The sequence below is a fragment of the Rhinatrema bivittatum genome, chromosome 1 (genome assembly GCF_901001135.1).
Source record: "Rhinatrema bivittatum chromosome 1, aRhiBiv1.1, whole genome shotgun sequence".
Taxonomy (NCBI): domain Eukaryota; kingdom Metazoa; phylum Chordata; class Amphibia; order Gymnophiona; family Rhinatrematidae; genus Rhinatrema; species Rhinatrema bivittatum.
This window is the reverse complement of record NC_042615.1, coordinates 353,288,977-353,361,065: the sequence shown is the minus strand read 5'-3', so window position 1 is coordinate 353,361,065 and position 72,089 is coordinate 353,288,977. Positions and strand designations below refer to the sequence as shown.

Here is a 72,089-nt window from a genome sequence, read left to right as displayed (position 1 = left end):
GAGAGAGATGAGGAAAAAGCAGAAATGCTAAATACTTCTGTTCATTATTCATTGAAAAGGACCTTGGAGAAAGACTGCTTCTGATTGATAAGGGTGCATATGAAATTGGGATAGATACCATGTCATTTATGAAAGAGTGTATTTGCATGAAGCTAACAAAACTGAACGTGGACAAAGCCATGGGCTGAGCAAGGTACATCTTAGGATCCTAAGAGAGCTCAGAGGTTCTGGTGGGTCCTCTGAAGGACTTTTTCAATAGATCTTTGGAAACAGGAGTTGTGCCGCAGGACTGGAGAATGGTGGTTGTAGTTCCTCTTTATAAAAGGAATAACAGGGAGGAGGTTGAAAACTACAGGCCAGTTAGTCTTACCAAGGGTGGGTGGAAGAGAAATACTGAGAAGCAATACCAGAAAATTTGGAACGAGAAGTCCTGGAGGCTACAAGATAATTAGTGTTCATATTGACAGAATCTAGATAAGGTCAGCAGTAGTACCAGAGGCAGTTTTAGCTTCAAGAAACATTCTCAACTGTAATGGGTCAAAAAATATATTGCTCATTGCTATACTTCACAAGACATTTGCAAGGAAAATGAAGAAAAAATTCACCCCTAATGTCAAGCACCTCCTGCCTCATTTGCAGGAATTGCTTGTGTTTAGCCTGAGTCTCAAAAGACACATCTGGAAAACACCAAATGTTTTGCCCCATAAACAGAGAATCTTTGTATTTAAAGAAAAGCTGCATAACTGAATTTTTATCTGACTCAAAAACAAAAGAAATTAACAAGATTGCCCGAGAGGGAACCTTGCCCTCAAATTCTCTAAAAAGGAAGTTAGTTATAAGGTATCCATATTCAGTTGTTCCTCCTCAGGAGCCGTAACATGTTTTTTCTTTGGAAGATAAAAATCTTATTTAATGGTGGTAATGATTCCAGAGTAAACTTTAAAACCTTCAGTAGATATTTTTTTTAAACAGTTCCCTTGGACTAACCAAAGAGGCCTATGGAAAATTCAAAAAGCTCAAATTTAAAGCTCTTAATGTATTTTCCACTACTTCCAGCTTGCGTTGAAGTTTTAAGTTATCCTTTTGCAAACTTTCACTGTTTGATTGAATAAAAGTTACCCTTCTTTCACAATCCAAAACCTTCTCAGAAAAAGGTGTAACTGATTTTTCAATATCTCTATATTAGCTTTATTATCCTTCATTAGAGATTCAATGCCGTCAAGTTTCTTGAAAATAGTAATGTCTAATTGCTGACCAAATAGATTCTAGGGAGATCTCACCTCTCACCCCTTCCACTTCCATAAGCCAAGAAGGGGAGGCAGTCAAAGGCACTCCAGATGTTCCATCCACTCCAGAAGGGCCCAAAGCCAAAGAAATGTACAGCAAGATTGCCGCCTGCTCCTCTCATCTGGTTCCAATTAGAGAGGTAACAGCTGTTGGGCTAAATGTGCTCTGATGTTGACCAGTAACTGCAGTCCCTAGCGGCACTCCAACTTCTGGGTTTGCCACGTCGACTGAGGAACCAGTGCTGTAGGATGCCAAAAGCTCCGGTTGTGGGGAATCAAGCGATGTTCTGAGCTGAGAAACATCTTGGTCTCGGACTGGGGTGAGGTTTCTCTCTCTAGCTCAGTAACAAGAGGCCCTAGCTGCAGAGTGGAGGCCATAAACTCTGGGATGCAAAAAGGTGCACTAGATTGCTGATAGCAAATTACTGGGAATTGGGTTGGAGGAGGATGGATTCCCCTCTTCCGTTTCTTCCCCATAATGAAATTGGTAGCAGAACACAGAGTTTACGCATCCTGCCTCTAGGACGCCATCTTGATTTCCCTGATGGATTTTTTTTGATTGGGTGATTAGAGAGTTGCTTCAAGGGCATACACTGAATGTGATTTGGTTGGATTTCAGCAAAGTTTACAATATTGTCTCTCATAGGAAGCTCCTGAATAAAATGAACAGCCTAGGAGTGGGTCCCAAGCTAGTGGACTAGATTAGAAATTGGTTGACAGATAGGTGACAGAAGGCACTGGTAAATGGAAGTCACTCAGAGGAGAGAAAGGTGATTAGTGGAGTGACTCAGGGTTTGGTTTTGGGGCTGGTTCTGTTCAATATCTTTGTGAGTGATTTTGTAGAGGTGTTAAAAGAAAACCTTTGTCTTTCTGCAGATGACATTAAGATCTGTAACAGAGTAGGCACCCCTGAAGGAATAGGGAACATAAGAACATAAGAACATAAGAAAATGCCATACTGGGTCAGACCAAGGGTCCATCAAGCCCAGCATCCTGTTTCCAACAGTGGCCAATCCAGACCATAAGAACCTGGCAAGTACCCAAAAACTAAGTCTATTCCATGTAACCATTGCTAATGGCAGTGGCTATTCTCTAAGTGAACTTAATAGCAGGTAATGGACTTCTCCTCCAAGAACTTATCCAATCCTTTTTTAAACACAGCTATACTAACTGCACGAACCACATTCTCTGGCAACAAATTCCAGAGTTTAATTGTGCGTTGAGTAAAAAAGAACTTTCTCCGATTAGTTTTAAATGTGCCCCATGCTAACTTCATGGAGTGCCCCCTAGTCTTTCTACTATCCGAAAGAGTAAATAACCGATTCACATCTACCCGTTCTAGACTTCTCATGATTTTAAACACCTCTATCATATCCCCCCTCAGTCGTCTCTTCTCCAAGCTGAAAAGTCCTAACCTCTTTAGTCTTTCCTCATAGGGGAGTTGTTCCATTCCCCTTATCATTTTGGTAGCCCTTCTCTGTACCTTCTCCATCGCAATTATATCTTTTTTGAGATGCGGCGACCAGAATTGTACACAGTATTCAAGGTGCGGTCTCACCATGGAGCGATACAGAGGCATTATGACATTTTCCGTTTTATTCATCATTCCTTTTCTAATAATTCCCAAAATTCTGTTTGCTTTTTTGACTGCCGCAGCACACTGCACCGACGATTTCAATGTGTTATCCACTATGACACCTAGATCTCTTTCTTGGGTTGTAGCACCTAATATGGAACCCAACATTGTGTAATTATAGCATGGGTTATTTTTCCCTATATGCATCTCCTTGCACTTATCCACATTAAATTTCATCTGCCATTTGGATGCCCAATTTTCCAGTCTCACAAGGTCTTCCTGCAATTTATCACAATCTGCTTGTGATTTAACTACTCTGAACAATTTTGTGTCATCTGCAAATTTGATTATCTCACTCGTCGTATTTCTTTCCAGATCATTTATAAATATATTGAACAGTAAGGGTCCCAATACAGATCCCTGAGGCACTCCACTGTCCACTCCCTTCCACTGAGAAAATTGCCCATTCAATCCTACTCTCTGTTTCCTGTCTTTTAGCCAGTTTGCAATCCACGAAAGGACATCGCCACCTATCCCATGACTTTTTACTTTTCTTAGAAGCCTCTCATGAGGAACTTTGTCAAAGGCCTTCTGAAAATCCAAGAATGAGAAGTTATTAAAGGAAACTTGAAGAGTGGCTGAAGGTTGGGCAGTTAAGATTCAATGCTAAAAAAGGAGAAATTACTACTTACCTTATTTCCTTTTCTTTAATACAGACAGATGAATCCAGAACCAGTGGGTTACACATCTCTACCAGCAGATGGAGTCAGAGCAAAGCTGACATCATTGTATATGTACTCCTGTAGTGACATCAGCCTGTCAGTATTCTCTGCAAAAGCCAACTGTGAACAAACTAACAAAACTTGATTATTAACAGATGACCTTTCCAGTTCTCAACCAACAGGAAAACACTGAGCTCAGTCAAAAAATGTATTAACACTAGTCTAGGGACTGGAGTAACACTTACCAATAACCCCTGGAACATGCAGGCTCCTTGCAGGAGGACAATAGCACAACCATCTGGTAGCCAAGGGTGGGAAGGTGGATTTACCTGTCTGTACTAAAGAAAATAAATTTATCAGGTAAATAGTAATTTCTCCTTTCTTAATGTTCAGATAGGTGAATCCAGAACCAGTGCGATGCACCAAAGCTATTCCAAACAGGGCAGGAGGCTGCCCACGGTCTAGTCAAAACTGCACATGCAAAGCCTGTGTCCTCCCAGGCTTGAACATCCAGGAGATAATGCCTGGTAAAGGTATGTAAGGAAGACCATGTCGCAGCTCGGCAAATATTGATGGGAGACAACAAACTAACCTCCGCCCATGACACTTTCTGATCCCTAGTGGAATGAGCCCTAATCTGACTATGCAACAGCTGCTTAACATCCACATATGCAGCCGTGACTACCTCCTTAATCCAACGGGCTATTGTAGCCCGTGATGCCAGTTCGCCCTGTTTACTTCCACCATGGAGAACAAATAGGCAATCTGTCTTCCTGAGAGGTTTAGAAACCTCCAAGTACCTCAAGATATGCCTCTTTACATCCAAGGGCCATAACAGGCAATATTCTTCCGCATCTCTTTCCCTGTCCAAAGATGGCAAGGAAATGAGCTGATTCAAGTGAAAATCTGAGACCAGTTTTGGCAAAAAAGAAGGAACAGTGAGCAGCTGTATCGCCCCAGGAGTCACTTGTAGAAGCAGCTCCCAGCAAGACAAGGCCTGCAGTTTGGATACTCTATGCGCCGAACAAATTGCCACAAGAATCACCGTTGTCAAGGTCAGTAACCTCAAGGAAAGGTTACGTATCAGTCAAAAAGCAGGTCCCACTAAAAAATCCAAAACTAGATTAAGACTCCACTTGGGCACTGGTAACCACAAGGGAGGAAGAAGATGCTTCATTCCTTTCAAGAAACGAGCCACATCTGGATAAGCTGACAAGGGTCCACCATTCACCTGACCTCAGAAACAGGCAAGAGCTACCACCTGTACTTTTAAGGAATTAAGGGCCAACCCTTTACTTAATCCATCCTGCAAAAATTCCAAAATGAGCGGGATCTTAACCAAACAAGGAAGAACTCCTCAATCTTCACACCAAGCTTCAAACACTCACCAAACCCACACATAGACTAAGGAACTGGAGATCTTTTTCACTCGCAGCAAAGTAGCAATCATAGCAGTAGAATATCCATGCTTCAGCAACCGAGCCCTCTCAAGGGCCATACCATAAGACAAAGTTGAGTTGGATTTCATGAAGAACAGGCCTCTGCTGAAGCAGATCCCTGTGCGCCGGAACCAGAGGAAAGAGTCCACCAAGAGCCTTTGCAGATCTGCATACCATGGTCTCCTGGCCCAATCTGTGCCACCAGAAGCACCATCCCCCTGTGACTCTCGATCTTCTGAATCATTCTGTCCAACATGGGCCACGGGGGAAAAGAATACAGCAGCTTACCTTCCGGCCACTCCTGCATGAGGGCTTCGATGCCCAAGGACTTTGGATCTCTCCTGTGACTGAAGATTCGAGTAACCTTCGCATTGTGAGAAGTCGCCAGCAGGACCAGAAATGGAAGGCCCCAGCAATCCACTGTTAGCTGAAATGCCTTGTTTGACAATTACCATTCTCCTGGGTCCAGACTCTGTCTGCTGAGAAAGTCTCTTACATTGTCTTTTCCTGCAATGTACGAGACTGAGATCGCTTGAAGATGCACTTCCGCCCATTCCATAAGTTGGGCTATTTCCTGCAACATTTGCTGGCTCTTGGTTCCTCCCTGCCAATTGATGTAAGCCACTGTCATTGCATTGTCTGACATTATCTGGATCACTCGACCCTGCAATCAGTCACTGAACTGCAAGCATTCCAACCAGACTGCAGGGGCTTCCAGCCGATTGATGCTCCACAGACTCTTCTGAACTCCAATGCCCTTGCGAGGTCATCTCCCAAGATTGAGCTCTCCAATCCAGGAGGCTTGCATCTGTAGTGAGTACTAGCCAGTCTGGTGATCTTAGAGAAACCCGCTTTCATAGTTGATCCCCTTGCATCCACCACTGCAGGTGAGTGCAAACCTCCATTGGTAGGTAAAGCTGAATCGAATAGTCCTGAGACTGCAGGCTCCAATGAGAGAGCAGAGAGCACTGAAGAAGATGCATATGCACCCTTGCCCACGGCACCACTTCCAGGGTCGCCGCCATCAATCCGAGCACCTGTAGATAGGACCACACTTTCGGGTTTATTGTTTTTGTCAAAAGGCGCACCCGTGCCATCAGCTTCTGAATATAGACCTCCGGTAGGAAGACCCTGCCCTGCTTCGAAATGGACACCGAGATACTATGTGACCTGAGATGGCTGAAGATTGCTCTTGGCCAAGTTTATCATCCAACCTAGCTCCTGCAACAAGGAGATCACCTTGCACAACACCTGGAGGCTCTCTTCAAGACTCTTGGACCAAATCAGCCAGTTGTCCAAGTATGGGTGTACTAGAATCCCATCTTTTCTCAATTCTGCCGCCACAACCACCATACCCTTGGAAAAAGTTCTGGGCACAGTGGCCAAACCAAAAGGTAGCGCTTGAAACTATTAATGGCATCCCAAAACTATGAGACACAGAAATACTTGATGTTTTAGCCAAATGGGAATATGCAGGTAGACCTCAGACAAATCCAGAGACAAGGTTTCCATGTGAAAATGAGTCACACACAAATGATGGTTGACCCCCTTGAGATCCAGGATGGGTTGAGAAGAGCCCTCCTTCTTGGGCACAACAAAATAAATGGAATATTGGTCCATATTTTCTTGAGACGTGGGCACTCGAACCACAGCCTGCAGACTGAGGAGTTTTAACAACATATACTCCACTGCAACAGAGAGCTGCAACAGACACCATGAATATATCCCGAGGAACACTGCGAAACTCCAGCGCAGAGCCATCTTGTATCACCTCCAGAACCCACTGGTCTAACATGCTTTTGACCCACCTCTGATAAAAGAGAGAGAGAGGTGACCCCCTATCTCCTGTTCTCGGGGGTGGGTCAGCACACCTTCATTGGGAAGCTCAAGGGGCTCCACTACCCAAGACCTATGCCCTGTCTGAGCTGCCTGGGACAAAAGGACTGAGATTTACTCAAAGGTCAAGCCCTCTGAAGGGTTGAAATAGTTTGGATCCCCTAGTATGACCTCTCATGCTGAAGGAATGTGGCATCCATTTCTTATCCTCTAGCAACCGAGGAACCTGGGACTCACCCCACTTATTGGCCATTTTCTCCAGCTTGCTCCCAAATAAGAGCAAGCCTTTAAAGGGCAGCTTCATAAGGTTAGACTTGGAGGTTGTATCAGCTGACCAATTTCTTAGCCATAACTGACGCCTGGCCTCTATTACAGAAGTCACCCCTCTGGCTGAAGTGTGGACCAAATCTCAACCTGCATCTGACAAAAAATTGGCTACTGGTTCCATCTCTGCCCTGGAATTCACACCAGATTCATCAACCTCCTGAGAGAGAAGCAAACAAGAGTGAGCCATCAGGGATCAACAAGAAGCTTCTGCAAATTCATTGCCATTGCTTCAAAGGGCTGTTTAAGGATGGCCTCAATTCTCCTATCTTGTACATCCTTCAAGGCTGCTCCCCCTTCTACAGGAATAGTTGTCCGTTTGGTAACAGCACACACAACCACATCCACTTTCAGAAAGCGCAATTGCTCTTGTCCAGTTGGGTCCAAGGGGTACAGTCCTTCCAAGACTCATCCCCCTTTGAAATTAGCTTCTGGGGCACCCCACTCAAGATCAATTAATTCTTGAATGGCCTCCATAATAGGGAAGAAACATGAGGCTTTACACAAAGAAATCAAAACGGGATCTTTCTTTGGCTCAGACATGGATTCAGCCTAGGTACTCCTAGCATCTTCAGTGTCTGGGAAATCAGAGATGGTAACTCATCTCTATGAAAGAACCACAATGCAGTTCTTTATGGCTCCATTCCTGGAGGAATTTCCCATCCTCCAGGGAATAAGGATCAGCTTCATCATACGTGCCATCTGGGTCCCCATTTGGAAGACCGGCAGCCAATCTAGGCATACTCTGATGCTTACCCGCAGCATCAGGCATGCAGGATTTCACCGCCTGTGACTCTGACCTATTAAGATTGGCCAGGGCCGAGGACTGCGCCTGAAGAAAAGATTGCAGTCCTTGAAAAAAATTCTACCCAAGAAAAGGAAGAGAGATCCATGCCAAAACCAGGGGACACCTGTTCTGTGCCCACTGAACTACCTTCCCCCACTGATGAACCAGTTAGGAGATCCCCAGTGTCAGGCGACCCTTCCGGCAGCTCTTTTCCCAGTCCCGCATCAGGCTGGGAAGAACCGGGCCTAGTAAAATCAGACGAAGGCAATTAGGCAATTCCCCCTGAGCCTCCAAGCAATGCTGACACAAGTTAGAGGGAACATCAGGCTGACATGCCCAAACATGACAGGTAGCACAGAGGATAAGGCACTTGGGTTTCTTTGCTATAGGCACCATCAGTCTGGCAGTACCCTGTAATAAGCATCCGAGGAATGCGCGATCAGTTGTATTTGTGCTGCAAAAAGCTAGGCACTCAAAATTTAGAGGTCCAAAATGTAGGCACTCAACACTGTGCCTCAATGGGCATCCAAAAACTGGGCTCCCATGAGGCTGCTCAGATTGCATGCACAGATAAATGTGCGAATGAACACACAGATAGATGCCTCTAACCAATTGGATGTCCAATCAAGTGTCCAACTAAGCATCCAACCAGGTGCCCAACTAGGTGCACAAACGAGCACACCTGGATGCACAGCCAGATGCACTCGCATGAACCAACAGAACTGAAGAGGGCAGCATAAAGCGCAGGAAAACAACACGTTAATGCCTCCGTGGCCTACCATGCAATGAACAAGAAAAGTCTGTGAACAGAGCCTAGCCAAAAGGCTGCTCAACCCACCAGGCTGCCCACATCCCCCAAGCTCCCCTGGAGGCGGGAATGAACGTTGGATCGACACACTGAGCACAGAAATCAGAGAAAAGAGGAATCCTTACAAAAACCCCCCTCCTCCTCTGATTTTTGTTTACTCTTTACCTGAGTTCAGCCTGTCCTGGCTGAGTGCAGTATCAGTCTTTGGCTGTGAGAGGAGAGGGCATATACCTTCACTGCTGCACTTGGTTTCCTGCATCCACTGCCTTTCAGCTGTTTTTTGGGGGTTGTTTTTTTTTACAGCTAAGTCCACACTGGCTGAAAATCAGCTACCGAGCCAAGGCACTCATCTGAGGGAGGGATCCAAGGATATCACTTCAGGAATTCTAGACTGATTGAAGGACCATAAGCGGGGCAAATTCAATTTCCTTCTTCTTATCTCCTTCTAAAACTTAAAGCAATCTCCAGTAGGAAGATGCACGTCCACCATCTGCTGAAGACGGAGAATACTGGCAGGCTGATGTCATTACAGGGGTATATATACCGTGATGTCAGCTTTGCTCCATCTCCATCTGCTGGTAGAGATGCATAACCCACTGGTTCTGGATTCACCTGTCTGAATGCTAAGAAAATACAGAAGTATACATTAGGGATGCAGAAATCCAAAGGAGTCATATGCCATAGATGATGAGATACTTATGAGCATGGACTGAGAGAGAGAGACCATGGGATGTTAAAACAGTATGACAAGGCAGTGGCTAAAGCCAGAAGAATGCTGGGCTGCAGAGAGAGAGGCATAATAAGCAGGAAAAAGAAAGTGATAATGCCCCACACTGGTGAAGCCTCACCTGGAGTACTGTATTCAGTTCTGAAGGCTGTATCTCAAAAAGGACAGAGATAGGACAAAAGCGGTCAAGAGAGGCAACCAAAATGGTACAGGGTTTTCATCAGAAGACTTCGAGGAGACTTGAGGACCTAAAATATGTAAACCCTGGAGGAGAGGCGAGACGGGGGGGGGGGGGGGGGGGGGATTATGTTACAGACTTTTACGTATCTGAAAGGTATTAAAAATGCACAAGAGACAAACCTTTTCCAATGGAAATGAAGCTGTAGAACTAGAAGTCAACATGAAACTCTAGGGTGATAGATTTAGGAACCACTTCAGCAAATATTTTTTTCATGGAAAGGGTGGTGGATGCATCCAATGCCATTCCAAAGAAGGTGGTGAAGGCAAGAACAGTGACAGAATTCAAAACTGCATGGGATAAACACAGAGAATCCCTAGAGGCAGAGAAGACAAATGAAGCACTGGGGTAAGATGTGGTAATTTGTTTTTTGGCTGTTCCAACCCTTGGAGGGCAGACTGGATGGCTCATTTGGTCTTTAGTTGCCATCATGTACTATGTTTAGCATGCAAGGGGTAAGAAATGTGGAGGGATGGGAAAAGAGGAATTATACGGATGAGGGATGATGTGGAGACAGAGGAATAGGAAAAGGAGGTAGAGAGGATAGGAGACAAAGATTAGGAATGGAATAAGAAGGCGAGAGAAAAATGGACTGGCAGGTTAGGTGAGAGAGCTGATAGATGTGAGAAAAGCTAGGGAAGAATGACAAAAGAAGCTGAGAAAAGAAAAGAGGAAAGAGGGCAGAAAGCTCCAGGGATCAGATGGAGAGAAAGGAGGTGGGTATTGGGTAGAAAGAGAAAGAGAGGGAGAAAGGACCTTTCAAGGTGAAAGAGAGAGGAAGGGAAGAGATGGAGATGAGAAAGAAGATTTTGGAACTGGAGGGAGGAGGAAGGAATCCAAGGAGAGAATACAAGGGGGGGGGGGGAGATAAAGACTGGAGGGGAGAGCATAGGAGAAGGAGGAGGAGGAATGAGGAGAGCAGAAGCAGGCAGGAATAATATGAAGAGGAAACAGGAAGAAAGAAGCAGACGAAAAGGGCAGAAAGCAAGTTTTATTAAAATGTGTTTGTTTTTTATGTTTGTATGTAGTTTGTTATGGTTTATGTATATTATTTTCTGCTTATACATTTTAATCATATTTATATTAAATTCTGTAAACTGCTGTAACATAGTTTTTTGACATTTTTCTTCAAGTTCCTAAATAAATAAACAAACAAATCCACTGCTAAAGGAAGAGACAAAACTGAAAAAGCAAGGCGGTGGTCAGCAAAGAGCGAAAGAAGGAAAACAATAAAAGGAACCGAGATAAGACCAGAGAACAAGAAAACAGAGAAAAATGCTGAGCCAGAAAATCAAGCCAGAGACACCAAAGGTTGGAAATGTTTATTGCCTGATAGAGACTATAAATATCTCAACAATGTAAAATATGCTGGAACCCAGTTCAAAGTCTCTGACCGAGACATTTCTCTTACATAGAATTTACGTGTGGGGAAGGCGGGATTTTGTCAACTGATTTGACCTTTCCCAGTGCATAATTATCTTCTAGCCAGGCTTAGACATTTGTATTAGGCCCTATACATTTTGTGGTAACAAAGTATGTGCATTTAAATATACTTTAAGAACAGATTACAACAATTTTCCCTAGAGACAGTCCACCAGACACCCCAGTCCACCAGACACCCCATTCCCAGGAGGAGGGGAGTGGTGGTAGTGGTGATTGTTGAGTTTAATTGTCAAAATCTCTGGAGGATGAGTTCTCTCCCTGGCCCATTTACTGAGGGGCACTTGCATAGATAGAGGATAATTACAGAACTGAGTTAATGATCTGCTGTGTCAAGAACTGGTGTATATAATGCTATAAAATTGCTTTGACGAATTTCTGCAGTAAGGATTTGTTTGGATACCAATCAAGAGAGTCCAGAGTATTTATTTAGCACTCATATCCTTTCTAAATTCATTGAAGAAGGAGTTTCCCAGGGGAGAGAGAGAGAGAGGGAATGGCCTCTGCTATTACTGGCATCAGTAGCATGAGATTTTCTTGGTGTTTGGGTAATTGCCAGGTACTTGTGGCCTGGTTTGGCCTCTGTTGGAAACAGGATGCTGGGCTCGATGGACCCTTGGTCTGACCCAGCATGGCAATTTCTTATGTTCTTAGATAAAGAGTCACCCATCACCTTGGGACTTGGAGGGTATTCCTCCAACTATAGAAAGAATCAGATCCCTTGTGGACTGTGATTTATCCCTCTCCACCCAACCCCATACCCCCTGGCCCCCTTCATGCCCTCTCCAGTTCCCCGATCCACTTACAATTATCCCTGGTGGTCTAGTGGTGCTAGCCACAGCACCCCATAGTCATGTAGGGCTGGTGACTCCATTTTCAAAATGGCACCTGATTGCTTTGGGCACTCTTTTACTTCTGTCATATGTGGAGGGGTTTAGAGAGGGAGGGTTACATAAGACTTCTACTGATTTTGACACCACTGGGAATAGGGGAGGAACTCAGGAACTTAATGGCCCCTTTAAAGCCAGAGCCCAAGAGCACTGGGATGTGTATTAACATCCCGATGCTTCCTGGGTAAGTTAGCTACATCTCTTGAGGCGTAGTTAACTTTCGATCAAATAACATGGCCTGTGAGTTTTAAGGCAAACTGCGTTATTTGATTTGCAACAGACCTACCCATATTGCGCTGGATTTTTGGGGAAAGAGATAACTCACTGAATTTGAAATACCACATGTTATCTATGCATTAAAGCATCTATGGCATGGTAAACTCTGTTAATCATGCGGTAATGCTCTAATGCAGCTTTGTAAATCAGCCCTAAAATTTCATAGACCTCTATGGGCAGAAGAGTAGGCACAAACGGATTTCACCAACCTATATGTATGAAATAAATCTAGTAAGTAGAACACAGAAGTTCTTTGAAGGTGAAACTATAGTAAAATGTAATTTTTTAACTAAAACAATGACTAGAGAGTAAAAATATGTTCCAAATATATAAGTATTCTCTGCGTCATACATGTGCTAAATGAAATCAGTCCAACATATATTTTTATCTATTAGTATGCTTCTTCCTCATTACTGTAATAATGTATTACTCCAAGTGACAGATGCAGAGTAGTTTTTGACCAGCCCCCGGCATGTTATAATGTCATTTTCTTACACAAGAGATGCAACCTTTGCTCATTATGGAAATGTTTAAAGTAACAAGCTGGTGTCATCTATTAATAAGAGTTGTGCAACTTTGTTAATAGATTTGTATATATAAATATTCACGAATTACAAACAAGTCTTCTTTAAAAAACAAAAAACTTGCCTTGTGTTGAATTTAGTAATCTCCAACTGTGATGCTCACTAGTACAGGACTGTTTTCCAAAACAATGTAAAACAAACAGTGGAAAATAATTCAGAAATGCTCCAACTTTCTAGATCCAGGCTAAGTGAAGCACCAAGCCTTGGAAAATAAAGCAGAATGCCCTCAAGGTGCTTTTAGCTTTATGCATCACATAGATTTTCATTTGTTTAAATCGCTAATCTATGATATCCAGAGGTGCTGCCCTGTGATAGAATGGCTTCATCCCCATTTTTTCATAGGATGAGGAAAAAGGGCTGAGGCAAATATTTCTGCATCGCCAACCATTTACCTGGATCTTGCAAAGGGAGGCCTTAGTATACATTTGTAAGAAGAAAGCAACAGGTTCTCCCCAGCCAGCTCAGTGGAATGATCCACTGTAATCCTACAATGCAGTTTGCAAAACTCGTTAACACTTTTTTTTTTTTCACAGAAGCTGATCCTGCAAGCTGGGGTTGTTGGGTGGGTCTGTGGGTAGGATACAGTTATGCTGAGATTGGCTACTAAATATGTGTTACAGTTAGGTGACTTGTATGATTGGATTAGTACTTTGCCCTTCCCTTTTCTAGAATGTTATTTTATTATTGTATTATATGATGAGAAGGGGGAGTCAGATAGAGGTTTATACAATCTTGAGTGGGGAGGAACAGGTAAACAGGGAAAGGTTAATTACCCTTTCAAACAGTAGCAAGACTAGGGGACACGCCATGAAACTAGCAGGTGACGGATTTAAAACAAATTGGAGAAAGTATATATATTTTTTAACTCCATACACAATTACGCTATTGAATTTGTTGTGGCTGGAGGACGTGGTCAAGGCATCTAAGCGTTAGCTGAGTTTAAAAGAGGAATGGACAAGCTCCTGGATGAAAAGTTCAGAGAACATTATTTGCCAGATGGACTCAGAGAAAACCAACGCTCATCCCTTGAAGTGGGCAACCAGAAATGGAGCTGCTCTTTGGATCTTTCCAAGGGCTCCCTAATGATCTGGATTTGGCCACTGTTGCAAAGAGGATGGCTGGGCTTGATGGACCTTTGCCTGACCTAGCATGGCACAGCTTATGCTCATATTTGACTATGATCATTAGGATGCATTTGATTATTTATTATGCTATTTTGTTGTGCTGTAAGCTGTAGGAATGTGAATCGTTTTTGAACGATTAAAATTATCATCAGATAATTTTAAAATCATCCAAAATTGTTAGAGTGCACGATACAATACAAATGCCCCCGATTTATCGTCAGGGGCATTTGTATTGTATCGTTAAATAGGGCACAGGAATTATTTGGGGGAGGGCGGGAAAACCGGCACACCAAAACAACCCCTAAACCCACCCTGACCCTTTAAAACCAATTCCTTACCCTCCCCCACCCTCCCGAACCCCCCCAAAATGTTAAGGTACCTGGTGGTCCAGTGGGGGGGGCGGGGGTCCCTGCGCGATCTCCCGCTCTCAGGCCATCGGCGCCATTTTGGCTGCCACTAATTAAAATGGCGCCGATGGCCAGATAAAAAAAAACCCCCACCCGAACCCTTTAAATTGACCCCCCCCTCCTGATCCCCCCAAAGCTTTTTAAAATTACCTGGTGGTCCAGGGGGGCCTCGGGGGGCCTTGGGGAGAGATCCAGGGGGGCCTCGGGGAGAGGAGAGATCCAAGGGGGCCTCGGGGAGAGATTTCCCGTTCCCAGGCATCAGCTGTTCTAAAAAAAAAAAATGGCGCCCTTACCCTTTGCCCTTACCATGTGACAGGGTATCCGTGCCATTGGCTGGCCCCTGTCACATGGTAGGAGCACTGGATGGCCGGCGCCATCTTTAAAGATGGCGCCGGTCACTTTACTCATCAGCCCCTATTATTATAATAGGGGCGCCGGCCCCTTTACTCATCAGCCCCTATTATTAGGGGCTGATGAGTAAAGTGGCCGGTGCCATCTTTAAAGATGGCGCCGGCCATCCAGTGCTCCTACCATGTCACATGGTAGAAGCCATCATCAGCCCCTATTATTATAATAGGGGCTGATGAGTAAAGTGCTCCTTTACTCCATCCAGTGCTCCTATCAAGTGACAGGGGCCTAATTAATTAACAGAAATAATTAACAGAAATGACCAAAATATTTTGTGATTTAGGATTGCAGTCCTATCCATGCCAGGTGTTTCCATTTAGGCTGTGTTTAACAGGCAGCAATCCTAGATGGGGTAACAAGTTAGAAAAAGCTATACCCCTGGAGGGTGTGCAGAGGAAAGCGATGTCCTTGGCTCTGGACGACTGTGGGCTCTGGGGCTTCAGATGCTGGCACTGTTCTTATCCCTCCGCAGCGTCCTCAGGTGTCTGCTCTTCAGGGGCGTGTGTCTTCCTCACTGCTCTGGGGACCTGACTTCCTTTGCTTTCTTTACCGGCACAGCACTCCCAAGAGTCACAGACTAGAGAACATCACCTGAGGGGGGGGGTGTCACAGACAGACACCACAGATAGATGGATGGATGGACACAACCAGGACAAAATGTGTTTTCCTCCAGAAAGAATGCCTAAAAATGGAAATTAAAAAGTGGAGACAAAAGTCCCTTTTACAGTTTTACTTAGTATGCCCCTAACGTCACATAATCTGTTTTTGTATTGTATGTCATAAATACATCATAACTGCTGCCATGATAGTGTCTGGTATGTACAGACATTTTCTGTTATTTTTTTTTTAATTTATATTTTATTAAATTCTTTAAACAATTTTACATTGCAAAAGAAAACAAGAAAATATGCTTTATGAAGACAATCAACATATAATAATAAATATTCTCACATTCTTTTCATTCAACTAAGCATATTTAGTCCACATCACGGGAGGTATTAACAGGAAATAATAAAAGTAAACTGTATTCAATTACACAGATTAAGGAGAGATTATAAATTTTTGCAGTTCATTTCTCAACCATTTCCTTGTCCACCAAAAATGACTCCAAATGGGAGGGATCTTGGAAGATAAATTTATTTTTCTGATGTATCACAGAACACTTGCATGGGTACTTTAAGTAGAATGTTGCCCCTAGGGCTAACACTCTAAGCTTAAAGGTCAAAAATTGTTTACGTCTAGATTGAGTTGCCCTGGACACATCAGGAAATATCTGAATCCGTTGACCACAAAAATTGTAGTCCTTTTTTTCAAAGTATTTTTTTAATACCAAATTCTTATCTCGCTCTCTACAAAATGTCACTAACAATGTAGATCTCTGTGATATATCATCTTGAGACGCTTCTAAGAATGAGGTTAAATTTGGAGAATGTTGTACCGTATCCATATCCTCTGAACCCATTTGAGTATTTAATCTAGATTTTGAAACATAATATATTTTAGATATACTGGCCTCGTCAATTGACTCAATAGATAGTATCTCTACTAAATATTTTTTCAGTAATTCCATAGCAGATATTAATCTTGTTTCTGGAAAATTTAATAACCTCAAATTTCTCACACGATTTTGATTCTCAAGATTTTCCATCTGTCTATGGATTACTAACCCATCCTTTATATAGGAATTATTAACTTCTTTAAGCACATCTATTTGAGTAGACAAATTTTTATTTTGTTCTTCTAACTGTGATAAACGATTACTGTGCCCCTCTATAGCATTTTTAAATTCAGCGGTAATAATTCTATTTTGTTCAATAGAGTTAGCCATTATTTTCTGTAGATTATCTACTGCCATCCAAACATCCCGTAAGGTAATGTTCTCTGGAACAATGGATCCCCCGGCCGCTTCCATCAAGCCTGGGTCCAATTGATCCGAAACAATATCTGAATTAGGTATTCTCTTTGTGGAATGTATATCAACTTTATCTAAGTCACTCAAAGTCTGAGAAGTAATATTTAGATCTCCAAGATTTGGTTGAGTTAACTGCTGTGGTCGTTGGACTTCAGGAGATCCTGAAGAAAATGAAATATCCGAGATATTCCTTCTTGTAGCTTGACTTACCCCTCTTTCAACGTGTCTGTCCATCGGTCCCCTCAAGGAAACTCCAGGGGAGGAAGTCCAAACTTTTACTTTCCTCTTCCTGCCCATAAGATATAATACAAATTTTAGTGGGCAAGAAAATTTTTTAGAAGGGGCGCGCCCCTTTGGCGCGCGGCTTAGGCTGTGCGCCGACGGCGACGCGCCGTAGCCGCTTGGATTTTAAAGGCAGGAAAATCCGTCCCCCGACGGTGACATCACGGGGGGCGGAGCCAGAACACGGAAGTGATTTCTCCTCCGGGTGCGTCGTTGAGGGAGTAAAACTCTCAGAAAAGTCCCAACCAAACCTCTCTCAAGGAGAGGGCTCTCCAGGTAATGTTCCTCCGGTTCCACACCGTAGCCGCTTGGATTTTAAAGGCAGGAAAATCCGTCCCCCGACGGTGACATCACGGGGGGCGGAGCCAGAACACGGAAGTGATTTCTCCTCCGGGTGCGTCGTTGAGGGAGTAAAACTCTCAGAAAAGTCCCAACCAAACCTCTCTCAAGGAGAGGGCTCTCCAGGTAATGTTCCTCCGGTTCCACACCGTAGCCGCTTGGATTTTAAAGGCAGGAAAATCCGTCCCCCGACGGTGACATCACGGGGGGCGGAGCCAGAACACGGAAGTGATTTCTCCTCCGGGTGCGTCGTTGAGGGAGTAAAACTCTCAGAAAAGTCCCAACCAAACCTCTCTCAAGGAGAGGGCTCTCCAGGTAATGTTCCTCCGGTTCCACACCGTAGCCGCTTGGATTTTAAAGGCAGGAAAATCCGTCCCCCGACGGTGACATCACGGGGGGCGGAGCCAGAACACGGAAGTGATTTCTCCTCCGGGTGCGTCGTTGAGGGAGTAAAACTCTCAGAAAAGTCCCAACCAAACCTCTCTCAAGGAGAGGGCTCTCCAGGTAATGTTCCTCCGGTTCCACACCGTAGCCGCTTGGATTTTAAAGGCAGGAAAATCCGTCCCCCGACGGTGACATCACGGGGGGCGGAGCCAGAACACGGAAGTGATTTCTCCTCCGGGTGCGTCGTTGAGGGAGTAAAACTCTCAGAAAAGTCCCAACCAAACCTCTCTCAAGGAGAGGGCTCTCCAGGTAATGTTCCTCCGGTTCCACACCGTAGCCGCTTGGATTTTAAAGGCAGGAAAATCCGTCCCCCGACGGTGACATCACGGGGGGCGGAGCCAGAACACGGAAGTGATTTCTCCTCCGGGTGCGTCGTTGAGGGAGTAAAACTCTCAGAAAAGTCCCAACCAAACCTCTCTCAAGGAGAGGGCTCTCCAGGTAATGTTCCTCCCACATTTTCTGTTATTAACTGGCTGGGAGATATTCCAGCTCTGAAAGAAATGATGCTAACTACAACTCATATAAGTGAGGTATTTCTGAAAGGGCACTGCACTGCCCAAGGTTATAACAGCCAGTGCTGGTGTAATTCAAGAGGCCTGGTGACCAGGCTCACGGCCCGAAGAGTCAGTGAAGGCTAAGCACCGTAGTTAGTGTGGGCACAGTACACAAGCAGTGAGGGATGAATTTGTATCAGCTTATTCTGTCCTCACTGTACTTAACGGTGTGCAGCTATACAGATAGTTAATCTTAATTCAGCTTGGTATATGGAGACAGGCATGCTTCTTACTTCGAACACATTTATTGAAGCAGCAGTTGAAGAACTTGAATGGAACTATGATAAAGCTGACTCAAAGTCACTGAGATTTTATACTTTTGCTGGTTAAAAAAAAAAGCAATGCCTTCTATAGGATCTGGAGAGACAGACAGATAAAACTGGGGGACAGTGGCATGCGGTGACATTTATAGTAAGGAATTCAGCCTCGCTCCCTCAGCCCCCTCTTTACTTCCATCTCCATTCCCCCCACCCCTCCGTCACCAGCAGTCTCACTCCGTCCATCCTCTCTCCCTGCATACACCCCCCACTCCCCATGTCTCCACTTCTTTTGTCCCCTCTTCCTAACATACAAAAGACAGTGGGAACCCATATGGTACTACAATTTCTGTAACATGCACTGGATGTATGCTTGATCCTCAAAAAGCTAGGAATAAACAAATTACAATATAGTAAACCTCCCATACCAAAACAACACGAACTGCTGGCACTCAGACAGTAACAACCCTTCCTATAAAAAGGCAACACTGCAAATATTACATCAGCCTCTAAAACACCAACACAGGTGAACAGAACAAGCCAGGCTGCCTAAAAATACCTGCAAAATAACAAATATCTATACCTAAATATATTTAGGTACAGATATTTAGATGTCAGTCAGGGACTTTACATCTAAAGATAGGTTTCATATACATGTACAGTACAGTATTTTGCATATTACTTACATAGATCCAAAAAAAGATAACAAAATAACAACTCTCAGGACTCAAACATCAACCATCCTACCCAGGAAAGAGCAGCACTGCAAATATTACATCAATATTTAAAACCAGCAGACATATCAAAAATAATAATTAAACATATCAAAACAAATGATTAAAACAAAACTAATAAGAATTAAAAAAAACATCCACTGCTCTCCATACCTGGGAACTTTTGATTTCCAGTCGCACCGAGATTGTCCTGGATTAGTTGGAATTCTTAACTCATAATCATTCTCTTTCATACACACACTCACACACACACACACACACATATATATATATATATATATATATATATATATATATATATATATATATATATATATATATATATATATACTAAGGAACATTCTCACATTCAGTGGATCTCTTCCTCTTACACACCCACACCCAGGCATTCTCACACTCAGTGGCTCTCACACTCATAGGCACTTTATCACACAACAAAGGCACTCTCCTATACTAAGTGGCTCTCACACACAAAAAAGGCACTCTCTCTCCCTCACACACATTCACATTCAGTGGCTCTCCTTTACATACATGCACACACACATTCAATGGCTCCCTTTCCTTTGAACACAGACACACTTGCACTCAGTGTTTCTCTCTTCTTTACAAACATGCACACACACATGCAGTGGGTTTCTCCCCTTCACATACATACAGGCGCTTTCTCACATTCGGGAAGTCTCTCCCTCTTCAATAAGCACACATACAACACTTTCTCACACTCAGTGGCTATAAAGCACACAGGTACTCTCCCTCACAAAAAAAGGCACTCTCTCCCTCACACACATTCACACTCTGTGGCACTCTCTCCCTCACATACATGCACACTCATACTCAGTGGCCCCTGCCCTCTACCAGCTCAAACAGACACGGTCACACTCAGTGGCTTGCTCAGTCTTACACACACTCACTCTCTCTCACTCACACAGATTGAGGGCCTCCCGGTCACTTGTCCACCTCTTTGTCATGCTGTAGGGTCACAGGTTCTTCCTTTGGCTGCTGCAGTATAGGCTCTGCACTGGCCTGCCAGGTCTCATCTTCAGTCGTCAATGGGATGAGCTCCACTGGCAGCCACAGGATTTGCTTTCTTCTCCAGCAGACAACAGGACGGGCTCCACAGTAGCCTGCCAGATCACGGATTGTTTGTGGCATGGATTGCAGTGGCAGTCGCACTGATGCAACATCATCTACTGCCACGGGGCCAATCTTGCGATAAGAACTGTGAGATCGGCCCTGTGGTTGCAGGAGATGACATTCACTTAAATGCGACTCTTGCTGCCAGGCAGCCTGTGGCTAGCGTGGTTGGGGGCAGGATCAGCTTCATTTATCGCTGCCAGACTCAAAGAAAACAAATGTTACAAATAAAAAACAAACAAACCCAAATACATAAAAGAAATTGATTAGGGCTGGGGATTCACTGAATCCCTTGAAGACTCTGACCGCACGCCATTGCAGGGGGAACAGGCCTTTCTGAGAATTGCTGTCATAAGATGGAGGGCCTCACAATTGAGGCAATCTCCTACAATAAACAGTTGTTAGCTCAATTGGAGCAAAGATGATAACTCCTCTTAGAAAAACAGCGAATGTTCATGCAGGTTTTCTCTGCAAGCAGCAGGTGGCAGCATCACACATAAAGTATACAGACACTGGAGCCAATGCAATGCAGTATGCTCAGTCAAGCGCACTGTATAACCCGCAGTTGGACGTGGGTTGTATAGGTGTTAACTAATCCCCTTATGCAATTAGCGCCTCTACAATGCATGTCCAATGTGGAATGAAACTGATAGCGCTCATCACATGCAAATGAATGTGAATGAGGCTGTAAGCTATTCACTCTCAATGCAAAAAAAAATAAAAAAATGTGCATCTAGGACGCACATTTTGGTGATCAGAAACTAATGCCTACCCGGAGCAGGCGTTAATTGCTGAGCGCCACTAAAAACTAGTACAGAGAAGCAGAAAAAACTGCTTTTCTGTACTGCCTCCTACTTAATATCGTTGGGATATTAAGTAGGAGGAACAACCCTTTAAACAAATAATAAAAAAAAAGTTTAAAAAAGCGCTGGCAGTGGGGTGCAGGAAGCAGACGCTCAGTTGACAAGCGTCTGTTTCCTGAACCCCTGGCACATGCACAGGTTAGGAAAATGGAAGCTGATAAATTCAGTGTCCATTCTCCGAACCTGACTACGGGCATCAGAAGGAGTGTATAAATCAATATTAAAGTGTCAGGCACTTAAGTGAAGGAGTGAATAAATTAATATTAAGAGCCCGACACTTTAATATATTGACTTATACACTCCTTCTGGTGCCCGTAGTCAGGTTCGGAGAATGGACGCTGAGTTTATCAGCGTTAATTTTCCTAACCCCTGCATGTGCGCTGGTTAGGAAAATGGGACGCTGATAAATTCAGTGTCCGTTTTCTTAACTGGCGGACAGCCATTGACAGCGGATCTCTCTCCGGCGCATTCTGTCAAGGAGGTGCTAGGTGCGCACAATCTCCCCTAGTGTCTCCTCGACAGCGTGAGCCCTAATTTAAATATTGCATCACGCCCCAGGAGAGGTGCCTGGGGGCGCGTTAAGAAAACGGACGCTGAACACACAGCGCTCGCTTTCAGGGCAACTTTTTTGCATCGCGCCACTGAGAATTCAGAACAGTAATAGCCAAAAAAAGGAAAGTTGTCCTGCACCTGCACAGCGGATATGCAAATCGAGCTCTATCCCTCTCCTTCCCTGAATCTCCAGCTCTGGCCGTCTCTTGCCGTGCACTCTTCAGTTCTGCTCCACATTCCAGCTCCGCCCGTCTTTCTCTACATTGTCCAGCCCACTCTCCAATTCCATACAATGAAATTAAGCTCTCTCTCTCTCTGGCTGTACTTTCCAGCTCCACCCCTCTCTTTCTGAATAGTCACTCCACGCTCTACTACCAAACAGTACACCCGAGCTCAGCAAGCACTTTCTACTAGAGATGTGAATCGGAACTGAAATCGGATCCGATTCTGGTTCCGATTCACATCTCTATAGATGTGAATCGGAACCAGAATCGGATCCGATTTCAGTTCCGATTCACATCTCTACTTTCTACTACTACACATCTCAATTACCCACTTCCTACAGTTCACAGTATTTCCTCACTTACTATTAGTATCATGTAATTAATTACTGTTATGACAGGACATACCTATACATATAGGCCCCCTTCCTAGATCCTTAAAAGAAGTGCACATGAGCCCATAAATGCACGTACTGGGCACACAAGCAAAAATATATTCAATTTTATATCGTGCATGCAAGTACACGTGACGGTACCATTTAAAATATCCATACCACGCATATGTGTTACAGAGAGAAAGAAAAAGAGTGCCAATAGGACATGCTATATATATATATACCACTGTAAGTGTTGGATTCATGGAGGCTGGCTGCGATGGATGATGCTGCACCGTGGGAAGGCCCACAGTGGACGTCGAAGCTGGGAGGTGGCACAGGAGAGAGGACTCGAAGAATCTTCACCACTGGAAGCCAGAGGTCCCCCAGGAGAAGCCCGTGAGGACCCAGGCCTCTTGGACTTAGGTGCGGTCCTCTGTGACCGAGGATCCGAAGAAGAGTCCCGGAGAGAGACGAGTGAAGAAGCCGGGGCCAGGAGGTCAACAGGAACGTCACCCCTGGAAGCCCGCGGTCCCCCCGGGAGGAGCCCGTGAGGACCCGAGCCGGTGGGACTTAGGCGAGATCTTCTGGAAGGTGCTGAACGGAGTACCTGTAGATGAGAAGTCAGAAGCCGGTGGCAGGGCCGGTGCAAGGGTATTAGGCGCCCTAGGCGAAACGTCAGCTATGCCGCCCCCCCCCCGCCGCCTCCACACACAATTAACTTACATTGTGCATTAATGAAAATAACGAAGTCTGTATTTATAACAGAACACTTATTTGACATTTTTATGCCATGTAAACCATTGAGATGATTTGTCTTATCGACGGTATAGAAACTCTTTTATAAATAAATAAATAAAAATATATAAAATAAACATAAACTAAAGCTATACTTGTTGCTCAAACAAAAAAAGCAGACACATCACATAATATTAAATAATTAAAATGGCAGTCAATCAAGAAAAATGAACCTAAAAAGCCATCTTTACTTACCCCCTCCAGCAGCTCTCTTACTCTTCTTCCATGCAGGCTGTAGTACACACCAGAAGCAGCAGTAGTGGCTAAGCTCTATACCAGGGGTCAGGAACCTTTTTGGCTGAGAGAGCCATAAACGCCACATATTTTAAAATGTAATTCCATGAGAGCCATACAATATGTTTAAAACTAAATACAAGTAAATGTGTGCATTTTATGTAAGATCACACTTTTAAAGTACAATAAGTCTCTGAAAATATTACACCAGGCCTTAAGACACCAATACATCTCCTATTAGGAAAACGGACCAAGTCAGGCTGCTATAGAGTCCTACACAGAAACAACACACCAGCAGAAAACCTCACCTGAATCACGTGCTGTCCCTCACCTAACATAGAATAAAGAGACCAAAACGCATAACAAGAAGCATGCAGAAAAAACTGAATTGGAAACTGCAACAAGCCAGAGTCTCTGTATGCAGTGTAACAAAGGAAAAAAGAAACATCACCCATCCTTATAAAACAAATCAAGAAATATAAAATCATCAGCAGTAAAACTGTACTAACAAAAAGAACATATTTCGAAACAGCTGATGAGTGGAATATCCAATAATTAAAAACTCATATAAAACATTTCCAGATACCAACAAAATATTTAAAAATAGCAGACACAAAGACCCAGTAATGAAAAATAATAAGGATACAAAAATTTTTTTGCTCTGCATACCTGGGAACATTTGATATCCAGGTGTCCTGAGATTGTTCTGAATTAGCAGGAGGTGGGGTGGTTTGCTTGGAACTTTCTCCTCTCTCAGTCACATACCAGCGCTCTCTCTCACACTGGCTCTCAATGACACACCTATACACACATGCTCTCAGTACTCACATATACACATGTTTTTTCTCTCTCATATAGGCTCTTAATTACACATTTACACACATGCTGTCTATCTTTTCACGCTTACACACACACACAGGCTTTCAATCACATAAATACATGCTGTCTTTTTCTCTCACACACAGACTCTCATTCACATGCTTACAAACATGTCCTCTCTTTCTCTCATTTACACACAGGCTCTCAATCACATACTCACATGCTCCGTCACCTAAATCAGCTCTCAATCACACACAGACACACATGATCTCTCTCTCTCATTTAAACACATGCTCTCAATCACATACTCACATGCTCCATCACCTAAACCAGCTGTCAATCAGACACAGACACACATGATCTCTCTCTTACTTATACACACAGGCTCTTAATCATACATACACATGATTTCTCTCACACACAAAGGATCTCAATTATACACACATACTCTTTCACACAAACTTACACATACAGGTTCCCAATGGTAAACTTACATTCATGCTCTCTCTCTCACAGGCAGGCTCTCAATCACAGACATACTCTCTTTCACATACACAGGCTCTCAATCATTCACATACATGCAATCTCTCACTCACACACACAGGATCTCAAACACACATGCTTGCTCGTTCATTCACTCTCTCTCTCCCCCACCCCGGGAACTCGCGGCAGCAGCAGCCTCCTCCCAACGCTAACCTCTTCATTTTCAGCCCTCGCGGAGGCGGAGTCCCATCAGCCGCGGTTGAAACTCCATTTTCCTCCGAGCCGCGCTGCAGTCTTCTTCCCGTCGGACACTAGCGTGGCCTCTTCTTCCCGCGCAGGCACCCGATGCTCTCCACTTCCTCTTCCGGACCGCGGGGGGGGGGGGGGGGGGGGCGGGAAGAAGAGAGCACGCCCGGTGCCGCTGACTCCAGCTGTCCTGCCACGTTCCGCCCGGGCTGACAGCAAAGGACTCACATGCTTGAAAGCGCGGCTCTCTTAATTTTACCGGGGCAGTGCCGCCCCCGGGAAGCTGGCGCCCTAGGCGACCGCCTAGTTCGCCTAGTGCTTCCGCCGGCCCTGGCCGGTGGACGAGCCAAGGTCAGAAGCCAGAAGTCAGAAGCCGAAGTCAAAGCCAAAGGATGGAAGCTGAAGTCAGTAGTCAGTGGACGAAGCCGAAGTCAAAGCTAGGAGTCAGAAGCCGAAGTCAAAGCCAAAGGACGGAAGCTGAAGTCAGTAGTCAGTGGACAAAGCCAAAGTCGAAAGCCAAAACCAGAAGTCAGGAACCAGGAACAGCAGCTAGTAACTCAGCAGAGCGAACCTCGTTGCAAGGCCCGGAGAAGCTCTAGTTGCAGGGTTATATACCCTGATAGCGTCTGACGTCATCCCAGGTAGGACTGTGTTTCCCGCGCTGGCCCCTTTAAGAGACAGCCCCTGCACACTCGCATGCACGCCTAGGGGTCGGGGCCAGCCGCAGAGAATCGACAGCGTCTCCCTCGAGGAGGAAGCGCCGCGGCAGGAGTCAGGCAGGTCCGAGGAAGCATCGCAGCAGCCCGGACAGTCCCTGAGGTAGGTGGAGGGACTGGGGCACGGCCAGGGACCATAACAGTAAGAAGGGACACTTTCATCTCGGTGCGGATGGGGGGTGTGTGGTTTTACATTCATGGAGGAATTAACTGCAAATTTGATATGACAGATGAATTTCTATCTTTTGAATCAATGAAAGGTACCAACAAGAGGAGTTGATTTGTACAGTGCAGTCTCTAGCGTATTGTACAAATCAACTCCTCTTGTTTTATATATATATATATATATATATATATATATATATATATATCTTCTATATAAATAAAAATGTTAAATAGTTTGGACAAAATCGCTAATCTCAGAAACCACTGAAGCGATTGCTTTCAAATTTGGACACAACCTTCAATTCGCATACAGGAAGGTTCTTCTGTACTTACATTACAGATATGTCACACCTGTGATAGGTAAAATAGGTTTAAAATTTTTTTCCAGAAAACAGCGACATCTGCTGGATGTAAGCGCCATCTGTTACAGCTTACACTAACACACGCTACATTAATCATTTCGCCAGTCCAGGTTTCACTTCCATTTTAACACATCTGTGCACTTTTTTCGCCGGAAGATAACTATTTCCTTTACAGATAAAATACACCCACCACCCTCCTCACACCCCCCACACACATGCCAAATTTATTTACTTCCCAGGCCCTCACAACACACACAAAACCTGACAGAAGTCCGGGAGGCTCCAGCGGGGGACCAGGAGCGGTCCGGGACACATCTCCTGCACTACGGCCGTCGGCTGCCAGCAATCAACATGGCGCCGACGGCCCTTTCCCTTACTATGCCACTCGGGGACACCAATGGCGGCAGTAGCCCATGTGACATAGTAAGGGCGAGGGCCCCTCGGTGCCATTTTCAGGACTGGCAGCCGGCGGCCCTTTGCCCTTACTATGTCAGAGGACCTACCACTGCCATTGCTCCACCCCACTGACATAGTAACGGCAAAGGGCCGTCGGAACCTGTTTCAGTGCTTGCAGCCAACGGACCAATGCCAATACATCGCTCCCGGACTGCTCCTGAATGCCCGCTCCACGGACTGACATTTTTATCAGGTCTCGGGGGGTCTAGAGGGTGGGGGGTGGTAATGAATTTATTGCGAACATCTTGGGGAGGGTCACAAGGGGGGGGGGCAGGTTTCATTCATTCAGCAACTCTGGGAGGGGGGCAGGGGGTGGGCTACTGTTTTTCGCGGGGCTGGGGGAGGGGGGGCAGGAGAGTGTGGGGTGGTTAGTTTAAGAGAACTTTTCTCATAGGGTTGTTTTTTGGGGGAAGGGGGAGGTTCACACACAAATACATACACTAAACTTGCACGATCTCGGGAACGCACCAAAATAGCCCTCCCCAGACCACAAAACAAATTTGGAAGTGCAAATTTTGTTAGGCATTCCCCTATTTGGCTACATAACGCGCACAGACGCCCAGGGACAGACCACAGGTAGCACCAACACTTTTAATTTCCCAGGTCTTGGGAGGGGGCAGGAGGGTGGGGGGTTATTATTTGATTTAAAGGGATGGGATTGGTTTTTTTTTTTGGGTGGGGGGGTTCCCACAGAAATAGAAAGACAAAAGCTTTCTGATCTGAAGGGTAGGCAGTAGGCGGGAGGTGACAGTGAGGGGAGGGAGAATGAGGGGGGAGGTGAGTGTGAGGGGAGAGAGTTGGAGTGGGGACAGGGGAGGGACTGAGGTAAATGAGTAAGGGGAAGGGGGAGGGAGGGTAAAGAACCTGACTCTGCCACTGCAACGTGTGGCCGGGTACTGCTAGTATATATATATCTATATATAGATATATTTATTTATTTATTTATTTAATAACTTTTTTATACCGGCATTCGTAGGACACATCATGTCGGTTTACAAAAAACTGAGAAGGAAAGGAAATTACAATGAACAGGGGAGGGGGTAACTGGGTGAGTACACAAGTAAAAGAGAGGATATTTAACAAGGATATATATAGGATGTCCTATTCTCTCTCTCTCTTTCACCCCCCCCCCCCCCCTTCCTATGTTCAGGATCTAAATCCTCCAGACTTGCACCTCATCAGGACCAGTAGTAAAGTTACACAGGTAACATGGTGCATGTTACCATATTCAGCCTTTCAAAATTCGGGGGTTACACACGTAAGCCTTGGCTCCACCCTGGAATGCCCGTTCCCCGCCCTTTTCTGCCTCCTTATTTTTGACGCGCACACAGGTTTGTACGCGTGTATTTCCCAGCTTCTTAAAATTTGCGTTGTTTGCATGTGGCCCACATATGTATGCATGGGGCCATTTTTGCGTGAGCAATGCTTTTAAAATCTACCTGTCAGTATAGAGAGCTGCTGAGACGGGATGCAAGCCAGTGCAGTTCCTTGGATTCACTCCAATAAGACTATGATATCTAGCAGAATTACTGTGATTTTAATGCCTTATCCCTGTGTTTTTCATCTTTTTACATTATTGTGCTTTATTCAAATGTTAACTCTGACATATTATCAAAATGCTGCATGATATAGTTCTAATTTTTTGCGAAATACACTTTGAGCTCTTTCTTTGGAAAAGCTTATAATAAATAAGTAAATGACAATGATATATATGCATATATATAATTTAGCCCTCAATATTACCTGAATCATCTGTATTTTTAACCAGTGTTGCTGCCGAACTCAAACTTATTTAAAAAAATTTTCAAAAAATGTTTTTGGAAAATTTTTTTAAGAGGATGGATGGATGGTGGTTTCATAGATTTTATACGGAATATTGTAATACCACCCTTGCGGACACAGTGACTCAACATCGGGATTATCTGAGACTTTTAAAAGCTAAGTAAACATTGAAATTTAAAGCATTATTATTGCAACATTACCATCGGGGATTTCCAAAGAAGAAAAGTTAGTTTGTGAAAAATATATGGAAGAATTTGGGCCATTTTGATGGTGAAAAATTTAAGAGGTGTGCACACAGAATAATTTTTATAAAAAAAGAATAAAAAAAAGCAAACAAAATATAAGGTATGAGTAATATACTGGTGTTGAAGCCATACTTAAAACATTAAAAGATTTGTTCTAAATAAAAAATAGAGGATGGAAGGTAATTAATGATTAAATTAAAGAAGGTATTATGGAGAATGCCGTATAAAATCTATAAAACCACCATCCATCCTCTTAATACAATTTTTTTTTAAATAAGTTTGAATTGGGCAGCAACCCAGGTTAAAAATACATGTGATTCAGGTAATATTGAGGGGTATATTAAGTATAACCTGAATGAATTATCTCTAATAATATACAGTATTGTTATATCTAATTTAGAGCAAAGGTTATAATAAGAAAGAGTTTATATAAATACACACACACACACACATATATATAGTATACAAGTAAATATAGTAAAAACTCATGTATTAAGATATTCAAAAAATACTATATTATTTTTTAAATCAATTTTTAATAAAATGTATTAACAACATTTTGTAAACAGCAATAAAACATTTCCATAATATGCTACTGAACTATTAAAATCTACACATCCAATACATCTAGACAGCTCAGCTGCATGCAAAGAGTGCATTTTAAAAATAGTCCTTAATATATATTTAACATCAATGTCCTGCTCAATTGCTGTAACTTTCGCCAAGTTCCTCTGCACCCCCATAACATCTGTTATCTTTCTTGTTATCTTGTTTCAATGTAAACGCCCACGGAGGCGTCAGTTTGATTTCATTGTAAACCGGTGTGATTTGTATATTATACAAGAACATCTGGAACTCAATGATTCTTGTGCTGAGCACCAAATCAGTTCCTTTGGAATCCCAAGGAAATATCACAAAAATGGGTTAAGAAAATTCCATTGCAAAATCCATTCATTCCTCGACAAAGATCCCTGTTCCACCTGGTAACGGCTTCATCAGGAGGAAGAGTTTACATCAAGAAGGTGACCCCTCAGCTCTAAAAATAATACAAAATAGCCGGGTATATAAAAGATTTGTCCTTTCATTTGCAATACAATTCATACTACATATTGTTGGTGACAAACATACTCACAGTATTCAGAGAGCAACAGATGTGTCAGAAAAGTGAAATCTTATGCCAATGAGATCAACTATAAGAATTTTAGAAACCTAAAAATGAATTAAAACAATTTTTTTTAAAAGGCTTGTACAGGGAATCAATCCCTTTGCCTCATAATAAATAAAACGTATAATATGTATAAATATTATAAGGCAATTTGAAACAGCGCCACCCGCAGAGGACTTACCTCAGCCTTTTTTCTTCATGCTTAAACATTCAGAAACCACATGGAGGCTAAAACTCACAGGGTGCAGAGAGTACTTTTATCCCCTGCTATACAGCTGGTGAGAGCAAAATTGAGCAAATTCATAGAGAGGCTCCTGATTCAAAATCAACATTAAACAGCTGATTTATTTATAGTAAGGCTTCTCCTTCTATCATCGAATTTAAACCAACAGTAAATGAAGGACTGTTCTCTGTGCTGCAGTTGTAGTGAGATATTATCTCCTCTATGTAGTGGTGTAAGACGTATGCCAAAAAATGTTAATTGTATCAGAGAGTGATTGAATTCCTGCCAGTGCTTTACAGGTGGAAAATCCACACTGTTGGTACGGATAGCGCTCTTGTGCTGTATAATTTGCATTTTAATGGTCAGTTTAGTGTGGCAAATATACAATTTACGACACTGGATTGCATAAATTACCTGAAAGGTATTGCTGTCAAAGTGACCATTCAATGTGTGCCTAATCGGCAAAACAGATGCTAGAAAACTCTCAGTTTAAGTACATTTTTACAGACCACACACTTGGTGCAAGTAAGCTGACCATTGTTCTCCTGAGTATCCTGATCTTTCAATGGGGGAAGTGTAGACACCAGTTTGTCTCTGAGGTTACAGCCAAGTGTGCAGGCAAACAGAGGAGGATTCTTAAAAACGTGATGTAATGACAACACATGCCAATGCTTGGAAATATGTTTGAAAAAGACAAAATATGTACTGGTTGATCAGAGTTAGGTGAGACTGGATCTTCAGCAAGAGATCTCTATTGGTATATAATCCCTCTTTTAAATGCACATTTTATATCTCTCAATGGGTAACCTCTTGCTGTACACTTGGGCAGATTTTAAAATGTGCACGCGCCTCCATGTGCGCGCGGTCCCCAGAGCGTGTACATGGACACGCCGATTTTATAACATGCGCGTGTCGCGATGCGCATTTTATAAAATACAAAACCTGTGGGGCGGATTTTAAAAGCCCTGCACGCGTAAATCCTTCCGGATTTTCCGCGCGCAGGGCCCTCGCGCGCCGGTGGCCTATTTTGCATAGGCCACCGGCGCGCGTAAAGCCCCGGGACGCACGTAAGTCCCGGGGCTTTCGAAAAGGGGCGGGAGGGGGCATGTCCGGGGGCGTGCCGTGGCATTTCGGGGGCGGGCCCAGGGGCGTGGCACCGGCCCAGGGGCGTGGTCGAGGCCTCCGGACCAGCCCCCAGGACCGGAACATGAGCGGGGCTGCCGGCTGGCGTGCGCAAAGTTACGCCTGCTTTCAGCAGGCGTAACTTTGCCGACAAAGGTGGGGGGGGGGTAGATAGGGCCGGTCGGTGGGTTAGGTAGGGGAAGGGAGGGGAAGGTGGGGGGAGGGCGAAGGAAAGTTCCCTCCGAGGCCGCTCCGAAATCGGAGCGGCCTCGGAGGGAACAGGCAGCGCCACTGGGCTCCCCCTTGCGCGCGCCGACCCCGGATTTTATAAGATACGCGTGGCTACGCGCGTATCTTATAAAATCCAGCATACTTTTGTTCGCGCCTGGGGTGAACAAAAGTACGCGATCGCGTATTTTTTAAAGATCTACCCCTGTGTGTACATGCGCTGCTGATTTTTAAATTGACGCGCGCATGTGCAGGCCAAGGGTCGGGACAGGCAGCAAGCAAGCGTACTGAGATGCAAAGCAAGCAGTCAGGTCCAAGTGGCAGGCAAACGGAGTCAGGTTCAAGCAAGAGATCAGGTCGAAGTAAGAGATCAGGTTTAGATGGCAGGCAAACATGGCCAGGTCCAAGAAAGACGCCAGCATCAGGAATTCAGGCCAAAGATGGATGAAGACACTCGAGTCCCTAGACGAGACAGCTGGGCAAGGCAAGACTGGATGAGATAGGCAGGGCAGGATGAGGTTGGACAAGACAGGTTGGGAATGGCAAGACTGGATGAGGTAGGCTGGACTAGGCAAGGCTGGGCTAGGCAAGGCTGGACAGGAATGCAGGAACAAGGAATCAGGAACGCAGGAGCAAACAGGAGCCAGGAACAAGCAAGAATGCAGGAGCAACACGCACTACTCTAGGAAGGAGCACCGTTGCTGAGATGAGGGAGTGCTGCGGGGCCTTTGCTTAAATAACCCGATAGGGCTGAGGTCATCAGAAGACACTGCACTGAGTTTCTCGCTGTGGGGCCTATATTATGGTACACAAGCGCGCATGGACTCCTAAGGGGAGGCGGTAGTCTGGCCAGGATGGCAGTGTCAGTGGCGGTCAGTGGCACGCAGCGATGATGGTGTCCTGCCACAACAGGATGCCTCCGGCAGCGTCGGGCAGCTGCTGGGCTGAGTGCGGTGGCTCGCGGGGCAGTCCCGTGAGCTGCCAAACATAACACTTAAGAACTGTCCCACAGGACTGTTAGAACGGAGATTGCGAGGATGATAAGTGTCAAAATGAAGGAGGGTGTTTCTATCTATTGGCTTGGAGAAAATGCTGGTAACCAGCCTTCCTTCTTGCTTAAATACCATCAGATCCAAAAAAGATATTCTAGCATGGTGATATTTAATAGTGAACTGTAAATTCGGGTTCCTCCCATTGATCCAAGTAGAAAACAGAGTGAGGTTTTTATTCTGTACCCAACTATATGATAAAAAAAATCATCTATGAAATGAATGACCAATAGATAGATGGATAAACGTGTCTCTTTAAATTGGGATACGTATAGGCATGAATAGAGGGAGCCAATGTAGCCCCCACTGATGTGCCCTTTATTTGTTTGTAGTAATGACTGTTGAAAATGAAAATGTTTTCTTTCAATGCAATAGCTGCTATTTGAGTTATGAATGTGCTAAATTCTCCTGAAAAATTGCTATTAACCAATGTGTCTTGAATCACTTGAAGAGCTGCATCCGTGCAATATTGGTGTACAGGGATGTGATGCCCACTGTAACCAAAAAACAGAGTTCTCCCCTAAGTGGAAGGATTTGACTAATTTGAATGAAATATGAAGAGTCTCTTATATAAGATTGAATTTTAGGTATCAGTGGGTGCAGAAATGAGTCCACATGCTTTGAGAATGGTTCCAGTACAGAGCCAATGCCTGAGACTATTGGACATCCCAGAGGTGACACAACAGACCTTCGGAACTAAATAAAATACAGTAGTGTTAGGAAAAGGTTCAAAGAAAAATGTGTATTGTTTGGAAGAGATGAATTTATTAGATAACCCTCCATCCAATATGCCTCTTGGTTTTTGAATTGCTTGAGTTGGGCCTGCACTTAAAGGAGAATAAAAACTGATATCTGAAAGAACATAAGAACATAAGAAATTGCCATGCTGGGTCAGACCAAGGGTCCATCAAGCCCAGCATCCTGTTTCCAACAGAGGCCAAAACCAGGCCACAAGAACCTGGCAATTACCCAAACACTAAGAAGATCCCAAGCTACTGATGCAATTAATAGCAGTGGCTATTCCCCAAGTATAATTGATTAATAGCCATTAATGGACTTCTCCTCCAAGAACTTATCCAAACCTTTTTTGAAACCAGCTACCCTAACTGCACTAACCACATCCTCTGGCAACAAATTCCAGAGCTTTATTGTGCGTTGAGTGAAAAAGAATTTTCTCCGATTAGTCTTAAATGTGCTACTTGCTAACTTCATGGAATGCCCCCTAGTCCTTCTATTATTCGAAAGTGTAAATAACCGAGTCACATCTACTCGTTCAAGACCTCTCATGATCTTAAAGACCTCTATCATATCCTCCCTCAGCCATCTCTTCTCCAAGCTGAACAGCCCTAACCTCTTCAGCCTTTCCTCATAGGGGAGCTGTAAGTGGTATCCATGATGACCATACCGCCACCCTTATCTGGACATATTTTGATGGTAGGATCTGAACCAAGAGCTCGACAGGCTTGCTTCTCTCCCCCCCATAGAAATAAATAAATAAATAGATTTATACACAGTGCTGACTTTTGGGTGGTGCAAGTTGGGTAGCTGATCAGGGCATCATGAAATGAGGAGTCAATGCTATACAAAGTCAACATTTACACTGCTGCCAAGCCACACATAGATGTAATTGTGGAGGGGAGGGCAAGTTTCCCCCGCCAATGCTGATGCTTGCACCTCTCTCTCTGAGCACATGCATGCAGGAAAGCTCACATCATATCGGTTGCACAGGCCAGGAGGAGGAGCCCAAGTTGTATTGTTCCACATAACAGACAGATGAGTCATGCAACACCCATCCACGTGGGCATAAGGACCGCTTATTCCTATGGGCAAAAGGGGCCAGCTGTTCCAGGCCCTCCAGAGCAGGGCACCCACTGCAGGAGCACACAGGACCCCTGAAAGACTTTCTTGTCAAAGGAGTCGAGATGATCTTTTCTAGGCAGCGAGTTGGAGTGGATTCTGGTCTTTTTGGCCCTCTTGAGGGCAGAGTCCGACCCCACGGACTGGTGGGCCAACTGGACTACTCCATAGCCCGGAGATGTTTGCATCTGGTATTTTAGATCAAACTTCCAAGCTGCTGCTGTTCCAGATATGTGTTTCCCACTTCTGCATTTGTAGTATGTCAAACACCTGGTGAGTCAGCAATGCTATAGGCTCTGAAGGGATGTCAAGGATTTGTAGCAGAGACATCACATCTGCTCAAGGATCTTTATCCTTATGGACCTTCACACTGAGAGTGTTCCCCATCTTCTCTACAAACTTGGGGAAAATAAGGTCCTCAGGTAGTTCTGAAGGCAGGTCAGAGGAGATTCCCACTGAGTCTTCCTTAGTGCCACACAGGGATCTCCCACTGGGCCAGGAATGTTCCAATGAGCATGGAGATAGTAGTTGTTCTGCTGGAAGGACTGGAGTAGAGAAGGGATGCACTACCATGGGTGAACAAGAAAACTCTGCTGCAACCGAAGAGAGAGACTGCTGTGGGAAAGAGGCCGAGAAACCTGTCAATGGTAAGCGAGACACCAAAGCTGCTGCTTGTGAGAAAGCAGAGGTGAGGGTGGAAAGAACTGGCTGCATTGAACTACCTGGCTCCCTGGCAAATGAGGTGAAAAATGACCTGACAATTTCTGCTACTTGACCTTTGGACTGTTGTGTCCTCTGTGCAGGAGTGAGAGGAGGAGCATTCTCCTCTGAAACCAAGTTAGGCTCCAGGTCTTGAGTGCAGGGCCGAATGGAGGATATCGGCAAGAGAGAACAAAGAGAGAATAAAGAGAGAACAATGAGAGAACAAACCAAATCCAGCGTGTCTAACGAAGCCCCTGGGAGAATAGCTGCTCAACAGGTAGCACCCTAGTAATCAACAGAGGCAGATGCAGGACATCTCCAGCTGGTCCCAAAATAGTGCGAGCTGAATATCTCCGAGTGGGCAAGGCTGCCTGTCAAACAGGGTGCTGTGTAGGCTCCAAAGGCGCAGATGGGATTGCTGAAGGGGCATCATGGTAATGATGTGAAGAAGTCCCCGAGGCAGAAGAGGAGCATTTCTTAGTTTCAGAACGTTCTAAATTGTGATGAGAATATGACCTTGAATGTGAGGAGGAGATCTGAGGCCTGAGAGATGATGTCAGTGTCGGTTTTGTATGTGTCAGAAGAATCCTTGATGCATCGAGGACTTGTGCTTTTGGGCATGAAGAAGATAGCGTCAATGCTCCTTGCGTCACGGTTCTGTGCACCAAATGCACTGAGTAGGCATGCTTTGGGCATTTTGATGTGGTCTGTGCCATTGCATCAGTCTCCGATGCTCCGTATGTCAGGTGCTTGTGCTTCTTTGATGCATGCTGATCTGCACCATGGCGCTTATTATTATTTAGTGTATTTAGCTCACGCCTTTTCATTGTAGCTCAAGGAGAGTTATATTCAGGTACAACAGGTATTTTCCGTCTCCAGAGGGCTCACAATCTGAATTTGTACTTGTTTGTTCAATTCCATATTAGAGCCATGCAGTGCTCCAGCCCCTTGCCCTAGCAATCTTCCGCTTGGGAGTCACCGAAGGCTAGGTCCCCTTACTCAACCCTGGGTCACATACGGGCGCTGTAGGGGAAGAATTCAATGTGTTCTGTTCCAAGGCGGAGCTCCAGGAGGGTAACCGACTGCAGCTGTGGTGGCATTCAATTTTAGCCGTTCTGTAGCACTGGGCCTGCAGTGACATGCGACCGCAATAGGGGCGGTTTGGCTGGTCATGGTCTGGCCCCAGGAAATGGTAACAGAGCTAGTGGCCATCCGTCAGGGGCCTTCTTTGTCCACAGACAAAGCCTTTGAGGCCAGAGGGAGTTTGGTCTTTTTACCGGGCATGGCTTCTAGAATCCTCATAGACCTGTAGAGTTTTTCTTTTTTTTTGAATAGCACTGAAAAGTTCTGTTGAGGGGCTGCTAAAGCAGTGAACCAACAAGAATAGAAAGGTAAAAGCCACAAAATAATGAACAGTTGAGGAGAGATCAAGATCACATTCATGCTGCAATTTTGAAAAAAAAAAAAAAAAATGACTGAAGAGGCTCAGGAGGCAATGCCCGGGCAAGAACTCCGTCATCTTTCACTACATGCCAACCTGGGGGTGGTGATGGTGGTGGGGGCTGTAGAGAGCTTTCATGCACCTCCATCCCCTTAATCCATGCCAAAGACCCCAGTCAGGGATGGGGGGGGGGGGGGGGCACCATCCGATTTTTGCCCAGGGTCCCATTTGCCCTAGACCCCTCCCCCCCCGCAGGGTATGTGCAACGAGTTTGTTCTGCCTCAGTCTCAGGCATGCGGCACTTGATACACTCTGACCTCCGCTACGCTTGTCAGCGGGGTTTCCGGGATGTTTTCAAAGACTCCCCCCCGGGCACTTGGGCGCATCGGAAGCCTTAGAGGGGCGTGGCAAAGCCCACCCACGCTGCACAGGGCGCCAAGGACCTCCCCCGCCCCCTCCACCTGCCTGCGTGCGCGAGGCGGGCCCGGGCCAGCGCCCCCTGCGCATAAATAGCGCTGCGCACGCAGCAGGCACCGCGCCTCTCCGCTCTCTCTTCTGGGTGACCCGCTTGTGCTCGCACCGGCTCACGGGCACGAAGTGGTGTCCGATCGCGTACCCTTGCAAGCATGGACTGCTGGAAGAAGGCTCACAGGCTTTGCGTTTTTCTGGGTAAGTCCTGCTACCTCGAATTTTTTTTTTTTTTTTAAATTTATGGTTTCATTTTTCTCGTCTAGGGCTGTAGGTAAAGTCGCTTGGGTCAGCAAATGACCCTGATGGCTATAAAATTACAAAACTACACTGGGACTGTAATTCCGGGTTCAGCGATTTATTGAAAGTACAGGTGTCGATCGTTTTATTTGCTCTTAGCCTGAAGCATGAATTGTCTTGTTCTTTTAAGCTTCTTGTTTTAGGGTTACAATTGAACATTTTACCGTCGATTTAAGTTTTGACTGCGACGTTTGACACTTGAAAGGATGTGGTTGAATGCGCATTTTTGGACGCGAGTCCACAACCTCTTATGCTATGAGGGGATTAATCTGTCTAAACGTGTCTAACCCCCTCCCCCCACCAAAAAAAACCCCAAAACTAATGGTGCTTATCACATGATAATGCATGTTGAGGCCATTAGTTATTCTCCCCAGATCCAAAAAATAATGTATGCCTGACCTGTACATTTTTATGCTCTAAAATTAACACCTGACTGAGCAGCCCAAAAAAGTGTATAGAAAATACTGCTTTTCTATTAATCCTGACTTAATATCCTAGTGATATTAATTCAGAGGAACTAAAAGGTTAAAAAGTGTGCTGGCTGTCAGGTTAGGAAAAGGGATGCTCCAGTGCCCATTTTCTGAATCTGTGGCTGCGCTCTGGTAAGGGACACAGATGCTTGTAAAACTGAGTGCCCGTTTTCCTAACCTGCTGAAGGCCACCTCTCCTGAGTGCCTGCTGCCAAGGAGGCACTAGGGGCACACTTGTTCCTAGAGCCTCCTTGGCAGTGTGAAACCCCCCCCCCCCCCCCCCCTCATTGTAAATATTCAGTCTCTGGCCCAGGAGAGGTGCTGATTGTATATTAAAGTATTTACTTGATTTTCTATGCTGATGTTTGGTATTTACCTTCACAATGGTTTACAGTTTCTTTATAACTAAAACAATGATAAATACAATAACAATTTTAAACAAATTAAGTAAATATTACTAAAAAAAACTCATAATTATATAAATAAATCAAATCATAACATTTATATCAGAAGAATAAAATAATCACACTAAAGCATAAAAATATGAAAAGTAGGTGCTCAACACTGAGTGCCTGTTTTCCTTGCTGACTTACTGCATCAGCCCTAAGCCTGTTGATGGTGTAGATAACAGGTTAATCAGTTGATTAAAGTGTTTTGGCTTTTTCAGAAGGCATTTGACAAAGTACCCCATGAGAGGACTTGGGGGAGGGGGAGTCATGGACTAGGAGGCAGTGTTGTAGTGTGGCTTGGTAATTGGTTAAAAGACAGGGCACGAGAGAAGGTCTACATGGTCAGCTTTTGAATTGGAGACATATCATTAGTGGAGTAATATAGGGATCAGTATTGGGACCTGTGCTGTTTAAATCTTCATAAATGATCCGGAAAATGGACCAATAAGTGAGATGATCAAATTTGCAGATACCGTAACATTTAGTGTTAAAACATGAGCAAATTGTGGGGAACAGCAGAAAGAGCTTGTGAGACTAGGACGTCTGGGCGTCTGAATGACAGGTGGTTTCATGTGAAAAACTGTAAAGTAGTGCACTTGTAGTATTTTTCTCTAACTCCATGTACACAATGCTGGGTTCTGCATTGGGAGTCACCACCCAGGAAAAGGACCTTGAAGTCCTTGTAGATAATGTCAAAATCCTTGGCTCTGTGTGAGGCAGCAGTCAAAGCAAACAGAATGTTAAGAATGATCCAAAAAGGAATGGAGATTAAAGCAGAAAATGTCAAATAGCTTCTGCATTGATCCGTGTTGTGAGCACAGGAAGTATTGTGTGCAGTTCTGGTTACCCCATCTCAAAACATAGAACTAGAAAAGGTTCTCCCATGAGGAAAGGCTAAACAGGTTAGAGTTCATTAGCGTGGAGAAGAGATTGAGATGGACCATGAAACTTTTCTAAAATCATGAGTGGGCTGGAACAAGTTATTTGTCCTTGCAAAAAATATTAAAACACGGGGACACTCCAGGAAACTAACCAACAAATTTAAAACAAATCCTAGAAAGTATATCTTTTTTCTACTTAATGCACAATCAAGCTGTGGGCCCTGTTGCCAGAAGATGTGGTCAAGATGACTAACATAATGAGATTTAAGAGGTATGGATACCTTCCTGGAGGAAAATGAATAAAACATTAGCACAGGTAGAGTAGGGAAAGCCGCAAAATATCCACTTTCTTTGGGATCTGCTAGGCAGATGCATATTCATGGGAGAGGGGAGGGGGCCTCTGCCTTCCTTACCCTTGGCTTAGAGACCCTTCCCCTAGCAGCAGAGTCATGTCCTCTAGGTCAGCCCCTCAAATGTGCAGGAGTTAATGCTTGGAGGAATTGGAATAGCTGCTAATGCATGATCCCTGTGCCTTTAACTAGGCTAACTTGAATGGGGAAACACTACTGCCCTTAGGCTAGACATGTGAGTTTTTGATGCCATCAAAGTCTTTCTCTACTTTTGGAAGGTAACTATCCTCTCCCCCTCTCAACCCCTTCAAAGTTCAGAAATGCCTTGACTGGGTGGAGGCCCATTTACATAATTCTCTTCAGCAGCCTGAGGGATTAACAGAGGGAGAGTGAGAAACAGCAGAGACAGGCCAGGGAGACAGTGAAGAGACAGGAGATTGTGTTGCCAGATATTAAAAGGGTTTTGTAGCCAGTGACTGCTGTAAACATCCACGTAGGATGAGGTAAGAGTCGGGGATGGGACAGGGTGGCTGGCCAGTGCCCACCCATGTTCAACTTTAAGCGGGGGGCAAAATTCACTTCTAACTAGCCAGCCTCTTCTGCTGGGTATTGGAAGACCTGAGCTAGCCATTAATGGAGACAAGATGCTGGCCTTGATAGACCTTGGTCTGACCTAGAATGGCAGTTCTAGTTACTAGTTTGGTTTATAACTATAAAAATTCAGTTGCCAGAACCGGCCTCAGTGCTCTTTGGTAGCATTTCTAGCTAAAAAGGGTTTTCTAACTTTTCACTAATTCCGGTTCTCTGAACTTCATAAACTATTAACTATAAATCTCAATTTGGAGGTATCCAATTTAGTAGTAATGTGACTAAAAAACCTAAAACTGAGTTGAAAAAGAGGCCCATCCTACTAAGCACTACTGGTGTACCCACCTTCATTGCTTTTTAAATCACCTGTCCAATATATATTTCAGAAGACTGGTAGTGCTTAGTAGGATGGTCCCCTTTTTCAACTCAATTAGGTTTTTGGATTGTTACAACAGTGTGTTTTTGGGTATTACTTATGCTAAATCTGCTGTCTGTCACATTTAATGAGCATGTGGTGTGGTTTTTTTTTTGTTTCCTCTTATGCCATGTGAACTTCAGTGCAGCATGTAATTATATAAAGCAGACATTTCATCACTTTAACCAAGCCCATTGCAGAATGAACTAGGTCAGTTTCTGTTTTCCCTGTTGGATCAGTTATTTCTCTGTTCTTGGAAGTTCCTGGTTGAGTTAATTTGACTTCACCTCTTACATTCTAATTATGTATTACTTTCTTTTGCATTGCTCGTTGAATAGGTTTTCCTGATCTAGGGAAGGGGGACATGTATAAAGGTTTTTTGTTTTTTTTTACACAAATGCCTTGATTGTACCCGGGAAAGGTGCAGTGTTAAGCTAAATACTTTAAAACTGTGCTACAGTGGGATTTTAGGCCTTTGATTTCTTTTTAAAATGCAGTGTAGTTTGATAGTCCACTGGTATACAGAGCAAGAAAAGGCTAAAAGCAAGCTGTATCCCAATTAAAAGGGCATCTCGCACAACGTGTGTGTCGACCTTTTCATATCAACAAATTTAAAAATGGATGTTTCCTCTGGTTTAAACAGAATATTATTGAGGCCTATTGCATTTTATTCAGTGGGCAGCAATTTGTTTCAATTGTTCCTGGCAACACCTACAGTTTCGGTAACAATCTGTCTTACTTTCCAACTTTTACTGTGCTGCAAGTTGATTGATTTGCTTGTTTTATTAGTGCACTTTTCTTTTTTTAAAGCCTTAAATATTTAGCATTTTTGTTGGTGCATGTCTCTTACAATAGAGAATGCTGATACTATAGCTGCATGTGGTTCAGGCATTAAAACACAGAGAAAACTGACCAAGCCGCTCTGATTGGGTTATAGCTTATAGTTTCTTGTGATTATATTTTTTTCCCTACTTCCTTATAGAATAGTAGCTCCTTCAGTTTGAAGATTCGCCATCTGATAATTGATCTTGACCAAAGACTAGAACTGTCACCTAACTATCCTGAGTCAGGTTGGGCAGTTCGTAGGCAGTGGAGTCTACAGTATAAATGGCCAAAGAGCACCTCCAGTAAACAGAAATCCATTTTAGCAGAATATAAATTCTATGTCTAACAGATCTGCTGTATAATGGTGCATAAATATTCATTTTTTTTTTTTGTGGCAGAGGTGGCCTCACAACTCAGGCTGTGGCTCTATTTGGATCCCCAGTCATTAGACCAGTCTAGCTTGGGTGTGCGAAGGCCTTAGGAGGGAAGACAGCTGCCATTCCTGTGGTGGCACCTGCCAGCCAACAAAGTGCTGCTTCAGCCTTCCTGCTGGCACAGGTTGGCTGAGCCAGCCAGGGATACTTCCTCTAGAAGAGGAAGCCCAGATGGTAGGATTATAGAGGAATATGAAACGAAATCCATTCTATTTTTTTTTTCCTTTTACTTAAAGTTTTTAAATTAAACACATAGGACCTAAAAAATCAAACAGCAGTTGCACTCTGGTAACCCAAAGATCTCATTTAGTCAATGACATCTTGACTGGAGAGCCCTTTTAAAGGTATCTTAAACACTTTTTTTCCTTATTAAAGTTCAACTGTACATTAATATAATGAGCATATATTTTATTTGCTTAATTTCTATTCCACTTTTTGGCACTTCAAAGTGGATTACATTCAGGTACTGTAGATGCTTCCCTGGCTCCAGAGGGCTCACCATCTTAGTTTGCCCAAGGTCACAAGGAGCAGCAATGGGACTTGAATCCTGGCTTCCCTGGTTGGTAGCCTGCTGCTCTCACCACTAGGCTGCTGCTCCATGCCAATCATTGTTTCTGAAGTGAAACCAGAGGCCCCAAATTTTAGTTCTGATTAGGGCTTTCAGTGTCTTGGAACTTATTTTAGGCTCAGCCTTATTTTTAGGATCCTTTTTTGTACAGTGTCTGAAGTATTAGACAGCTGGCAATCCTACTTATTGTGGCTGTGTGACTTGCACCTGCCTTCAGAGGATGCTTGTTTTTTTGATTGGCCTCAATGTTACCTCATCCTCAGCACACAGGTAACACATACAACCATGCCTTTGGCTACTACCTGAAAGCAAGAAGTAGCCATGCTTTTAGGGCATGATTTAAGGCTTCCCCCTCCCCCCCCCCCCCCCAATCCTTTCTGAAAAATTTAGTAAATTAAGCCCATGGTTTTGAATGGAAAGGGGTCAGAAACATCAAGATATATTTTCATGTCACTCCTTACACAGGTTTCAATACATGCACTCTTTAAAAACCAAGGTAAAACCAAGAAATAAAACAGCCATGAAAATCATCATAGCTAAATGGAAAGTGTCCATTTCATTCAGGACATGCCTGTAGACGTAAAAATGTGTAACACTTAAGATTTAGTACATGATTGTCCATAAGGCCTCAGGCAGAGTTCCAAAAGCTAGGTCCTGCTACAGAAAATATCCATTCGTGAGACGAATTGTTGCACTGACAGAATGTCAGACAATCCTGTCTGGGATGAGCACAAAGCATGAGGAAGGATTGTAGATGTGTAACAATAGCATTCACCCAGCGCAGAGAAATCTTCATTCAACAATTCATGTATTGAGAAAGCAATCTTAAATTTTAATCCTGAATATGACCAGTAACCACTGAAGGTCTTTCAAAACTGGAGTGATATGGGATCTTTTATTGACACCAGCTACCAGGCAAGCAGCCTAAGTTCTGGGGAACATGAAGTGCCCACAATGAGGAGGACAGCAGTAAGCCTACTAACAAGGAATTAATTAGACCCATCTCTCTCAGACGATCAATGTTTGGGTTTCTCTACTGTCAGCCCATCACACTGGAAATCGCTGCTGCCATGTTGAAATCTAATATATTGTCCTGGGGAGGGTACATTGGTTATGACCTTGTAATATTTAATGTTCACATAACTTCTAAACTTGAACCACTGCATCTTTTAGGGAGACAGGTAATCTAAATTTTTTTTTTTTTTTGTGGGGGTGGCATCTCTTGCCCATGATGTGCCATGGAGTCTGGCCCTTTTGCTTGTGTTCCTACTGGACCTGTTTTCTATGTATAGGATATAACTAGAAAATAGACACTTTGGTCACTCATTCAAGTTGTCTAAAATTTCTTACCTGGGCCCAGCTGTAGGGAAACTATTTTAGTTTTGGTTTTGATTTATTTTAAATAAAATCTTATCCTCTTTACATTGCTATTCAAAAGTACACACAAGTAAGTCACCAAGCAACTGCTTGTAGACTGAGTAGTAACATTGTAATCCCCCCTTAAATATCAGGGGTTTGGAACACAAGTAAGCAATGACCTTACATGGAATGGGATCATGAAGTGTCATTTTTGTAGCCTCAGAACGAAAGTGAACCAGGCAGATCTTGTGAATGGGTTATTAGTGACTCTCGCTAATATGGCTGACCTCAAGAGTCCATAGGAATTATAGGAGAGCAGCTTAAAGAATATCAGTAAGTGACATGGTATTGGTGCTTCCTCTACTCTTGAAGTAATACACAGTATACAAATAATACAGATTCATTGAGGGTTTAGAGATGTGCAATAGAAACATAGAAATGCCTGCAGAAAAGGACTAAACGGTCCATCCAGTCTGCCCAGCAAGCTTATGGTAGTATCCACTGCCATACAAGTCACCCCATACTTATCAGTTTCCAAGACCATCAAAGTCAGGGGCCTTGTTGGCTGCTGTCTGAGTCCTATTCCCAGTTACCTCTTGCTGTTGAAGCAAAGAGCAATGTTGGAGTTGCATTAAAAGTATCTGGCTTATTGATTAAGGGCAGCAGTTGCTGCATCAGGAAGTTACCCCCATGCACTCATTTCCTCATTTCTAGCCTTTAGGGATCCACAGTGTTTATCCCATGCCCCTTTGAAATCTTACCATTTTCGTCTTCACCACCTCCTCCAGAAGGGCATTCCAGGCATCCACCACCTCTCAATGAAGAAATACTTCCTGATGTTGTTCTCCCTGGAGTTTCATTTCTTGACCCCTAGTTCTATAGATTTGTTTCCAGCAGGAAAGGTTTGTCATTTGCATCTTTAAAACCTTTCAGGTATCTGAAGCTCTGTATCATATCTCCCCTGCCCCTCCTCTCCTCCAGGGTGTACATATTTAGGTTCTTCAACCTTGCCTCTTAAGTCACTTGCATACCACCCACCAGCTTGGTCTCCCTTCTCTGGACTGCCTCCATCCTGTCTCTCCCTTTTGAGATACAGTACTCCAGATGAGGCCTCACCAAGGACCTGTACAAGGGGATTATTACTTTCTTACTGGTTCTTCTCTCAGTGCAGCCCTGCATTCTTTTGGCTTTAGCTATTGCTTTCGCATTGCTTTGCTGTCTTCAGATCACTAGACACTATCACCCCAAGGCCTCTTTCTCCGTGCACAGCAGCCCTTCACACCCCATCACATACAGCTCTTTTGGATTACCACACCCCAGATACATGACTATACACTTGGCATTGAATCCTAGCTGCCATATCTTCAACCACCATTCAAGCTTCCTTAAATCACGTTTCATTCTCTCTTCTCATTCCGGCGTGCCCACTCTGTTGCAGATCATAGTATCATCTGCAAATAAACTTTTTTTACCATGTATCCTTCCGCAATATTGCTCACAAAGATATTGCATGGAACCAGTCCCAACATCGATCCCTTTGGCACTCCACTTAACAGTTTTTTATCTTTGGAGTAGGTTCCATTTACCATCACATGCTGTCTTCTGTCCATCAACCAGTTTGTAATCCACACCACCACCTTGGCATTCATGCCCAAGCTTTTCATTTTATTCATGAGTCTCCTATGTGGACCATATCAAAAGCTTTACTAAAATCCAAGTAAATCATATAAAGTGCTCTTCCTTGATCCAATTCTCTTGTCACCCAATCAAAAATATCAGATTCATCTGATAGGACCTTCCCCTGGTGAGTCCATGCTGCCTTGGATTGAGCAACCTACCAGATTGTAGATGGTTCACTATCCTTTCCTTCAGCAGAGTCTTTAACTTTCCTACCATCAAGGTGAGGCTAAACAGCCTCCTCTCTGCTCCCACTCTTGTGAAGCGGGACCACCACCACTCTTCTCCAATCACTCAACACCACTCCTGTTTCCAGGGATCTATTGAACAGGTCACGCAGCAGACCCACCAGCACATCTCTGAGCTCCCTCAATATCCTGGGCTATACCTAATCAGGCCCCATGGCTTTATCCACATCCAGTTTTCTTAGCTCGTCCCATACATTCTCTTCTGTAAACAGTTTCTTCTACTCCCCCCGATCCAGTCTTAACTAGTGACAGTCCTTCTCCAGGGTCTTCTTTAGTTAACCCCAAACTGAAGTATTTATTTTATATTTCCACCATTTCTTTATCTCTCTCCATGCATTGATCCTTGTCACCTTTCTATTTCACTATACCTCTTCAGACAATCTAAACTCTATTGCAGCCACATTCCAGTGGCCCATAAACGTAGGTTTATGTAATGGCATGGTTTGTATTGGCGTAGGTTGTATTGTAATGGCATGGTTTACCAGTGAAATCAAGATGCTGTCTAAAAGTTCAAACTGACTTTTTATGCAAGGACTGTTTTGAGTTCAAGTTTCTTTATTGTCAGGGATACTGTAAGACTCACAGCAAACAAGACAAAGTTGTTAAAACTTAACGCTCCTAGAATTTGTTTGTGATAAACATACATGACTCACATGCCCATAAGAAGAGGACAACAAGCATATAATAACTTCTGCTTCTTGGATCACAATTGAACTAGAGATCATGTCCATGAGGTCATTGACTGGCTGGAGCATTTTGGCTCTGATCTGCCTTTGGTGCTAAGGTTGCTATTCCTTATCTAGTTTCTTATTGCATTCAAAAACTAAACACTTGTGATGTGCATAATGATATCTGACCACCACAGGGTAGGGCATTTGCATCAGGCGTTAATAACTTTGCTAGCACTTAAACACCTTAGCCCCTAGCTTGGCATGCATGTCAACGACAGCTATTATCAAGCTGGTACATGCTCTCTCCTTACTACTTTACATACATGTTATCTAATCAAATATTGGTATTTGCTTAGGAATAAAATGGTGATGTTATGATTCAATCAAAACCCCTCCTTTCTAAGGAATTCTAATGTGAACACGGAAATGTATGCATGCATTATGAAATTATCTTGCTGCAGATTCCAACAAGCAGTAAACATCCTATTTATTGCTCTTGACAATTTCTGTAAGTTTTACAGACAGTTTATATCCCTTCCTTTGCTGACAATATGGGATTTTGTAGTTATCGTGCTAAATGCTGTAGTCCAGGAGAGTAATGAAATTGCTCATGCTGACATAGTTTAGAAGGCTCCCATGTTGCTGCTAATCAAGTGCCCTTCTGTTTACTTTTGAGAGGATCTAACAAAATGTCTGCCGAGCTTGAACCTCTGGATTGCCTTTCCACCATTGACTGACTGAACACTGTAAGCCAAAAGTCGGCTCAACTTGCTCAGGTGCATAAATAGCTTGGCATAGCCTGAATGGCACTTTGAGTTCACATTTTTGGTGTCCTAGTTCCATTCAAGTGTCTAACTGGATGCTCTTGTATTACACTGCAGAAATTTTCACAGATGGGTGCATGAACCCCCCCCCCCCCAATTCTGCCATTTTGAATAGTTTAGCATACAAAGCTCTCGTATGTATGCAGCATCATGTAAAAATGCTCATTGATTTTCACCAAATTCAAAATTAATCTTTATGGGCTGTTTTTTTTTTTCCTAGAAAAAACTACCTCGGTGAGGTGTGGTTTCCTCTTTTGCCAACTTCTTAGCAGCAAAATTTCATGTTTGCTCTTTTTCTACAGAGCTCACTTTCTTCTGTAGAAAGATTACATACAAACAGGTGAACTTGCAGCCCATCTGGTGGGTTAGTAGATCAGCCTGTTTTGAACTGGCTTTAAATTCTTGACTTTTTTAGTAGGGTGTGTAGGGAAAATCTTTAGTTTTATAAAACATGCTTACAAGTATTTTATGCATGCACTAAAACCACTTACATCACACTAATGGTTTCGGTGCAGTCTGAACTGAAAAAGGGGTAGGCCTTTTTAAAGCATTAACACAAGTGAATGAAGAATTTTCATGGAACTGTCACCCAGAAATCTAGCCCAGTACACTACTTTTGTAGTCAGAATTAAAATTGATCTTAAGACTTATTTTTTTTTTAAACTTAACACTGCTAGCTTTTGGCTTTGTTTTATTTTAAAATAGTTGAAGAGTCTTGTGTAATATATCTAGTGGATGAAGAGCATATTCAGAAGCAGCTATGGAACTATACAAGCTCCTTCCTTCTGGAACACATGATCCAACAAGTTCCAGTATGCCAACAAGCCCAGAGTAACGAGTGGAATTAACATATGGACAGGCTAGTGTGCGACTGTTGCACAAGGAGTACCGAAGACCACAGGCCTGCATTGGATAATGGTTTAGTTACAGCTATGAATATTTGTAAGGTTTGTGATCATGTTGCAGTGTACCGGTTCATATTTGTGGGATAGACCTATTTTGATCATGTGCAGGTAGTAGAACTGGGATTCAAAACCACTTAAATTTTGACCAGTAAATATACTCCTCAAGATCATTAAACATACTCTTGGTTTATTCCCTTTTTAAAAATGCATATATATATTTTTTTTTTTATTTAAATACCTCACCAGGCAATGAGAATAATGAATTACAAACTGTGAAGCTGGAGGAGCTTGCTTGAATAATAATTGTATTAGGATTGATCCTCCAGAGTGGTCATGTTTATGAAGCATCAGTAACTCTCATTAGGTATCGTTTCAGGACTGCAACTAGGGTTATGTGTGTGGTATGATGACCATCACTAGAAGTTAGGTCAAAGGGCAGATCTTGAGCAAAGCAGTGGCTACATTATACTGGAACATGGTATTCCTTTTGCAACATGGAGTGTTAGTTCCGGGTTGATCCAATTCTTTTTTTTTTTTTTCTTTTCTTCTAGCCACAGTATATGCATTTTTCACATCCTTGCATTCTCCCTCCATTCCCCCCCACCCTTTTTTTTTTAATATTTATTTTTTTTACAAAAGCTGATGGTGCAAGCTTTTAAAACAAAATCAGCCAAAGGGTGTGAGACCCAGTGACGAACACTCTCTTTTTTTTTTTTTTTTTTTTTTTTTTTTTTTTTTTAAACTGTGCCACACAAGTGTTGGAGGATTAATGCACTGTGCCCAAGGGTGGACCAAAGTCTGAGAGAGCATGGCTAACAGTGGCACACCCAGAGTCTCATTTATTTAAATAACAAATGCAGGTACCTCACCTGTGACCCAACATGGACTGGTACCAAGTTTCCTGCATTAAAATAACAATTATCCACTCCTTGGACTTTTGGTATTTAAAACATGAGAGGCTGTTTAATCTAACTCTTTGTTCTTACAGATTCCTTGCAGGAGCCTGATATTTTCTTAGTATAGAAAGGCTTGTTTACAATTAATGGTCAATTTACCATTACAATAGATGTGATATTTTATCCAAGATTAGTATGTGATTTGCCTTCTAGAACAAAGAAGCACATTAATAGGCTGTTTTCAAAAATTCATCGTCAGAAATGTCTATTTATGGTTAAGTCAAGAGCTGTCTTTTGCATGGTATATTGCTTGATGTTCGTTGTATTTACAACAGGGAGAGGTGAATTAGTGTTAAGATATCGGGGATAATTCACAAATTATCTACAGAGTGACATTCTGGAATCTTGATTGCAGTGGCTTTGGCAGAACTTGACTCCTTGTCACTTTGTGTTAGCTGAAGTTATGAATCTATGAGCTCATGTTGAGATTACACATCAGCCAATGGTGGAAGAAACTCCATTACCTTTCAATTACATGAAATGTTTAATATAGCAAATGTCAAGTAACACTGGTCCTTATTGGCAATTTAAGTCATTTCTTTTTCCCCTTTAGGTCTTTATGTATTACAAACTGCTTGTGGTACAACAATGGGACCCTTATGCAAAGATGGCGAGAGCTGCACGACAGCTTTAGGTAAGATTTTACAGGTGCTACTTTTTCCTAGCATCAGAACTATAGCTGCAGTGGTATGGGATTATGAATTTACTATAGTGAGCACCTGATTGGTAGAAGGCTGCAGTAACACATGACAGAAAACTTGTTACAGGGAGCAGATTGAATGAGAGCACCAGAGGGAAGATACAACCCAGAATGCATCTTTGTCCAGATGGACAGCTGTCATACAAGAGCAGTGCTAGCATCTAGTTAGGATCAATTGCCTTCTCAACTAGAAGCTAGTTTAAAAAAAAAAAAAAAATTGATGGTAGCTAGTACATTGCGTTTGAAATGCCACTGATCAAGTGGATGTGTCCAAGAGATGGCAAACCCCATTTCCTTAGGATGCAGATTCACTTGGGTTTTCATGATATACCTAATGAACATGCATAAGATTACAATTGATGCAGTATGAATGCAAATCAGTTTCATGCATATTCATTAAGGATATCCTGCTTTCACGGCAATAACCTGGAAATTAAGGAGTGGCACACTTAGGCCAGGATTCATCATTCTTCGCAGAATGATAAATCCTATGAAAACAGGGGCGGGCCTGCAAAAGCCTGCAGCCTTCGCACCAAGGCAGTGCGCCGGCTTTCGCACCAAATAGCACCACCGTGAAAGATGGTGCTATTTGGCGTGCTACTGCCGACGATAACGTTAGTAACATTATTGCCAGCAGCGAAGCCACCGCCCAGACTCCTCCCCTCCCCCTAATTTGCATGATATCTCATGCAAAAAGGCCCTTTTCGCATGCGATATGACCTTATCGTATGCATTAGGGCCCTAAGGTACGCGATAAAGCTTTAGGAAATAAACTGAATCAGCCAGCTAACGGGGTTATTTTGTTATAAATACGTGCTCTGACAATAGGGCTGCCAACTGGGTCTATTTTGTTTTTCCAAGACATGCTGGTGCGGTGCATTGCTAGCATTTAGGGATGTGCATTCGTTTGCAACGTATATGCCATATTTGTTGTATCCGTGGGGGTCACGAAACGTATGGCAAACCCCCATGAATACAACGGATCACCAACGAATAGGCCCCCCCCCCCCCCCCCCCCCAAGACTTGCCAAAAGTACCTGGTGGTCCAGCGGGGTTCCTGGAGCAATCTCCTGTACTTGGGTTCTCGGCTGCCGCTATTCAAAATGGCGCCGATAGTGAGGGCAAAGGCTATCTGTACCATTTTGAATACCGACAGCCCGAGTGCAGGAGATCACTCCAGGACCCCCGCTGGACCACCAGGGACTTTTGGCTAGTCTTGGGGCTGGGGGGGGGAGTCGTAGTTCATTAAATTTAAAGGGTTGGGATGGGGTTTTTTGGGGATTTGGGCCCCTACGAATCCGTCCCTGCCTTGCATCCCTACTAGCATTTTAGTTCTGATTTCCATAAGAAAAGCAGAGCAATAAGCCCATGTGTGCAAGGGATAAAACGATCTGTTCATCTTGTACTGAAAAAATGGAGCCAGTAAGAGGTGAAATGGACAACTAATCCTATTGCACCACTGTCTGCATTTCTCACAGAACACAGTTCCCAAGTGACGCAAGTTACAATAGTAAAATGTCGATCTGAAATGGAAGATTACTGCTTTCATGGACAGTGCATGTATCTAGAGGAAGCAGATACACACTTCTGCCGGTAAGATGACACTTTCTGCATATTGCTGTCTTTTTACAGAATATTGCAGCTTATGAATGGGGAAGGTGAAGAGCAGGATTACCAAACAATTACATTTTAAATAAAAACTTATTGAATAAATCAACATAAGCATACCATACTGTAAGTCCTGTGTTGCATTAGTGAAAAATAAAATGGTCCTGAAGTCCAGCTAACAGGGTAGATATGGAAAAAAAATATTTCTAGTTGCATAACAGTTGATCTCGAATTGTGGTATTAAACTAGTTTTTGATGCAGTAGGAAATTCCCCCTTATAGAGGAGACTCATCTCAATGACTTAGATGCAATGGGAGAGCAAGAAAACATGACAGATACATGATCCCAGTTGTATCAGGCACCACGGGTCTTATTTAAAAACTTTCACATGCACCTTGATGTGATGCATATACATGTTACATCCTGTGAGCTCCAGAAGGAGGCTGTTTGGCACAGTGCCAGTATTGAGGCAAGCATTAGCAGTAAATTTTAAGAGCTTGAGATCTCTTCCTCCATAACCTGATCTGAGGGAGAGCCATTCCTGCCATGGTATCCACACAACTTACAACCTGGCAATACTACCCTGTGAGGAGTATGGGAGGTCTCTTATCCCAACTCAGGGCTGCCAATTTATCGTGCCCCTTCAGGTACTGTAAGCTTTGATTTGTACTGTTCTAGAATAACCATTTGTAGAGGATGGTCTCTTATCACCTGGCCTTTCCACTATTCTAGGTGTGATAAGGGCTACATCGGGAGCCGATGTCTTCACTCGGAACTTGTCATCCAGCCCGTAAGCAGAGAGTATGTGGCACTCACGGTGGTCCTCATAGTCTTCTTTCTGCTCGCCATTGCATTAGTCTTGTTTTTTGCCTACAAAAGGTAAGTTGTGTTACTGCACTGTGGTTACTTACACTGTTAGAAACATGAGTGGTTAGCTTGCTTATAAGGGTGTGAAGCTTTTTTGGACATTTTACAATAACATGAAGCATGTTTTGAAATGCAACATGAGTTTCAGATGTGTGTGTGTGATCGTTTTATCAAAGAATGTGCACACAGGTTTTCTGTATTTAACTTAGCACATGCAGCCATACCATGTAAAGTAGATGTATCCTGTACACTGTTCTGTATTTAATTGGGCAGTTGTGATCCTTCAGGAAAAACAAAACTTTGTACAACTGACCCCTGCAAATGAGATTTGGGAACACACACCAGGTCCTGAAGGAACAGAGGACTCACTGTGACTGGCTGGATTGTAGGCAGGTGGGGCTTGAAGAGCCTCTGATCGTTCACTACCAATTTATAGCAGGGAATGGGGAAGATTCCTGTTGGGCTGGAAACTCAGGTGTGAAGGAAAGCTAGCCAGGGCACCCTCTTTTCCTCCCCCCCCCCCCCCCCCCCCCACCACCAGCAGAAAATACACTTACATTAGAGATCCAAGGGCATATCACTGAACCTTATAGGTTTGCAAATAGTATGGTAACTTCTACCCCAATTGGCTAAATAAAGCATTTATCCATCTGAGGTCTTAGATCCTGTACCAAGCTTACTAGCACCCCAGATGGGGTGGAGGGGAGGGAGCAGTGGTAGGGTTGAGGTTCCCCCTCAGATGACATGGCTGCTTCTAGTAGCCTCCTAAATGCTCAGGACTGCTCCTATTGCTACTGTAACTGCAGCAGTAGCATGAAGTGCTGGCACCCCACTCCCCTGCTAAGGCGTGTTAATGCCCCAGGCGGTCATCCATCTCGCCTGCCACTTCAGACAATGCTTAACTGGCACCATGTTGTACAAGTTAATGTGTTGTCCGGTTAAAAGCTTAAGGAAACCTCCTAATTATAAATTAACAGAAGCAATGTCAAGATCCACAGCGGAAGTGCTTTTGCAGGTGACAAAATTGGTGCCAATACGGTTTCATTCAACTGTGCTCTTGTTTTGTGTTAGTAAACATTTGATTCTTAAAGAAGTTTTATTTTTTAAATATGTTTATATTAGTGTTTACAACCAGTCTCTACCTGACTAGGGGGATTGCATGTAACAACCTTGTATGTATTACATTTATATTCCTCCTTTGAAGTGACTGAGCAGTCACGAAAGCAGATTACATTCAGATACTGTAGGCATTTTCCTGTCCCCTGAGGGATTTCATTTTAAATTTTGAACCTGAACTGGTGCCATGGACCTCACATGAAACCTAGCTTGATAAGCCCTTGAACCATTCAGTCTTCTTGTATAGTCCTCCAGGCAACTGCTGGCTCAAATTAAGAAAACTCCTCATGTCACACAGGCCATTGAAGAGATGGGCAATAGCATCTAGGGCCAGACTAACCAGCAGCCTTATGGGAACCGGGTCCCTTATGTCCTGTGACAGTCCCACTATACTACTCAGAATCCTGCCTCTGGTTTTGTAAGCTATTTGCTATGGGATTGGGCTTACGTTCCATGCAGTTGCTTTCCTCACGTACTGATGCATCCTTTTCTTGTGTTTGGGATATTTCCAGGTACAGAGCCAAACGCTGCAAACAGCCCAAGAAGGAATACCACGAGGTTACCACAGTGAGCGTATAACCTGGCTTCACAGCCGCAACTAAGACCTGCAGAACAACCATGGACAATTTCATTATCCTTCAAATATATTTTTTAATATTTATGAGAAACAAGGATGTTTTCTTGTGAAAAGAGAACCATGCAAGTCCAAATCTAGTTGGAAAGACCTTGTTTTTATTTTTTTAATCCTCATGCAGTGGACAATCTTTTTTTTTTTTTTTTTTTTTTAAGGTTTCACAAATGTGGATAAACTGCATATAAATATTTTTTTATAACAAATTTTTAATATTTTGTGAGAAATATTTGTAGCTATTTATACCATGTTCATGTATGTACATAAGATTTATTTGTATATTTGTTTTTCATGTTTTCAAAATGAGCTAATGAGCACATAATTAGTACAGTACCTATAAATTGAGCAAAAGGAACACTAATATGCACAAAGGTTTAAGGCAGGCTGAAGATATGCAAATAGATATGGCTTAGGCAAGTGCTTTATTTTGCATTGAAACAATTATGCTTGAACCCAGCCGCATGGCCTAGAGGTTAGTGTTATATTCTAATCTGGCTTAAAGCTACAGAAGGAAACGATTAGTCCAAATGGGGGAGAGAGGGAGGGAAATTGCAGCACTGACTTTTTTTTTTTTTCTTTTTTTCATGGCACCAATTCTCACAGGAGACACACTTGAAGGCCTTGTTTATGAAAGAAGAGAAGTAGATATGTAGCTGACAGTCAGATTCAGTGTGTGATAAATGCAGCAAAAAGTTAACATTGGTGCAAACTGCCTTGTGAATGACAATAGGGTTGTTCCCAAATCTGCATGCCCTCTTCCAGGGCTGCTCCATGCACATCCATCAGCCCTTATCCGGTCTAAAGAAAACATGAGAAGAGTACCCAAATGTGTACAGCTGTGCTAATGGAGCTGAATGCCAGTGTTTAAGTAAAAAAAATAAAGCATTTTATTAGCAAAATTATGCTCAGAGCTACATCCAGTCATGCTCTTGATTTCTGTGAATTATTCAATGCATTTTTTCTTTTAGTGGACCAATGGGAAGTGAGAGCATGAGATACTGTTAATTGATAAAGGGTGTATTCCTCTGAGGCTATGTAGCTCAATGCCACTTGATAAATTACTACAACTTGAAGCATCAGCTGGTGGCTAGCACTCAGGTAAAAAAAAAAGTTATTGGAGAAAGTTGTGACCTCAATTTCTATTTTATGTGAAAGATTGAGTGAGTGGGACTATTTCAAGAGGTTTCTGGGCAGGTTATGGGATTAAGACCATATTTCATGTTTGAAAAAATACAAGTGGAAGAAAAACCAAAATGGTGAGGTAACAGAAGTAATTAAAGTGAAAAGGGTGCCATTTATAAAATGGAAAACAGATTCAAACAAAGAAAATAGGAAAGATCAAAAGCACTGGTACATTAGAAGTAAAACATAAGGCACGCCAAAAGAGAATTTGAGAAGCTTGCCATAGAGGCAAAATAACTTTTTTTTTCAAGCACATTCCTAGCAAAAAGCCTGTGATGGGAGTCATTTGGATCACTAGATGAACAAAGGGTAAAAATATTGGACAGGGAAATAGTAGAACTAACCACATTTTTTTGCCTTTGTCTTTCCTGAACAGGATGTTCATACTCCTAGCCAGCATGTTTTTTAATGGTGATATGAACAACTCAAGTAAAACTGGAATAGGTATCAAACTGATAACTTAAACAGTAACAAATCACCAGGACCAGATGGTATTAACCCAAGAGTTCAGAAAACTCAAACATGAAAATGCAACTTGTTACTAGTAATCTGTAATACATTATTTAAAAACACCCACAGCCTCTGAAGAGTGGAGGTTGGCTAATGCTTATTTTTACTTAAAAACATTTCTATATTGTATTCTACATGGATTGTTCAATGTCGTTTACAAGTAATGTAACACACAATTCTTATAACATACAAAAAAACATTATCTAATGCTTATCTTAATTTTCCTTTAACTAAAACAAAATAGACAAACAACATCTGAAAAGACACAAAGTCAAAAGAATTAGCATATGCTTTCCACCAGAACAAATATGACTACTCAATTATCTCTTTAATACTGAGAAAATTGTATTGCAGTGACTATAAGGGGAATTCACACCTACTCATATGCCTGCTTAAAAAGATAAGTCTTCAAACTTTTTTTAAGTCTTTTAAATTAGTGATGTCTCAAGGCATCTGGAATTTCATTCCAAAGTTTGGGCCCAGCAACTGAGAGCATGATGTCTGATATCTAATGTTTGCTATTTTAAAGGTTGGAATGTCAAGTAAAGTGCTTGTATTTTGGGAACGAAATTGTCTGGTCTGTTTAGAAATACAGAGAAATCTACTTTAATTTATTACATTTAAGCTCTGATTTTGAAAGGGCCACACCCACAAATACTGGCAGTTATGCACAGGGCCGGGCCCTGCGCGTGCTGCACATGTTTTCAAAAGGACCCAGCCATGCGCATAACTACTGCTTATGCACACAAGGGCTGGGCCCTGAAAAAGGGGTGGGATGGAGGCCAGCATGTGCAAGTTGCTTCTGCTCCGGAACACTCAGTTTAAAAAATAAAAAATAAAAAAATAAAAAAATAAATTCTTTTAGTGGGGTCTGGGTGGAGGGGGGAAAGGGAAGGAAGATTGGGTAGGAAAGATCCCTCCCAGACCACTCTTTAATTGGAGCGGACTGGGAAGGAACTAGGGGATGGCCGATTGCATTGCCACGTGGAATTTGCTAAAATTCCCCTCCCCCACCATGTGCAAGCCACCTGCTCATGCACACAGAGCCCATGGATTTTATAACAGGTGTTAAAATCCATGCATCTGTCCGCACGCCAGGAACTGGGCACCCCTTTTTAAAATGTGCCCCAAAGTGAGTATCTTTGAGTTCTGAATGAGATTACACTAGTGCTGTATTCTTTACATTGGTTACCAATGTGATCCCTTAGTCTTGATCTGGTTAAAATTCTTCTAACTGTGGTGTTTTTGAATAAGTTGAGGCTGGACTGAATATGTACATAAACCCAAGTAAAAAGAGTTACATAATGTGGGTTCTTCAAAATCGGAGCTTGAAATACAGTGCAAAAGCTATGTGCTTCAACAGATACAGCTAATAAAAGGAACAGTTGGTTACTGTGGAAACTTGACAATGCATTGATTTGTCAGGGATCCAGAGGTGATCCAGGAAATGATGGATTGGTAAGCATGACAGCAGCATTAGGAAAAATGGTAGAGGTGATTCTTTAAAATAAAATTACTGGCCATATACAGTACATAAGAAAACAATGTGCTGTAGGAGAATCTTTGGTCTAGTGGTTTATAATGCAACCAAGTAGTTTGTTTTTTTAGTATAAACACAATCAGTTTAAGATGTGCCACAAATCAGTTCAAAGCAAGTCTAAAGCAATTGGATAGTTACAAAATCTGTCCCCCAACATGGGACTGTGATTCACCAACATGGCATCAGGAGGAACAATGAGCAAATTATCCCGTTGTATACGCTTGTTGGAGAGTATATATGAATAATGTGTTCAAGTGTGGGCATCTGAATGGCAGCTGAAATTTCATGTGGACAACTGTCAAGTGATGTACAGTAGCAAAAATATTTCCAAATACAGATAACCCACGACTGTGTTCCCGTACTCTTAAGAATCACTATCCCGGAAAAAGATCTAGGATTCCTTCTGGCCAATACTTTGAAATATTCAGCTCAATGTGCGCTGGTGCTGAAAAATGTAAAAAATTATTTGGAAAGGAATGGTGAATATCAGTGCCTATGTATTGATTGTGTGAATGCACCTGGAGCGCTGTATGCTGTTCTGCTTACCCCATCTCAAAAAAGACTTGGCAGAACTAGAAAAGGTGCAGAGCCAGGCACCAAAATAGACAAAAGGGATGGAATGGTTCACATGACAGGCTAAACAGCTAAGGGCTCCTTCAACTTGGAAAAGAGATGACAGAGGGGCAATGAGAGAGGTTTCTAAAATCATGCATGAGATGGAATGGATAGACATCCCATGCATGAGATGGAATGGATAAAGACACCCCATGAAACTAAAACAGATTTAAAACAAATCTTTAGATTCTTCACTGAGAATATTATCAAGCTGTGGAATCTAGTTCCAAAGAATTAATCAATGTGACTAGCGCAAGGGTGTTTAAAAGAGGTTTGGACACCTTCCTGAAGAACTAGTCAAACATTATTAGCCAGGTAGACTTGGGGAAAGTCATCTCTTGTACTGGGGGGGAGGTCAGAAACATGAAATCAACTTTTTTTGGATTCTTCTGGGTACTTGTGAGCCAAATTGGCTTCTGTCAGAGACCAAATGCTGGTCTTGATAGTCTCTGGACTCAACCAGCATGGCGCTGCTTATAATCGAGCAACCTGATCCCACCATTTCTAAACTGCGGAAGGCCATAAGTTTGAAAGCCCCAGCTATTTCTTAACAATGACCAGCAAAAATGGGCAAATGATATGGACAGTGAGATGGTGACAGAGCAGGTGGATAAAGCTTTTAGAGGAACCCTTCTAACAGAGAATATGGGATTGAGAGGTACAATTTAAATTGCTGCATAGCCATTTTCACAATATCGGGCTCTTAGAGCTAAAATATCCAATTCAGATAAGGTACTCTGGCTTACTCTCTCTGGTTTTATATTCCCCCCTCCAATTGCTTTTGGCAGTAGATGTGGGTGACATTTGGGGACAGATATTGAGACTTCTGTTGGAGGTTATACTATTTGATGATATGACTGGGGCACCAGTACCTCGAAAAGGTGCTCTAACACTCTTCAGCAAGGCCCAGTACATGGAAAAAAGGATTATATTGATAGGTTGGAGTTCTGAAGATTCCCCTCACTTTGGCAATGGCAGAATGCTCTGCATACCCTGATGCTGATGGAAAGTCTCTCTTGTGGAATATCATTTTTCTGGAGGCGAGGCTTCCCTGCTGTTTGGGAGCCTTACCTTCAAAGGTTTGCCCCCAGAATACATAAAGTTCTCAATCAGGTCTTCCTTCAATATTTTATACAACAATTTTGCATCTGTAATCTTTTGTACCTGAGATGCCCTAATTGCTAGAGGTTGTTTGAAATATGAGAAGGGAGATTGGTACAGGGCTTTGGAAGTAATGGTCATTTTTACTAATAGGCCAATGTATGGAAACCTAATAAAGCTGAGTGCATAAAAAAAAACAAATGTGCCTTGGCTTTGTGGTTTTTGTTTGCCTTGATGGAGAGGGTGAAAGCAGGAAGGGAAGGAGGTGGCTAAAATGAAAATGTGTATTCCTATTTTGATATGGAAAGATGCATATTTTGATGTTTCAAGTTACAGAATATCGTGTTATGTCCTGCTTTTTTAATAAAGATATTTTTTTACTATAATGTATGTCATGTTTTGCAGGACCTAGGGATTTCAAAACAGATATGACGGCAGAAAAGGACCAAATGGTTCATCCAGTCTGCCCAGCAAGCTTATGGTAGTATCTGCTGTGCCATACAATTCACCCCCATACTTAGCTTCCCAGACCATCAAGCCAGGGTCCTTGTTGCTTGCTGTTTTGAGTCCAATTCCCTGTCACCTCTTGCCTTTGAAGCAGAGAGCAATGATTGAGTTGCATCAACAGTATGAAGGTTTATTTGTTAAGGGTAGTAACTGCCACACCAACAAGTTACCCCATGTACTCTTCTCTTCATTTCCCTCCTCTAACCTTTAGGGATCCACAGTGTTTATCCCATGCCCCTTTGAAATCTTTCACTGATTTAGTCTTCACCACCTCCTCCGGAAGGGCATTCCAGGCATCCACAACCCTCTTGGGAAGAAATATTTCCTAAGTCGTCCTCCCTGGAGTTTCATTACATGCCCCCTAGTTCTATTGATTTCTTTCCAATGGAAAAGTTTTGTCGATTATGCATCATTAAAACCTTTCAGGTATCTGAAGGTCTGTATCATATCCCCCCTGCACTTCCTCTCTTCCAGGGTGTACATATTTAAGATGTTTAATCTCTCCTCATAAGTTAATTTATGAAGACACCCCCCCCCCCCCCCCCCCCCCCCCACCATTTTTGTTGACCTCCTCTGGACTGCTTCCATCCTGTGTCTGTCCCTTTTGAGATATGGTCTGGAGTCCTAGGATTATCACCTCCTTTTTCTTACTGGTTATTGCTCTCTATACAGCCCAGCAATTTTCTGGCTTTAGTTATCACCTTGTCACATTGCTTCGCCATCTTCAGATCGCTAGCCACTATCACCCCAAGGTCCCTCTTTTGCTGCGTGCACATCAGCCCTTTATTCCCCATCACATACAGCTCTTTTGGATTACCACACCCCAGATGCACAACTCAGCCATTCTAGTCATTGAATCCCAGCTGCCATATCTTCAACCACCGTTCAAGCCTCCTTAAATCGCGTCTCATTCTCTCTACTCCTTCCAGCATGTCCATTCTATTGCAGATCTTAGTATCATCTGCAAGTGGACAAACTTTACCTTAAATCCCTTCTGCAATGTTGCTCACAAAGACATTGAACAGGACCGGTCCCGACACCAATCCTTGCGGCACTCTGCTTAACACAGGTCTGTCTTCAGAGTAGGTTCCTGTTGTGTTTTGAAATGTGGTGCCCTTGGTCGCTGCAAGTGATGGCACCTCCTACAGGGTGGAGCCCTGCCGGGACTTGCAGTGATAGGCTAACTCCAAGCAGAGATGGACATATAGAAAGGTAGTCTATTATACTGCAACGAGATGGTAACCCGAGGAACGGGCAATGATCCCAGCCAGAAGAGGAGATCTCTGATGGCAATGTTCCGTCTGCAAGCTGCAGAGTGGCAAGGCAGTCACACGGTCTCTCCAAGTCCCGAGAGGGAGATGGGTCCGGTAGTGCTCCGCGAAGCGGGGTAGGTCGAAAACCCAGGCCTAGATGGAAGGCCAGTGAGAGTAGATCCGGTAGTGGTCCACAGTGCAGAGTAGGCCGAGGATCTAGGTAAAGAGAGATGAGACAATGCAGAGACAGAATTGGAGCGATAATACTCACTCTGATGCTGGCAGTTGTAGTAGGAGAGAACCCTTGAGGAGCGCAGGTCCGGGACGAAATAAGGCCCCCGAGGAGCGGGTACCTTAGACGTCCTTGAAGGTGGTAGGCAACCCCAGAGGGTAGACAACAGCAAGGCAAGGCCCCCGAGGAGTGGATACCTAAGTCGTCTGGAGCGGGAGTACACAGAGCGGCAGCATCTGGTAACATAGATCAGCATGGAAGATTCCTTGCTAACTCATATTAGGAATTGTGAACGGAGTTTAAATACCAGAGCTCGTGACGTCATGCGGTAGGGATGCCCCCGAGGTTCCCACCATGACGCACGTAAAGGACAGGGCTGTGCATCCTAGGTGACTCTGGGAGAAAGATGGCGAACACAATCGCCCATGCCAGACTGGGGACGCCGGAGGGGTCGGCGTGGAGAAGTGGCTGCAGCCATCTTCCCAAAAGGAACCGAATCAGGCAGGAAAAAGGTGACCAATAGAGGGCGCAGCCATCTGCAACCTGGCGCAACAGTTCCATTCACCATCACACGCTGTTTTCTACCCATCAACCAGTTTGTAATCCACGTCACCACCTTGGTGCTCACTCCTAAGTTTCTCATTTTATTCACAAGCCTCCTTTGCATGATCATATTAAAAGCTTTACTGAAATTCAAGTCGATCACATCAAGTTCTCTTCCTCGATACAATTCTTTAGTCACCCAGTCAAAAAAATCAATCAGATTTGTCTGACAGGACTTTCCTCTGGTGAGTCTATGCTGCCTTGGGTCCATCAATCCTCCTGACTGTAGATGGTTCACTATGCTTTCCTTCAGTAGTGTTGTGAATTAGACTGCGGAGTTAGCAATCTGTTATTAATGAGCTTAGTTGACAAGCTAGGAATAGCAATCTGTTATTAATGGCTCCTAAAGAAGGAGGAGTCAGCAATCTTGTAGTGTCTCAGATATCGTATTGCTAAGGAGTAGCAATCTGTAATGAATCTGATATAGTTGTGGGTGAATCGCTGGCCGGTGGCAGATGATGACACCCCCGGGAGGATATCCTGAGAGGGACCACTGGCTAGGCTTGAGTATGGAGACAGACACACATTAGTTCTTTTATTAAACAGGTTTTTGAAACCACCAGAGGTGGCAGTAGTGAGCTGATATGCCCGGCAGGGCTGTAGTCCCTCAGGTACTGGAACAGCGATCCAGGATGGCTGAGCTGTTGAGAAACTGTAGAAAGTGAGTAGGCAGAGTAGGCAGAGTTCATGAACAGAACTAGATGACAAAACTCACATAAGGTCTCAAGGAAACTCAGGAGCTGGAAAGGTTTAGGCCCTCGAGGAGTGAGTACATGGTTCCAGGGAAAGTTCTGAGAGAGCGATGGTAACTCACAATTATTTGCAGCAGCGATAGCTTCCAAGCAGTAGAGAATCTTCAGAGTGTCCAGGAACATGGGCCCTTGAGGAGCGAGTACCAGTTCCTATCTGTAATCTGAAAGTAAAGAAAAAGAGCGAGGCCCCCAAGGAGTGGGTACCTCTGGTAAGTCCGAGGAGGCAAAGTAGCTTGGGAGGTGTAGCCGAAGCAATCCCCTTGCTAACTCAGTTAGATAGTGAAATAGAGACCTTTAAATATTGGAAGTGGAATGCGTCATCTCAGGGGGACGCCCCTGAGGTTCGCGCTCTTGCTGGTACTTCAATCAGAGCGCGCGCCCTAAGTCTTCAGGCAACATGGCGGACCTGCAACATGAGCCGGTCCGGGGACGCCGGAGGGAGACGGCATGGAGATGCCGCGGCAGCCAGCCGTCCATCAGACCTGGAGGGAGTCGCCACAGAAGTAAAGAGGGCGGAGTGAGAACGTCGAGCAGCGATGGTCGCAACAAGTAGAGTCTCAATTAATTTTCCCATCACCGAGGTGAGGCTAACCAGCCTGCAGTTTTGATCCTCTCTTCTCCCAGTCTTGTGAAGTGGGACCACCACCACTATTCTCCAGTCTCTTGGCACCTCTCCCATTTCCAGGGATCTATTGAATAGGCCATGCAGAGGACCTACCAGCATAACTCTCAGCTCCCTCAGTATCCTGGGATGAACCTCATCAGGCCCCATGGCTTTGTCCACATTCAGTTTTCTTGGTTCTTCCCATACATTCTCTTCTGTAAATGGAGTTTCAACTACTCCACCTCCATCCACGGTCTTGTTAACTAGTGACAGTCCTTCTCCTTTCTCTGATGTATCTGAAAAATGTTTTGTCATCTCGCTTTACCTCTTTGGCTATCCTTTCTTCCACCTGAATTTTTGCTTTCTTGATTACTTTCTTTGTCTCCCTCAGTTTCACCAGATATTCTTCCCTGTGTTCCACTTTTTGGGATCCTTTATATTTCTTGAACGCTGTTCTTTTTGCTTTTATTATGTTATCCACCTCCCTTGAGAATCAGATTCGTTTCTTATTTCTCTTACTTTTGTTTACTTTTGTAACATATAGATTTGTTGCTTTTGTAATTGCTTCTTTTAGTTTGGCCTACTGTTGTTCTACCTCTCCCATTTTCTCTCAGCCTTCTAGTTCTACCTCCAGTCTGTATTTTTGAAATGCAAAACTCGGGTCTTTGTGTGACTTCTACATGTCTTATTTGCGATGTCAAACCATACTGTTTGATCACTGATGCTGAGGTGGGCACTTACCCAGACATTTGAGACATTCTCCACCTTAGTGAGCACTAGGTCGAGTATAACACCCTCCCTTGAGGGTTCCATTAACCTTTGTTTGAAGAGAGCTCCTTACAGGGCATCCACTATCTCTCTACTTCTAGCAGATTCTGCAGAAGGGATTCTCCAGTTTATGTCTGGCATATTAAAGTCTCCAAGAGGGGGGAAGTGACGTCTTCCCTCCAAGATGGATGCTTAAGCCATTTGCTCCTTTCTATCCTAAAAATAACAGCACAGCATTAGTGGAACTATTCACATTTCTTCAAGATCGGTGAGGGAGAATGTGGAGGGAAAAAAAATCAATGGATCTAAAACACTTCTATAATTCTGGTGGATAGAAGTTCGCGGCTCTGGGTGAAATTATGGAGCCTAGAGAATACAATATGGCCAACACAATTGCAAAGGCACCAGAGGCAAAAGATCTCCACAAAACTAATACTGAGCTTACTAAAGAAGATTTCCAAAGATGGTTTCAAGAAATATAAAAGGACATTAAATCTATCAAAGAAGATATGCAAGAGGTCCTTGCTGAGTTCCGTACAGAATTGGGAGATTTCAGAAGGCATGTCAAAGAAGTGGAAGTGGCAGTGGAGGACCAGGCCTCTGAAGTTTCACTTTTAAAAGAAGATATTGCAGACAACCACAAATCAAATATGGAATGTGCTAACAAAATAGATCTTGAGAATAGATCTAGAAGGTCTAATATTCGAATTAGAGGAATCCAAATGCTGAGGCCTTCGAAGATGCAGGTCTGGTAGTTCGTAAAATCTGCCAGCAATCCTGAATTCCAACGACAATGTCACTGAACATATGGATGAAGACATAGTGCTTGACCAAGTGCACAGAGCTCTAAGGGCCCCGAGTCAAAACTTACTTCAGGACATCATAATGTGTGTTCACAGCTTCCGTTTGAAGGAAAGGATCATCCAACGAGCAAGAAAAATGGGAAACATTTCCAGGGAAGGTCACAATATAGCGGTTTACAACAATCTTGCTGAAGAAGCGAAAGGATTTGAAGAACGTGACCTCCTTCCTAGGGAAAGAAAATATCCGCTACCGGTGGACCTTTCCATGTGGACTGGTGTTTACTATAAGTGGATCCACATCTAAGATTTCTTCAGAGGCTGATGCAACTCCAAGTCTATTACCATTGGGATTTTCAGTACAAGCGCAGGCCAGCAACACCTGCAGGAAGACAGAGAGGCCCAGATGGCAATGAGTCAGCAAGAATGGTTCTTGACTGCGGCATAATTTGGCTGACCAATGCCCATCCCGAGAGAGAGTAGATTGAAAAAATCTCCCCCTGCAGTCAAGTTCTAAATTAAGACTCTGGGGACAGTAATTACTCGTCTTCTCTTTTGTTTGGCTGAGATAGTTCCAATATGCCTTCTTTTTGTAGAAAAGGCTGTTATTATAACCATGTTTGAAAGTCATTCGTGGGAACGGGGGGGGGGGGGGGGGGGGACGACACTCATTCCGGTAGGGAGCACTGCTGCAGTGGTGGCGATTAGCGAATAATGGGGAGGAAGAGTTGGGATGGGATTTTGGCAATGGGAGGTTAAATGGGTGGTTTTCATAATGATATGGTATTCTCCAAGGGTGTTCAGATACAATTTTCAGTGGGAAATGCTTTTGTTTGAGAAATGTCGGTACTGTACTCTAACACTGCACTTAGAGTTAAAATGAATGGCAAAGATGGTGACTAATAAGTTTGTTTCTTTAAACGTTAAGGGTTTGAATTCTCCATATAAAAGGAATATTATGTTCAAGGAATTGATCTTTCTGAAGGCATCAGTCGCATTTATTCAGGAAACACATTTAAGAAAGAGGGATGAAAGCTTTTAGTGACCCCACATTTCAACCAGATAATTTTAGCAGCCATTACTCCAGCCCATAAATACACAGGGGTGGGGATACTTATTGCTAAAGACCTACAGGTACAGGTGAATTCTGTGCATCGAGATGAGGAAGGAAGGTTTTTAATTGTGCATTTATTACTCAACAAATAATTATATATTCTAGTTAACATTTATTGTCCCAATATTCTTCAGAGAGAACTATTTCAAAATCTGTATAATGTCCTATTGCAATCTAGTTGTGGGAAGCTGATCATTGGAGGGGATTTTAATATAGTATGTAATCCTGTAGTAGATTGTTCAAAAGGGGGGGGGGGGGGGAGGGGTGCACCACTCTACACAAGATAGGATTGCCCTTCTCTGATTTCTGCATAAATGGAATTTGATAGATGTCTGGAGAGAGAGACACCCAGCGGGGAGAGATTTTTCTTTCTGTTCGAGACACCATGATACATATACTATAATTGATTTCTTTTTAATAGATAAATCATTAATGATACACACAAGGGGAATGGGAATAGGCAACATCTCGTGGTCTGACCACTCCTCAGTGTGGTGGGAATTAGGAGCCCCTTAAGATTCTGGAAGAAAGTTTTGGAAATTAAACAACTCCCTGTTATAAGTTAGAGATGTAGGATTACAAATAAAGTAATTTCAGAATATCTGCATTTTAATAATATCCCAGACATGAATCCTGTTGTACTATGGGATTGTTTAAAAACTGTAGTGAGGGGGAGTTTAATCTATCTGGCCTCTTATAAAAACGGGAGAAAGAACAGCAGAATCAATTATTGAAAGAACATTTACGGAACGTAGAATCAGCTCACAAGAGAAACAACTCCCATTGCTTATTGCAGGAATTAAAAGATATTTGATACGGGTTACAATTGCTGGAGGCTGAAGAGATAGCTTTTAAAATGGACCTTATAAAGCAAACCCATTATGAACAAGGCAACAATGCAGGCAGGCTATTGGCTCTAACACTAAAAAAAAGAATGTCCCAAGCTCAGGTGATTAAAATTAAAGTTAGGGATGGATCAATGATCACAGATGGGAAAAGAATTAGGGAATGGTTCAATCAGTATTATGCTGAATTATATGCGAGAAACTCTAAGGCGACCGAGATGGAGATAATGAGGTTTCTATCTGATGTTCAGCTCCCCCATTTAGGGCCTCATTTTCTAAAGTATCGCAGGCCTGCGATAATTTAGAAGATGAGGGGCGGGGGGCCGAAACAGGGGGTGGGCCTGCGCTAGCTGGCAGCGATCGTACTGTTGCGGTGCGATCACTGCTGGTTTCACACCCAATAGCGCCACCATAGGGGGTGTAGCTATTGGGAGTGAAATAGGCAGCAAAAAGGCACCTACCTTTTCGCTGTCCACGGCATCGGCGCGGAGTCGGCCCCGGTGACGCCCCGATTCCTCCTCTTCTGGGGCCGACTCCACCCCGACTCCGCCCCCATCCTGGTATCACACGCGATAAGGGACTTTTCGTGTGCGAAAGGTCCCTTATCGCATGCGAGCAGCTTGGAAAATGAGGCCCTTAGATACAGACTTGGGAGAGAAATTAGGACAACCCATCTCTGCTGTTGAAATCCTGGAGGTTATCTCAGAATTGAAACCAGGGAAAGCCCCGGGTATAGATGGTTATACTCCCTTTTACTATAAAAAGTTTAAAGAAGTATTGATAAACCCCTTAGTAAAGATGTTTTATTTTCTCAGAACGGATGGCCAGTTAATACCCAATTTTAATGCATCCGGCATAACCATACTTCCCAAACCGGGGAAAGACTGGACACTGTGTAGCTCATACTGTCCAATATCCCTTATAAACATAGATTTAAAAATATTAGCTAGAATTTTGGCAAAGCAACTGACCTTTGTCATCCCCATATTGATTCATGATGACCAAGGTGGTTTTATGCCGAGATGTATGGTGGGGGACAATGTCAGAAAAGTTATCAATCTTACTCACAGTATATGGAGCCCTTTGTGCTGCTTGGGGTGGATGCCAAAAAAGCTTTCGACTGGGTTCATTGGTCATTTCTCTTTCATGTAATGGAAAAGATGGGGCTTGATGGATGTTTTTTTTAAATGGATAAACACATTATATCAGGGCCCAGAAGTCTGCATCAAAGAAAATGGGGGGTATTCTCTAAACTTCTCAGTGCAAAGAGGCACGAGACAAAGGTGTCTATTATCACCTCTACTATTTGCATTCTGTGTAAAATCACTTGCGGAAAAAATTAGAGTTAATCCGGCCATTAAAGGTATCCAAGTAGGGGGAAAGCAGTATAAAATTTCCCTATATGCTGATGACATCTTATTTATCTTAACAGACCTGGAAAAATCACTGAGTAAGGTAATCGCTGAGATGGAAGGTTACGGGAAAGTTTCCACTTTCAAAATCAACAATGTTAAATCGGAATTATTACCTATTTTTCTACCTGAAGGGTTGGCTCTAAAATTTAAAGGCAATTCCCTTTTCAATGGGTGAAGGAAGCAGTGAAATATTTAGGTATAATGGTGGGATCAGATCATTCTGACTTATTCCATTTAATTTATATGCCGTTTTTTAGGAAGTTGGGTAAAGATTTGGAGGCTTGGGATAGGCTGACCACGTTGTGGTTAGGAAGAATAGCGGTGATAAAAATGTCTCTTTTACCAAAATTGGGATATTTCTTTCAAACCCTGCCGTACACTGTGCCTGCTGGCTGTTTAAAAACCATGCAGAGGAAGATCTTCTCTTTTATCTGGAAGAGAAGACCGCCGAGGGTATCCAGAAATGTAATGTATCAAACCAAGTTAAATGGTGGTCTAGGGATCTCTAATATTGCTAAATATTATGCAGCTTTCTATCTAAAAGCAGTAGTAGACCTTCATAATAAGGTTAGATCTAAACAATGGGTGATTATTGAGGAATATGTTTCAAGATGGAAATATGAGAAATTTAATTTGGAAACCTGGGAAAATTTTGTACAATGTCACACTGCTACCACATTGATGATAAGGAGGTTATGGCGGCAATCAATGTTGGGTTCCCGGCAATACACTTTTTCCACCCCTATAAAGTTTTGTGAAAATTTTCCTGCTGGGAGAGAAAACCAAGGGTTTCAAAGGTGGGCTGAAAAAGGGTTAAAAACAATAGGACAGGCTTGGCATGAGCAGACAGTGGCTCCTTTTGAATTATTAAAAGAAAAATGCCACTTTACGAATAAAGCTTTTTTCACTTATATGCAGTTATGGCATTTTATGTCTGTTAAAAAGATTCAAGAAGACTTGTCCAAAAGTAAATCTCTCTTTGAAGGCTACTGTGAAAAGGCCCATATATTAAAAGGAGTAATTTCTAAATTATATGTGCTGTTAAATAACACTAGCTGTACGAAAGAAGGTCACATGTGGGCTTGGGAACGGGATTCAGCACAAACTCTAACAGAGGGGGATTGGGATTTATGCTTCATGATGGTCCGGCGCAGCTCTATATCAGCGCAAGTACAGAAAAACAACTATAAAATCTTATATAGATGGCACATAACCCTTGTCAAGTTAAATAAGATGTTTCCTTCTAACAGCCAATATTGCTGGATAATTGTGGCAAGGTAGGAGACTTTTTACACATGTGGTGGGGGTGTCCCACAATTCAACATCTTTGGACCCAAGTGGTGGGTTGGTTACAGGAATTGTTATACCTCCCTATAATGTTCACTCTTGATAACCTTATTGAATTTTCCCATAGACAAGGCATCTTCTCAAAAGCACTTGATCATCTATGCCGCTATTCTAGCAACAAGGGAAGCCATAGCAAAAGACTGGAAGAATGATAGGGCACCCACCTTTAAAGCTGTAATCTGCAGATTGAAGTGGATTTATTATATGGAAAAACTGACCGCCTTAAGGCATGATAAAATGCAGAAATTTCATGATACTTGGCTGTGCTTCTGGCAATGGTTGAATCGTAAATAATATACCGTAGTTGCTTAAGGGTGGGCATGAGTTGCAAGCCGGGTCATGATATAACAACCTTCTGCATAACTATTTGTTCTGATTAGATTTATGTACTTTGTATCGATACCATATACTGCGTTCATAGAGCTTTCCGTGCGGAGTTCAATATGTTGGAAATTATGCCTCCATTGGGGAAGGGGGGAATGAGGGGGGGGGGGATATCCAGGAGTGTTTGGTAGTTAATGTTTTAAATACCATGGTGAGGGTGCAGTGTAAATGCCTGCTGGGTCATGACAGAGAGGTTGTGTTATATAACATTACATTATACTTGTATCACATGACTCTAGGGGTATTGTTTCATCAGTAATGGATGTTCATTATTTATGTGTTTTTTCTTGTATTTTTCCCTTTTTGATATGATTGTATGCTTTAATGCTACTTAATCATTGTGAATAAAAATACCAATTAAAAAAAAAAGTCAACAATCGGCACTTCTCCTTTCCTTCCCAGCTTTTGGATGTCTTCGACCAGGTCTCTGTCCAGTTCTTCCGTTTGAGGTGGAGGCCTAGAAACCACACCAGTAAAAATGGATGAACCATTGTATTTTTTTTTAGGCTGGCCCATAATGCTTTTTCTCTACCCCACGTCCCTTGCAGTTCAGTTGCTTGGATATTGTTTTTGACATAAAGAGCTACTCCTCCCCCTTTTCTGACCTGTCCTTCCTTAACAAGTTATAGCCTGGGATGGCTGTAACCAAATCATGAGAATCCGTGAACCATGTCTCCGAAACAGCAAATAATGATCAAGTCCGCCTCCACCATTTAGGGCCTGCAGGCCTGGGATTTTATTTCCCAAACTACGAGCATTTGTAATCATAGCCTTCCAATTTTTTTCCTTTGATTTGCTGCACTTTGTATGCACCCTTTCTGCTTTTCTGTGCTGATTGATTTTGTTATTTTCTCTTCCCACCTCCTGTATTGCTTGGGGGTGACGTCAATTTAATTGGCCATCTCCTGCCACCCCCATTCTTTAGTTTAAATGTCTAATTTTGCACACTATATTGACCCCTTACTTTGTGAGAATCATGCTTTCAGCTCTGCAGAGGGATACTGAATATATCGGATGCAATCAATTTGGTATGCGCAGATATGTTTTCACAGCTGGAGCCCAGAATGTGACCTCTGCTACCGAACTGTCTTGCCCCCTTTTTTTGAAAGGCTGTTGCTTATTGCGAGAAGGGAGCAGAGGATATCTTTCAGGTGTGTCAAGTGAGCACAAATGGGCACGGTTTCTTTAAACAGCTCTGTTGCGCTATCCTTGTAGTGGAGCCGCATGCTATAACATTGCAGGACCACGAGCTACTACGCATTGCCTGATGGGATGGGCCATCATTTATTATGTTTCTATGATTATGGTCGTGGCAGTAGGAGGGAAGAGGATCACATCAAACAAATAACCAGGCCATGTATGCATGAACCAGTACTCCTTATGGTGCAGCGCTCCACCGCACACACACATCATCTTAAGATCTGTAAGCCGGGAGTGTGTCAGCATCGTTAAGAAACTTGTTGTTATAGAATGCCATTCTCCTTTTGCTGGATTCAGGGTATAGGATGCAGACAGTGGGATGGGGATACAAGAAAACTGAAAGAAGATAGGAAAAGGGGGAAGTGAAAGAGGAGAGCAAGAAACAGGCTGGGTTAAAGCATAGTGTGGTGGAGGAAGGGAGGGAGAGGTAAATGGGTCAGAGGAAAAAAAGGCTGATATCTGGGCATCAGAGTGGGAAGGTGAGAGATTGGAGGGCCATAGATGAAAGTGGAGGGTATCCCCATGTCTTTTCATTTCAATCAGAGTTAGGGATGTGAATCGTTTTTTGACGATTTAAAATATCGTCCGATATATTTTAAATCGTCAAAAATCTTTAGGGCCACGATACAATACCAATTCCCCCGATTTATCGTCAAAAAATCGTAAATCGGGGGAAGGGGGAGGGCAGGAAAACCGGCACACTAAAACCCCCTAAAACCCACCCCGACCCTTTAAATTAAATCCCCCACCCTCCCGAACCCCCCCCAAATGCCTTAAATTACATGGGGGTCCAGCGGCGGTCCGGAACGGCAGCGGTCCGGAACGGCCTCCTGCAATTGAATTGTGTTGTCTTCAGCCGGCGCCATTTTTCAAAATGGCGGCGCAAAATGGCGGCGGCCATAGACCAACACGATTCGACTGCAGGAGGTCGTTCCGGACCCCCGCTGGACTTTTGGCAAGTCTTGTGGGGGTCAGGAGGCCCCCCCCAAGCTGGCCAAAAGTCCCTGGGGGTCCAGCGGGGGTCCGGAAAACGATCTCCTGCCGCGACTCGTTTTCCGTACGGAAAATGGTGCCGGCAGGAGATCGACTGCAGGAGGTCGTTCAGCGGGGGTTCCGGACCGCCGCTGAACGACCTCCTGCAGTCGATCTATTGGTCTATGGCCGCCGCCATTTTGCGCCGCCATTTTGAAAAATGGCACCGGCTGAAGACAACACAATTCAATTGCAGGAGGCCGTTCCAGACCGCTGCCGTTCCGGACCGCCGCTGGACCCCCAGGTAATTTAAGGCATTTGGGGGGGGGGGTTTTGGGAGGGTGGGGGATTTAATTTAAAGGGTCGGGGGTGGGTTTTAGGGGGTTTTAGTGTGCCGGCTCACG

General features: G+C 43.4%; 1 protein-coding gene across 1 annotated transcript; it reads left to right on the top strand.

Annotated features, from left to right (window-relative positions):
• Positions 1 to 37,141: 37,141 nt before the first annotated feature.
• On the top strand, positions 37,142 to 54,857 carry EREG (epiregulin). Its single transcript, XM_029600003.1, has 5 exons — positions 37,142 to 37,300; positions 49,573 to 49,653; positions 51,198 to 51,312; positions 52,060 to 52,206; positions 53,823 to 54,857. The coding sequence occupies exons 1-5, from the start codon at positions 37,258 to 37,260 to the stop codon at positions 53,887 to 53,889; spliced, it is 453 nt and encodes a 150-aa protein (XP_029455863.1). The 5' UTR covers positions 37,142 to 37,257; the 3' UTR covers positions 53,890 to 54,857.
• The last annotated feature ends 17,232 nt before the right edge of the window (positions 54,858 to 72,089 follow it).

Coding starts and splice junctions, on each gene's coding strand:
- EREG (XM_029600003.1), top strand. CDS start 37,258: ATGGACTGCTGGAAGAAGGCTCACAGGCTTTGCGTTTTTCTGG. Junction 51,313..52,059: donor GCAGATACACACTTCTGCCG/GTAAGATGACAC, acceptor CCACTATTCTAG/GTGTGATAAGGGCTACATCG. Junction 52,207..53,822: donor TTGTTTTTTGCCTACAAAAG/GTAAGTTGTGTT, acceptor GGATATTTCCAG/GTACAGAGCCAAACGCTGCA.